Below are 69910 nucleotides of genomic sequence, written 5' to 3' on the forward strand. Positions count from 1 at the left end.
TTGTCTTGTAAGTTATAAAGTTTGATATCTTGTTAGTGACATGATCAGTAGCTCCACTATCTAGAATCCAAGATTGGTTGGAAAGGGAGTTACCTGATATGTAGCCACCATCTGCATTGTTAGCCTCATGACTAATCTGATTGATCATGTGTTCATTGTTGATGCTTAATTGGGCATGTTCTGTATGGTTTGCTCCTGCTGAAGTTCCTGTGTGCTCATCAATATCCTGATTAGTCTTATGTTCCTGGTCCATTAATTGTAAGCTATTGACAGCATTGGTTCCTTTGGATTTAAATTTGAAAGTTGGAGGAAATCCATGCTTGAAATAACAAGTCTCTGTGGTATGACCTTCCTTGCCACAAAAGGTGCATAGTTTGTTGTTATTAGGAGGACCATAGCCTTTTGGATTTGCTTGAAACCTTCTTCCACTTCCTCTGTTGTTGTAATTGCCTCCTCTATTATTTTTGTTTCTGTTGAATTGGGGCTTCCATGTTTGATCAGTGCTGATATTGTTCAGTGCAATTTTGCTTTGGTCATTCTTGCCTCCTTCTTGTTGTCTTTCTTGCTGAATTACCAAGGAGAAGACTTTGTTGATGAGGGGCAATGGTTCCATCAAAAGGATCTGAGTCTTGATTGTATTGTATTGATCATTGAGTCCCTTTAGCACACATATGACATATTCTGAGTCCCTATAATTTCTGATGATCTTTACAAAATCACAGGTACATTTGTTTGTGCAGATGCAACTTGGCATAGGTCTTAATGAATTAAGTTCTTCCCATAGGATCTTGACATCAGTGAAGTATGTGGAGACATCCCTCTCACCTTGTTTGATAGAATGTAATTCTTGAAGTAAATCAGAGGTTTTGAAGTAATCACCTTTTGAAAATCTTTCTTTAAGATCAAGCCAAAGTTCTTGTGAATTATCAATGTAAACTATACTTTGTGCTATTTGTGTGCTTAAAGACCTTGTGATCCATGAGATTACCATGGTGTTGCACCTCTCCCATGCATCAAATATTGCATCTGTTTCTTGTGGAGTCCTTATTATCCATTGACGAATTTGAATTTGTTCTTTGATGAGAGGGCTCTCCTCATTGCCCTGCTCCAGCTGTGATAATTCGTCCCATTCAATGGTGGTGACACTAATACTGCTCCTGGACTTTCTCCTGGATGGAGATAGTAAGGGCTCCTTGGGTCCTGTGATGTATCATTGCCTTGTTGCACTTGGAACATTTGTTGTGTTTGGTTTGATTCTTCATCCATTCTTGATGGTTGAATCAGAAACAGAATTTCAATTATGTGAGAGTGTAGGGATTGAAGAAAAAAAAATGATTAGAACGATGGTGCAGCAGAGCTCTCAATTTGAGAGCTCTGATACCATATTGTGTTTAGAAGAGAAGATGGATGTGTAATGAGTATACTTCATTGATTAATATGAAAGTTACAATAAGGATTCCTTATATACACAATGACTTGTTAGCCAAGTAACTCAACAAACTAACTAACTTATCATAACAAACTAAAAGCACATGCTCTAAAACAATTAAGCATGTGTTAATTGTGTGATTAGGAAAAATCTACTGCAACCATCTTTCATTGCTTAAGCATCTGTGCTGATATATGTGATGCAAGAAGCCTAAATTCTCTTCTGATGCATGTAGTCCATGGAGCCAAAAACTGATGCACATTTCTGACCTAGGCCACAGGGCGCCTGGTGCATGATCTGATGCACATCTCTGACCAAGCCTATAGTGCGCCTGGTGCAAGCTTCCTGACCGAGGCCACAGGGCCACAGGGCGCCTGGTGCATGATCTGATGCACATCTCTGACCGAGCCTATAGTGCGCCTGGTGCAAGCTTCCTGACCGAGACTCCAAGGCTCCTAGTGCATCTAGACTAAGCCTTTAGCACCTTCATTCATGGCCTGCAATTACTAGAGAGAATTCAACCAGTAAATAGTTCACATGAACATAAGAGTGTAGGCAATTTAAGTAATGTGATTTAATAGACAATGCATGCATTATTCCATAGATATGTATTTTTCATGTAACTGTTCCATTCTATTTTCAATTATTTGATATATAATAATAATAATATTAAGTGAGTCAAACTTTTTAATTAGAGTAAATAAATAAGTTTTCTCCATCTTGTATAATACATTAATAAAAATAAATAAATAAATTATTTATAAAAACTGAATCTTAATTTTATGGAATTTTCATAGTAAGACATGGTTCGAGTCGTTTCTAACTTCTATGAAGAAGGTCTACGACAAACACCATCTCTAAACTATTAATTCCATATAAAATAAAAATTCAAAACTATCTTATCACTTAATTAATAATGAAATTTGTATAGTAATGTTATGCTTCGAGTCGTCGTTTCTAACTTCTCCGAAAATGGGAAGAATGTCTCTAAACTATTAATTCCATATATATAATTAATTCAAAACTATCTTATCACTTAATAAAAAATAGAATTTTTATAGTAAGGTCATGGTTCGAGTTGTCTATAACTTCTTTAAAAATAAGATATTAGTTCCATTAAATTAAAAAATCATATATTATAAACATTTTCAAATCAATAAAAAAACTCAACAAAATAATTATTTTCAACAAAAAAATCAACCACATATTACAAATATTTAAAAATCAATCAAAACCAATCTCAACCAAATCAATAAAAGTAACTGAGCTAATTAATTAATTTTCAAAGTAGAACTACATGGTCTTGATTTTCCTATTGCATATAGAGATATGTAGGAGCAAGATGAACTCTTACCATACACAAATATAAAAAGTAAAATATTTTGTTTAGTAATTGAATTTTAAATAAATAATTGTTAAGGCTATAAGAGTTCGTGTGATTAGCGAGGGTATCGTTTAATACAGGCAGACGGTGTGCTAATACCTTCCCCAGGCCGTTATCGACTATCGAGCTCAGAATCTTCGTTTAAAGACCATTTTTTATCCAATTTGGGCATAAAGAGAGTTTTCTACGTTTTAACAGCAAAAAACGTAGTGGCGACTCCAAATCAATTGGGGGAGGTAGAAATGAAGTTCGTCTCTTCCTAAGTCATAAAGTCAGTCTTCCAACCGAAAATTAGGTCGTGACAGTCATGAATATGCTTAGTGAGCATATTAAGAACCAGTGTCATAATGCATGTTTTTGTGTATATGATATTGTTCTAGTGGGAGACTTAGGAGATGAATTAAATATTGGCTATAAATATAAAGACAAGCTTTAATAACACATTGCTTTCATATAAGTCGAAGTCGATGTATATAAAGTGTTAGTATAGTAATAGGTGGACAAACTCTATTGTAGAGGTAAATAATAGAAATAATATCATACCACAAGTTATTAGATTAACATATCTTGGGTCAATCATACAAGATGATAAGGAAATTGACGGAGATGTAAATCATATGATTCGAGCGGGATTGATAAAAAGACAGTGCTTCAAGTGTCATATGTCATGAAAAGGTACCACTTAAGTTTAGGGGAAAGTTTTGCCACATATATAAGATTTGCAATGCTATATAAAATTGAATGTTGGACGGTAAACCATCAACAAAAGAATAAACTTCATGTAAAAGAGATGATAATATTGTTTTGGATGAATAGACACAGTAGACAAGATAAGGTTAGAAAAGAGTGCATTAGGGAGAAAGTTTAAGTATCCCTATAGAAGTTGTCATAAGGAGAGTATATCAAATGAAATTTAGTCTAATTCCTAAATTAAGATATAAGTCAAGAAAAATCATAAGTCAAACAATTAAGATAAACTTAGAAACCAATATGTTGTCAAATGAATATGATTATTGATTGATAACATGGTATTATAATGTCATTCGGTTTATGTAAATTTAACCGAATTTATGGGAGTTTACACAAGTTCACTCAGTTCATTCATGTTAGGATTAACTCAATTTCATCACCTAAACTCAAACTCGTATCAGTTAACATAGAACATAGCAATCACGCAAGGGAGAATACAAGATGACCCTTGTCTTGTTATTACAATTTTCTTTATATAGCTACCATGCCCCTCGTCTTAAATCCACTTTTTGTGAAAAACGAGATAATTAATTTTTAACACATCAAGTGTGAGATTTGCGGTTACTTAATTTGATATAGTTAAAAATTTATCTCCCCTTCTTACACTAAAATAAAAAGAAATTAGTACAAATATAGAGACAAAATATTGGATGGTGAACTCAACAAATACAGAGACTCCTACTATTTTATATTTTAAGCACTAAAACAGTAAATAGAAAAGGAAGGCATACATTTAATTTAAATTACGCAGGTAGCTTTATGATTATATCTTCCAATGCAATGTAACATGTATTTATTAATCAGAATAAACTTTCTCATTATTCCGACTAATAAAAATATGACATGTATACTATTTTTGTTCAGTTTTAGAAATATTTTTATAAAAAATAATTAAATAGAACACGTGTCATAATTTTAGTGGGTGGATGAAATAACTTATCTCCTTATACCAACCTATCGGGGATACTTTATTGTCTTTATTAATTAGTCACTTGTAAGACTAAATCACCTTGCTTAGTCTATTAAAATGTTATTTCAAACTTTGGTTAAATAAAAAAAGAACTAATAATATGTTGTTACAAGATTATCTACCAACATAGTTATAAGACAATTGATGAAGTCTACTAGGAAAAAAAAAGATTAAGAATGTCCTATATGGATCACAAAGAACAAATAACAAGGGATACATTGTCATCCAAACTATTCTTTTGTTGTTGAAAAAGGCGTAGATGTCAAATCTAAGGTTGAAATCTACTCTTGGTTATACAAATAATATGTCAAGAACGTCTAGTTCTCCTTCCACGAGAAGGCTTATTCATTGAAACATGTTTTGAAGAACCAGCAATATCCTTATGAGGATCTTCATCGCTTTTGTCGTAATCACTTTCTTCGTCAAAACTTTCAGTTTTGTCTGTGTCTTCCTCTTGAGGAGATTTCACAGAGGTCTCTTGTTTCGAGTTTGAAAGCTGATCCCGAAGCTCTCTTAGTTTTGATTTCTTAGAATTTAAGACCCCTAGAAACTAAAACAAAACAAAAAATGAAAGGTCAGCTTGATAATTGGAACTGGTGAAATTAAAAAGGAGATATAAACATGATAGATTTGAACTAGTCTGTGTAACCAGTATTTTAAATTGCAGTACACGACCGCAATTGTAGCCACAACATTGTGGCTGCATTTTCTACAATTGCGGTAAACACAATACTGCAATCGTAATTTAAAAGTGTGTAATGAATTTAGTTCAAGTCCCTTGAAACTTAATCAAGCTATGTAAGTTTGAAAAATTCAAAGCATAAGATGTGCTTAGCTAAAAGCTTTGAAGTAAATACCCTTAATCTCCTTCAAAATAACTCAAATATTATAACTTATAAGCATTAACTGTTGCAAACTCACTATCTTACATTCTAAGGATTTATAACAATTGAAATTTTAGAAGAAAAGTGAAAAACATTTTCATGCATAGGGCCAAATAAAGCAGTCAATTACAGCTTAGTTTACATGCCATAACATCAGCAAAGAACCAACTAGATAACACAAATTAATTCATGCACCTGATGGAATTTAAATCACCAAATTGATGAACATGCCAAGCAGAACAGTAATTCGATATTACCGTAAACTCGCGAGTTAGGAATTCAGTGCTAAAAATAGGTTAAATCCTGCCTTCTTCAGTGACATGGTTGAACCATGCTATTGCAGGCAACCATGCAGGACAAGACTTTCATTGGACAAATAGATATTACAATAAAACAGCATCGAAGTATTCACCCAAAAAACAGCAACATTAAATATTTACCTTCGCATAGATTTCAGATTCGAATTCCACCTTCTCATTAGTAATTCTTTCACTCAGGGCCAAAGATTTCTCAGCCTCCATTTTCATCTTCTCAAATAATTCTGTTTTCTTCACAACTTCTTCCTGTACACAGGAAGGGGCTAAAATTATCTCAAGTTTATTATTTCGACTCATTTTCATATATCAAGTCTCACAACATATCACCAATTATATTTGGCTAAAATAATAATAGTTTATCACAGCACACAAAATTACTCAAAATTCAAAATTACCATTTTATTATTTATATATATATAAATTCCATACCATTTTAGTCTTTATTTATAAAGAGCAAACCTATAAATAAAATATGATATTCAAATATTTGAAGCAAGAACTAGCATAATTCACACAACATTGTAAAAAGTAATTGAAGTTAACTACATATACTAACAAATTGTACGATTGAGGGAGAAGTTGGGCCCCACCGTTGTCAACCTTTGCATCCATCCGTGCCTGTAAATGTATATAGAGTATAGGCATGCCTAACTATGATGCTCGAAACTAAAGAAAAGGTATGAGGGTTGTATGTAATGATGTTATTCCAATACTATTCAATGGTGAATTTCACATACATCCACTAGGATTTGAATATGTGACAGGCTCCCTAATCCTGTTCTTGGCAAAAGAAATTGCAATTGGAATCCCCACATTGATGGCAAAATGCAATTAACAACAACAATTGCACTTTCTATACATAAAGATACATTCATGGCAGGGGAAGAAGTTTTAGTACTTCACCTTTTGTAATTTGCTGGACATAAAAAATATGATATTTCATAAGAATTGTTTTTATCTGTTCACATCACTATTTAACCCATATAGCCAATTAGCTTGGGCGTCACTAAAATGTCTAAGATATATGATGCCTTCTAGTCGAGAAGTCATGTCATATACAACAAAGTCGTATTAATCAGCCATAGTTTAGTGTACACACACACACATATCAGTGAAAATGTCAAATTTTGGGAAGATGACAAACTTCAAATTTAAAGTTAATTCAACTTAAGAAGTGTTGATAAAACACAACATTATTCTTCCCACAAGCTTTGCATTAGCTTATGTTTAGGCCATGTGTAATCAAAATTTATCACAATGCAAATAAAAGCTATAAGCCTATAACACTTATAACATTACATTGTACCTCAAATATGACAAGTAAAGATCATCAAGGCTTACTGTGCTAAGTTTATGAAGGTTTAACTGTCAAGCTGAATAAACTCTATATGCAGGAACTAGCAAGTAGATCAAGCTTAAGTTTCGCAAGGCTTAACACAGCTCATTTAACATCTTTGCAAAGGTCATGTAGCGAACGAGAGACTAACAGATTAAATCTCGATCCAGGATAACGTTACATGTACCAAAAATAATTGAGACAGTCTAAAAGTTATGAAAATCTTACACTTAGTGTTATGTTTGCATCCATGAGAAAGTTCAATATTTCTGCAGTAGTTTTTTTAGAGTTAGGGGACAGCATGCATTTCCATCTCCATTGAAGAGTCATTCCTTCCTTTTCAAATGTCCACGACAACTGCAACTTTCACATCAATCGCATAAAAATAGTTGAAGTAGCACCTCAATCAACAAAATCACATACATCAGAATGCCCAACAATTTTCAATTGAAAGCATCACCTCAACTGTAAATAGTTTTTCGTATTCTCTCTCCACTTTTCTCCTTTCTTTCTCCTTATCTCAAAATTTATATCCCTCCCCCCAGCACCAACAAACAAAAATATATATAAAATTCCTATATTCCAAATTCAAATAACCACATAGCCAATACACCTCCTGCTCCTGTTCCCCTCAGAAAAATCACAAACAAATATTAATGATAAACACAATCAAGAGAAAGGGTGTGTTTATTTAGGGCATCGTTCGATCCATGTAACTGACCCTACCTATTGGGATAAGGTGTGGTTGTTGTTGCATTTGGGTAATAAGTTAAGTTAAGCCTTTATTCAATAAGCTTCTTGAAATAAGCTATAAAGATCTGATATAGAATGTCATACACTATTTTCATAGGTTCTCATAAGTCAGCTCCTCTTCTAATCATCTCATTAGCTATATTGCACTCAAAACAAAAAGGTTGGTCAGACAAAATTCTCTCCGCATTTTGATTATAAGATTTTGGGAAAAGAATAGATACTTTCACAAATTATGTAAGGGCATGTGCACAATCCAGACCATTGGGAAAAAGTTACAGTGAGACCATGATGCCATCCAATTAGAAGTGTAAGTATCATGACTCTAAGCTTCTTTGAAAACAAACTAAACTAATCCAATTAAAGTTACACTCATTGGAAAAATTTCTATCATAACCCTCCTTCAGGAAGGTAAGTGCAAAGATAACATAAACCTCAAGGAAAGGTGAATGTAATTTCTAAAATAAAAAAGGTGCTGAGGATAATTAAGCTAAACCATGGAGCAAGTCAGTGTAATTTTCCTGCAAAGTACACTTGGTTGGAGTTAGACTAATCCAAACACATCACACACAAATGCAATAACATAATAATTTCTCTTTCAACCTCAATATTCTCACACACTACTTTTTGTATTATTTTTTACACATGGTTGATTTTCTCACATCACGGTTAACTCCTTTACCACCTATAAGCATTATTAACCACTAATATATACATAATTAATCAGGTAATAAATAAAAAAACAACGATGTAATGAGTTAGTGTAAGATGATAAATTTTGTTACCCTTTTATGGCCATCACCAGCATCAGCAAAGGCATATACAGAGCCAGGTTGTTGAAAACCCAAGTAGCGTTCGGCTAACTGAACATACTCTGAAACTGGTTGGTCCCACTGAGTAGCACGTTGTTTAACCTCCTCCTCCGATGCTTATAAACCCACAGAACAAAATCAAAACTTGATGATTGTTTTATCATCAAAACGTAAAAGGGTAATTGAAAAAGATGAAAAGAGTGAAAAAATGGTACCGTGGCAGAACCAAGCGTTGAGACCATCGGTGATGCCGAGGTTGAAGTGAGTCTTAAACCAAGTGCCCTTTACGAAAATGGGTTCGGTGTCTTTGGTGTTGTTGTTAGGAATGTCGAGTTTCAAGCATGTGTGTCTCTTTGTCTCTTCATCCATGGAGAAGGAAAAGGAACAAGCAAGTGTATGAGTGAATTTATGGCTATGGTGTTTTGCTGCTTCGTTCTTCTGCACGAACTGTGTTGCGCCGATAGGGTCAACGTTTCTAATAGCTGACCCGACTTGGTTGCTATAACTGGATCCTCAGTTTCACGGTTACGCCTGAATTTTGATATGATTTTGCAAAATGTGAATTTTACTATTTATCATCTTCATAAAAAAACCAAAAAAAAGATGTACCAAAAAAAACCCAAACTTGTAACATATTGTTTTGCAAATAGAAAAAAAGGTAGCTTAATACTTTAATGACTCTGTAAAAATCAGAGAAATTATTATTGTTTTATTAAATAAATGTTAAATCATAATTTCTTCAAATGGAGTATTATTTTTTAGAAGCACTAGATCTCCATTTTTCAAGTATTTAAATTTAAACCATTTTTTTAACTAAGAAAACATTAGTTTAGTGATATAAAATTTAGTAAAATTTTTCTTTATAATGATCAAAAATTCAATTCATTAAAATTATATTTGTTGGAAGTATAATCATAAACCAAAAATAACTACTTCCTTACAAGAGAATAATACTTTTGATAGAAAAAAAAAGCCATTTTCTAAACTCAATTTAAAAATCATACACACTTGACATACATTATTTTTATCTTAAATACATGCCCAAAATTAAACATCACATAAACCCAAAAGCGAAAACCCAACTTTGTTCTCAATTCTCACGCGAGTCTCCATCTTCTCGAACAGACCATATCATCGCGCCGCGCCGCGCCGCGCCATTCCACGGCCGATCCCGCTTGATAACTGCCGCCGAGAAGCACTTTAAACAACCGTCATTTTGACCCAATTACTCCCGGTAAGATTTCTCTTATGTATCAATTTATTTCCCCCCGAAAGTACACTATTTTAAAAGCATATTGTTCCCCCTCTTGTCTATTACTGATGACGATGGGCTACTTATATTTTTCTTTTCTTTATATTTCATTTGTATCTACTCTTAAACATGGTGCTATATTGCATTGGTTTGTATGTTTATGAGATGCATACAAGGTGTTCGACGAAATGTTTCAACCTCATAAATGTTGTTTGAATGGGTCTAGAAAACTAAACATTGTTACTTTTTTGCTATAAGAGAATTTTTAGTGAATGCGGATCTTGTAACTTATTGGAATTTTTTATTCTAATGAATGTGGTATTCATGATTCTGCTGTGTGCTTGAAATTTATACGTATTTATAATTTATGTAGCTAGTTGGATGGCAAAAGCATACATAGTGCCATATGCAGTGACTAAGAATCCTCAGCTAAATTTTAAAAAAAAAAGTAGGCTTTAAGAAAACAATGGATTTACGTAGGAAAGCAATTAAAGATGAGCTCTCTTCTAATCGTAACCTGAGGGCTAATTGAACTCACTTGATAGAGTTAGACATGAAGTTCAGAAATTTCTCAGACATGTCTTTGGACTAGGGATGAAGGTTCTCTTAAAAAACCGTTTTGCTATGAAGTGTGATTGAAAACTGGATTAGAAGATGCGTTTTATTGTTTATGCTATAGAAAGAGAAGAGCCCATGACTCTGAGATGCTTCTTACATGTTTGTAAAATTGGAATTCGAAGCACTCAAACAGAGTTGACGGCACCTGTCACTAAGCTGACTAAGCATGCTGCCCGAGGTTAAGGGTTCTTCAGTGAATGGAGTTACCAAACACACAACATTATGAGATTCAATATAGTTTATTAGGACTCACATAGGATGTTCGTGAAAATGTGACAGTTAACTTGTTAATTATCTGAACTATTGACCTAGTATTCTTGCTGGATTTGTGGAAAGTTTTCTTTTTTTGATCTGAGTTAATTGATGTATATTTGTTATTCAATAATCTTTTGACTATTTTCCCAGAGATACAAGTGTGAAGTTAATTATTTTTATTTGTCATTAGTAAGTTGTATTTTTACATCTGAATCTGACATAGGGGGTTGCAGGTGAGAGAGAAAGATGAAACAAGTGATAGGAATGGTGGTTTCCAATAAGATGCAGAAGTCGGTGGTGGTGGCAGTGGATAGGCTATTCCACCACAAACTTTACAACCGTTACATCAAGCGTACCTCTAAGTTCATGGCCCACGATGAGAACAATCTCTGTAACATTGGTGACCGAGTTAGTAGCATGAACTTTTGATTGGATTAAGTTCTTTTGATTACCATTGTTTTCATTTATCACTTAATAAGCAATCATTTTTACTTTTGTCTTTTCAGGTTCGGCTGGATCCTTCAAGGCCTTTGAGCAAGCGTAAAAATTGGGTTGTTGCTGAAATTCTCAAGAAAGCACGTATATATGTTCCACCTACAACACCAGTGTCTGAGAATGTGAGCTCTACCTCTGATGCACCTGCTTCCTAAACTGGCCCAGGTATTAGAAGTATCTTGACTGTCAGATCTGCAGAAGTTTTAGTTGTTGGTATGGAATTGAAGCTTGAAATATAGTTTGGTTGAATGAGTTATGCAACCTTATGCAAATTACTCTTAAAAAGATGGTTATGTCAAATGGATTGTAATGTACCATAATCAAAATGGGGATTTGTTCTCATGATTATGTTACATATTTTATCTGCAGATTTCCTTAGTAATAATATATTTACATTCATTCTTCGATATTATCCAGTTTCTTCAAAAAAGAGAAGCCACAACTCTTAAACTTAGCTGGGAATTTAATGCCGAAGAATGGAAGAAATTGGTTATTTGCACTTCTTTAACAGGCATGTTGTCTTCTACTCTCTATCACCTAGAAAAAGGGAGAGGTTGATAACATAGGAGATCTTGGATAGAAATATAGAATCACAGTGGAGAGATCCCAAAACAATGAAGGCTCAAACCGTAAAATGCAAAATGAGCTGGGTAATTGATTTCTGAATAACGGTTAGTACTAACCTTACTGAAGTTAATAGAGAGATCTCACTTTCTCAGCTGTCCACATTGCGTTTCAAAATCTTAGATATGCTTTAAAGTTTAAACAGGTGGGATAGATTAATTCAATCTGATAAAGATAGTTATAAAATAAGAAAAAATACCTACATTTTACTTTGGCTGTTTAGAATTTCCTTTTATGCGTATATTTTAGTAGGATGTTGTTTCAACTACGAAGAGATTCAAGAATAGTGCAGTGATTCAATTAGTAAGGTAGTTTTAGTTTTTGTTAGGGACTTTATGTTCCACTTTTAGAGCTGGAGAGATAAGTCTCATACAGGACAAATTCAAGAGACCTTAAGTCCTTATTTCCGGTGGTTTTTCTTACTCTTTTTGGGTTCCCCAAAGCTTGGTGTAATTTGACTTGAATTCACAAGATCATACATGATTGGGATTTGAATTCCATGGTTGAAAAGTATATTGAAGGTAGTCTTATGTATTTGAAAAGTATATTTACTAATTTTTTCTCAATTAAAATATTTTTTTTATATTGATATAGTTTTATATGTTAAATTTATACATTGCAGTCGAATCCAATCATATAAGTTAGAGGCATTATATTTAGTATTTACATAAAAAATCTAACATTTAGCCCTAACTCCTAGAATTGCCCCTTTAACCAAAATAGCATCTAATCCTCTTAGCAAGCCTCTTGTAGTAACCATTTTAAGGAACGGGATCCTTTATTCCTTAAGCTTCTTGTTTTTTTGTCCCGAATTAATTAGTGTTTGTCAACAAATAAAAAATAATACTTTGTTTTAATTTTAATTTACAAAAATAATACATTTAAACCACTTGTTTAAATATAAGTGAGCGGTACAAAGATGAGGACACCATGTTAGACTCTTGATCATCATTCTCATTTTACACCCTTTGTCTTCCTCGTCTCTAACACCCATCCCTCCTTCCACTTCACCTATTCTACTTAATTTATTCCCTCCAAACAATCATTCCCTACAATTCAATGTTTTCCTCTCACACCAATTCCCTCATTCTTCCACTTCGTCATCATTGTGGTGTTTTTTGATGAATAAAATAGGTGGGAGACTTTATACTTAAGATAAACTATACTACTAAAGATGGTGAATAATACTATTATTATATGGTCAAATCATCGAAAATATATATAAAATTAGGTTGGAAATGTACCTTAATATATTTATAGAGAATATAATGAATGAACTTTATATTATCTTTCATTATGTATCGATTAAGTCTGTGTCCTTGTATCTAAATGTCCTCCTTTATTCTTGTACCTATCATAGTAGAATATGTAGGTTTTTGACATTCCAATTGTAGATCACTCATATCCTTAGTTTCTCTTTTAATAGGATGAAGAAAATGAAGTTGTTTAACATATATGTTGTGGTTCTTGTTGTTGTCTACAATTGGAGACCGTAACCCCTTATTTATAAGAAGTGCATATATTTTCATGAAGGGTGATGCTACTTGATTTTTTTATTTCCAATTTTGCCAGTCATAAAATAGAAATGAGATTTTTTGTATCATCACAATAATTTTCATGACAATTATGTCTATAAGCATATATCTGACTTAAATTAGATCACTTTAATTTGACTACTTAAAAATAATGACCCTAAACATATTTTAAACATGAATGTAATATTTATGTACTGACGATGTCAAGATATATACACAGCCAGTGCATCATCTGTCATTCATTTACATTACTTTTATTTAAAAATCAATAATAATTAAAAATAAATGATGGATGATGTAGTAACAGTATGAAAACTGTTATACTGTCTGTATACACATCTTTTTCTCTTTAAACATTAATATGTGATCCAAAATTTGTTAGATTTCTTGCTTCTCTATGTTTTTGTGTTTTTTCGTTAGTCACATGTATTTCATATGGGCATTTCAAAATTAATTCAATTGAGCCTTTGAACATAAAACAATTGCAAAAGAAAAAAGGAAATGCATAAGACAGAAAGAAAATGTGGTTCACATTTGATGATATGGATCGAGGTTGTTGTGATTGGGTTTACAGCGATGCTTGGTGATGGCGGCGACTTTGCTTATCAAATATTTTTGAATAGTTTTATTTAATATTCAAATAATTTAATGCATGCTCTTTCTAAGAAAGGTTAGCTATGTTCTTAAAAAGCTAATGCCAACCTCACAATTGAGTGCGACTGAAAATAGAAATCTCATTTCGTTCAATCCACTCTATCGTCTATACGTTTCAATAAACATGGAGTTTCTAACAAAGCTGAGCTTCTTTTACTTAGTTGATTGACACATTGAGCTTCTCTTTGATTGTTATATAAGTTGCAAATGGTTTTTGCATAATCCATCATTCATTTATACTATTTTGTGAAGAGTTGACGATGATTAAATATGAATAATAGATGGTATAATAACAATATATAAAATTTAGACATTATCGGTACCTACATTTTTTCTTCTCAGAAAGAATTTATAGACATGTAGATTTTCCAATAAAACTAGAAAACATAAAGTATTTCCCAATTCAAAACTTGCATACTAACTCTACTTTATGTAATGGTTGGAACTTAACATGGACGTGAAATGGATTATGAATGAATGACCTATGATTTGAAAAAATGTTAGAGGGCGTTGAGCATTTATCAAGGGGTTAAGCAAGAATATTCATGGATAGGGTCTAAGCAATGTTTTAGATAGAATGTCTTTTCTTTAATCGCTTTTTTGCAAAGACAAGAACATCATCAATTGATGATTATCACTGTTCACCATAAATTAGTCTTAAGATAGGTTTAGACATTTAATTAATATACACTAGAGGTATGTGTGCTTAGCTGGGTTGAGAGTGATACTTGTTCTTATTCTTATTGAATAATAATAATTACAACTGAGATATGTGAATATGTTACTAAAACCGACAGAATTAATTATTCTTTTACGTTAAGAATGATACTCTAACTAATCTCATTCATTTATTGGTTTTAAAGTTTAATTATCGTTTGATTTACACAACTTAGCAAGCACTATCACTTGCTAATCCGTAGATTTTAACAAGAGCATGATTATTTGGTTTATTTATTTTAGTTAATACTATAGAGACTCCTATTTTTACTCCAAAATGGAAGAAAAAACAATTGTAAGCAAAATTTAATAATTTAATAATTAATATAACTTAGTGTATATCTCGCTAAAGTCAACTTAGTTAATTAGGTTGTGAGTTGAAACCTTTATAAATACACTTGGTCCATTTATCATTCTCTTATTGCATCATTTCCTTCACCTTGTAAGCTGGACTGAGAATATCTCAGTCTCACGTCATAGTTGGTCAAACTTAGTTCTAGCATACACAAACTTCACTTATTTAATAAATACAAATTTATACTATCATCACTATTTATTTATATTATTTTTTTGAAAAGTCGATGATAATTAAACATAAATAATATAACGACAATATATAAATCTCATACATTATTATTGTATGTATTTTTGTTTCTTATTTTTTTAACTAGCAACGTTTTCTTTAAAAGAAAGGAGGGGAGAGTGCATTTGCCCAATTAAAGTGACTTTTAGGGGGGAATGACTAATTGATAATGAATTAAAGTTAAACAAATTCAAATATGCATTGAAAAATATTTAATATATGCTTATTAAACGTGTGTTAGACTTTCCCATTTTGTTATTAATTGATTTATGCTCTATACCTACCTCAAAACAATTATGGTCTATCTTTGAAGTTAGGTTAATGAAGCGATGAGCTCCTAATCAAGATTCTCCCACCAATAATTAGTCTTAATTAGTTGAATTTGAAAATGACTGACATATCCTAATTACACGACCCTGAAAAAGCATTTCTCGAAAGTGTTTTTTGTTACAGCTTTTCAAAAACAAAAAGAAAAGGAAAGGAAGACCAAAAAAGAAACACTATCACATACGATTTTGTCTTTAATAATTTAATATATTTTTTATACCACCAAAATTATTATAAACTTATGATTAAAGAATTTATCTTTTAATTATGTAATTGTTAACAAATATCATGTATAAGAATCAAATTTATTACTTTTTTTATAATCATTTTACAAATCTAACGAGACTTTATCCCACAAACTTTCATAGTTCATAGTTTACTATGTGTGAATGAGGGAAAGGAATTCAAAGTTTGAAAAATAGGAAATAATTAACTCCGTGAAGAAACGGCGTGAGACCGACGAGGCGCACAACAAACACAGTAGATATAAAACGCGCGACAACACAACATAACATCAACAAACTACAGAACAAAAACCGAAACATTCTGCACTATTTCCAGATCCAACTCAAAATGTGAGTTTTTCTCATCATTTTTCACATTCTCCATTTCCATTTTCATTTTGCATTTGCATGTTTGAAAATGAACATTCTTTCTTTCTGAGATCTGTTTCTTTCTGTCACATTTTAGTTGTTGCTGGAATTACTTTTATTTATAATGGGTTTGTAAATTATTAACCTTTTCTGTGTTAGGGGCCCTTTGGGGTAATGTTTTTGTAATGTGGTTTTGTTTGGTTGGTGGGAAAATTTAAGTAAAGGTGTTGTTATTTGCTGAGAAAAACGTATATTATTATAATGGGGTTGAAGAAATAGAACAGAAATCATTTTGTATGTTGAAACTTGAAACCCCAATTTCTTGTTTTTAAAAGTTTTGATATGTTTCAAAGCAATGCTCACTTGAAGCATTTGCGTGGCTTGATGACTTTGATCCAGTTTTGGGAAAAGGAAATAGCATCCATGTGATTTGTGTTGAATTGAATATGTTGGTAAAAAAACAACATTTAAGATATTTCTAAAGAGATTTTGGAGCTTGAGAAAGTTCAACGGGTGTGTATTTTACTATTTCTTTAAACTGCGTTATCGATGTTGGTACTAACTATTTTTATATAATTTAAGCAAACCTGAAGATGTATTGTTCTTGTATAATCATATGTAATCAAAACCAATCAATAAAAGGTAGTTAGTCATTTTCTTTCTTTTTATAATAAAACTTAATATATGCGGTATAGTCCTTTACTCCTATCTAAATGATGTTTCTATCACTATAATTTATGGATATGCCTGTACAAATTTACATTTGTCACTGATCTACTCAATGTGAATCGTCAATTACGTCAGTACACTTCATAATTTTCTACTTTCAAGCATATTTATTTTTAGTATAGGAGTATAGGACATAAGCATTTCTTCGCCTATAGGTCATGACGTTTTACTTTTTTCCGGTAGTAAAAAACCTAAAATGATTCTTCAAGAAATCACAATTGTGACCACAAATATGAAAATCCTGATTTCAACCCTTCACAATCATTTATGCACTTATTTATGTTGTGAAGTATTATATAACTTTCTGTTATGTTTTTGGCAAGGCATAATTGTAAAACTAACTATACTGACCTTTGGCCAAAGATAATTTTGGTGTTTCAATAAAGTCGATTTATTTGGTTCTGACATTTCTTTATTTCATATAGTGCTATGGCAATAGAAGATACAGAGATATGTATCATCAAGGAGCCAGATTGTGTCGTAGTCTATTCAGATGGCGTTTCCCATGATTCAGGTCATGAAACTGGAACTGATCACCACAATATTACAGAGTCTTATGAGCATATCAATGAGACTACTGAACATCATAGTTCAGGGGAGAGCACAAAGGAATACGAGGTGAAGGAATGTACAATAGAAGTTTCTGTTAAAATTTCCGATGCCTCTAACATTAAAAGTAGCGAGAAGTTAACCTCAGATTTTGAGGGCGTCCTCAATGAGAAAAGTTCAAAACCTCACAAAACAAACAGTAATCACAAGCCCCGAGATACTGTGAAGCATGGATCTGCAGCTGGAAATCTTCACAGTAGGTCTACAGGAGGTGTTCAAAAAAAGGCGACAATTCCACAACCATTTTCCCTAGCAACTGAGAAGCGTGCTACGATTGTAACACGCCCTGCTTTTGAAGAAGATAATAAGGGCAATAGCGAAAGAAAATCTTTAACTAAAAAAAATGTTTTAACTCCAAATCTATTGAAACAAAATCAGGTATATGCTCTGATTCTACTTTATATTACTATTCCTAAAATAATATCAATCTTGAAGTAAAGCTTCATATTTTTGGATGTAATTTTTTTCATATTCATAGCTTAAGGTTGGGATGCCTCTCTCATCGAAAAAAGGTCCTTACATTCATAACACAATCATCTCATAAGGACTGCTTCAGAAATGGATAAAATGAAATAAATTTGAATTGTATGTTTCATAGTCTAATCAACTGCTGAACTGTTTTTATGGTTTGTTTGCCTACTTACTACTATTCCTTTACATTTAGTCTTGAAGCTTTTGTTTTGTCTGTTTGCACCTTGAAGTTGAAGCCTCCTTTGGTTTCAAGAAAGCCATTGCAACCTGATAACAAGAAGCATCTCGATGAGGACGATTCTTGTTCAGTTGCGTCGATCATGTATCCTTAAACCTTTCATTTGAAGAGCGATAAAGTTCATCCTATGTTTTTCTTATTCTGGCAACGGCTCTTATATTCTTTGAATTTAAAATTGATATTACTCCTTGACCATGTAAAGAACTGTGAATTCTATGCGGTCATCCAAGTCCAGGGCAACTGTTGCTTCTGCACCAGTGTTTCGGTCCACTGAACGTGCAGAGAAAAGGAGGGAGGTAGCAGCCTGTATTTTAGTTAACTTTGTTTGCATTGTTATTCTACCTGAAATTGATTGGTGAATTTTCCCTTTTTTAGTTTTATACAAAATTAGAGGAAAAGCACCAAGCAATGGAAGCTGAGAAGACTCAAACTGAAGCAAGGACCAAGGTACACCACTTTCTCAAGTATCTTAAAAACAAGATATTCATTATCATTTTGTTACTTCTTAAGTTTAGAGGTTCGTTTTATCACTGATTCGTTCGCCAATTTTGAAACATTTAAGGAAGAAAAGGAGGAAGCTATCAAGCAGCTGAGGAGGAGTTTAATGTTTAAAGCAAGCCCTATGCCAAGCTTTTACTACGAGGGGCCTCCACCTAAGGTTGAATTGAAGAAGGTATGTTGTACTGTTCGTATACTTTTAATAGTATCATGTTTGCGATTCAGTAGAATGTAAACTTCAGAATCAGACATGCTAAGCTATTTTAGGAATCAAAACTTTAAAAAAAGCACGCTATAAAAAAGATCAAGTTATACTTGTAGGCATATTTTTCAAGTTGTCGGCTTTACAAAATTTGAGTTACATGTCTTTGCCAGCTGCCACCAACACGTGCAAAATCTCCAAAGTTGGGCCGGCGAAAGAGCAACAGTGGTGCGGTTAATTCATCTGAAGGGGAGAAGGTCAAAGGAGATGTTGCTCGAAGAAAGCATCGCACACAATTAAATGACAAAATTGCCAGCACCAACAGTAACAACTACGATAAGAGTAATGTGAATGATGACAGTGGCATATATGAACTCAGAAACAAAACTAAGCATATCGACGAAATTAATGTGACCGAAGCAACTGGACAAGCAGACTTGGAGATCAGCATCCAGTCAAGTTTTCAGTGAGATTATTTTTACACTTTTTTATCTAAATTATGAGGATCTGGGGTCTTGTTTTTCACAACTATGCTGGAGCATGTTCATGTTATTTCCTTTAACTTATAAGCACTCCTTGCTGTGCTTTGTGTATGTAAGTAGTGAAAATGCTTATTAGTAATTTATTTCAACTTATTTGTAAAAAGAAGGAAATGTTGCTCATGAGAGCTATTTAAGCATTTGTTTTGTTTGCTTGAACTCCAAGGTCAATATGTTTGAAGTTGTTATTAAATAATGTTCAATTGGACAGAGTAATTATGCTAATTTCTTGCAATTTTTGCTACTACTCTCTGCTTTCTATCATAACTACAACACATTTCGGTAATGACTAATATACTCTAGACGTAAACAAGATCATGGCAAAAAAAGAATACATTCCAACAATGGTAAAAAGTTACCTAAATGTAAAAAAAAATATTCTGACATACACATGTTTGAACGTAATTTTTTTTAAAGGTATACCCTATACTGAATATAAAAAATATATTCGGACAGGTATATGTCCGATTCAAAATATATTCGAACAAGTACCATTTTTAATATAAAAATATTCAGATAGGTAGCAATAATGTATTTTTTTAAAGTTGGACCATGCTCTAAACTTAACATCCAGAATATTAGCCTTCCCCAATAGTTGAGTTCCCCTTCCATTCTTTGGACCACATTCTGAGTGGTGCAACCCAATTCTGTATCTACTGGCTCAAGGTCTCTTATGGGGTTGTCAGTTGCATTAGGACCACCAGAATAATTTCTACATGTTTTCAACATCATGGATCGCTCCTGACACTACTTAAAGCAATTTAATATCCCCATACAATATGGCAACCTATATACTTATATAGAGTCTAACTCCTCTCAAATATTAATCAGAGATGTTGACGTATATTATTCCCTTCATATTCCAATATTGGAGAGTCTAATATTGAAGAAGAGTTGAATTCATCTATATAGTAGGACAGTATGCCTATAATGATCGAAACTAACTTTTAATTCCCCTAACTTTTCATTATTTTTTTATTTTTGAGAATGTTCTATTTAAGTATCTGCTATCCACCGGCCACTAACTCTGCTTGAGCTTAAGGAGCAGTATTTATTTCTATTTAAGCATGTATTGGCACTATTTGGGACTATCATTCACCAATGAATGTCTCTATTTTCATCAAATTATTGTGTCAAACTATTCACTTGGGAAGAAGGATAAGTTTATGTTCTTGAGGTCTAGAAGGGTAGACCTTTTGAGGTAGTGAAAATAACTGAAAAAAGTAAGGTTTAAATATACTGGTTAAGGTGTTTTTATGGTTCACTAAATCTTAGTTTGAGAGTTGGATTTTGGAGGAAAAAAGGAAGGCTTGGAAACCATCTCACAAGTGTATTTCATGGCTCCCAAACCTTCTCTTTCCCTTCCTTTTCCTCCAAAATCCAACTCCCAAGCTAACCCTGAGGGTTTGCTTACAAATTGGTTTTTGGAGGGGAATGAAGAGAAATGGAAAGCTTCAGAACCATGAAATATACATGGGAGATAACTCGAATGCCTTCCATTTTATTTTTTCCCTTCTAAAAACCAACTCATAAACATACCTTAAGTAAAAAGAAAATGGGTTAGGAGCATATTTAGTGGAATGAAATGTCACCTAAAAAATGAATGCAATAACATCAACTTGAGATAAAACCATAATTGATGAAATATGTCAAGGGTTGAGTAAAAGTGATATAGGGAATTACAAATTCAAATGTGACACAACCCAAAATACTTAGTCATATAATGCCCGATTGCGCCCAAATAGGACAATTGAAAATGATTTAAAAGGGAACTAACATTTCAAAATAAACTTTTAGAAAGCTATTTCAAGTAACTTTCAACCAACCATGATAGCTTCAATTAATTCATATCCCAGTCTCACCTTTAAATTTTATCATATTATATCAATCATCTTAAACTCAAATAAATTAATTTTTTTATGTTTGATAAATATAATATTACACATCCTCCTTATTAATCATCAAATAAGTTTTATTTATTTTTACATCTAATTTTCCCCATAGTTCTCATTCAATTAACTACTTATATAACCCTAAGCTTTAAACTATATTAACATTTACTAGCTATAGGATTATATATATATAGTGAAAAGAATGACTTAGATTGAAGTTTAATATGATTTAAATATCTTATCTAGATTATATAGTAGATAAATATAGATTTTCTTGTGATCCACAGAAACGAGTTGATGCCAAAAATGGACAAAAGCAAGAATCCGATCCAAAAGTAGTGAATTATTATATGTGATGTACAATCTAACTGGAGCTTTAGCGGAGTGGTATGTGTCCACGTGGAAATTCCTTAACCTCGCATAAGTACCTTCATATTACTACCAACTGCAACTACAGTTTCCTCTCTCTAACTAAGCCACACAATTTCCATTTAGATTTCATAATCAACAGGTATGTTTCTTTTAATTTTTAACCAAACTTCATACAAATATAATGTTTTTGTTTACATAATTAAACAATAATGTTTTTTTTTTCTGTATATAGTTTATTATTTGTATTTTGACTCAAGTGATGAACTTGTGCATGCTTTTGTTGCTCGAAATTCTGCAATGATGGTGTATTTTCTTTATTCTCTATTTTTATAAGTTGTTTTCTTATGTAATTTATAGGCTGTGCATTACGTTCATTTCTGCCACTTAGAAATCTTGAAGTATAATATTAAGTGTTATTATATTGATCTAGTTTCAGGTTTTTGGTCTTATGCTAATTAACATGTAAGAAGAATTGGCTTTGAATCTGCTTAAGGACTTGACAATTTTTTTTTTTTTAACTGAACATCCGGTGAGGGTTTCCGACATGTCATACAGGTGTCAATGTTGGAAGCATGACTGACACTTGGACAACTCGATAAACAGATGTGTTCGTGCTTCGTAGGGGGTTGTTGATCCGTCGCAACATTTCTCATTTAAGTGAAATAGTTGAATAAGAAATTGTTACATGTAAGGTCTAGATTTGTGAGTTGAGTTTTAGAGGGGAAAGAAGAGAAAGAGAAGACTTCAGAGTTATCTCACAAGTTTATTTCATGTTTCTCAAGCTTTTCCTTCTCTCTGCTGCCTTTCAATAACCAACTCGCAAATAGAACCTTACATGCAGAAGTTAGAGTAGTGGTTTATTGAAGTATCAAGCAATCCAGTTTTTATTTCAACTAGTGCAAAGAAAATTAATTTTGATTGTGGTACCATTTCAGGACCTTTTGACTAAAGAATTTATGCTTATGAAGATGAGTTCAGATAGCAAGATTATAAAACCAAAGACGGATTTTCAACTGGTTCTGAATTATTCTAACCAACGCGTTTGGAAAAATGAATCAGGTGCAGGTGCAAATGCAGTTTCTAGAGCAGTAGATATGACATTTTCTTCCACCGATGGACCCCTATCTGAGATAGTTTGGTCTCCAAGTAAAGGTTTCAGTCTTAATTGTGTTGATTCAAGTTTTGATGATAAAAATTCCTCTGTTTATCGAGATGTGGAACCAAGCAGTATGGTTCTTGCATTGATACAAAGTGTTACTGGTTGCATATCTACCACTGCGGAACCTTTAGATGATGTTTTCGTAAAACCTATATCCACCATTTCCACGAAGAATGATATCTCTTCCTCAGGTTCTCCTACCAAACATCCAAAAGGTGCTTCAGATGGCGTCATTCAAGACTGTAGAGCACATGAAGAACATAATACGGGTAAGGATAACATACATGGATCATATAGGCAAAGAAATGTAGCTATAAAGTATATCTTGGTGTACAAGTAAAGCTTATTGAAGGAGAAACAATTAGCCATTTATCCTAGACCTAGTTATTTGAGTTTTAAATTGAGACTTATCATTTGCTTGATTTACTTATCATTTCTTTGAAACCATTTTCCCTCAATTCTACAAAACTGTGGTCTGGCAGGATCTGGTGGTAATATGGAGAAAATGTACACTGCAAGAAGAGTGTGTGATTTCTCAAATGATCAAGCCAATGTTGAAACTGCTATAATATCCGAGATAAAGGGAAACAAATCTTCTAATATTTCAGGTATGTGCTGTGATCATCACTTCTATGTTAGTACAGGAACCGAGAATCCAGGCATTTTAGGATTGTTACTTATGCATGCGATCTAAAGATATTGATATTTTTAACCAAGAATCTCATATGCATTTTGATTTTTCTTCAGGTCATGTTGACCACGGGCCAGTTGATAATTCCTTAAAGCAAGCAGATGAACCTCAACCTAGCATGGAACTAAATCCCTCACCAAGGAAACATTCCAATGGAGTCATGGATAGCAGTTTTGGTAAACAAGTAGTTGTTACAGAAGATTCTTTGTACACTGAGGTTGAGCATATAAATGAGTCTGATGCTCTAAAATCTCCCAGACGAAGTCCTTTAGAGAAGCTAGAATCAAGTGCAGAGAATAATTTACAAACTTTCAACTGTGAAGCTACTTGTGCAGCAAAAAGTGGAGTCCTTGTATCACAATCTAGTGAGAATAAAAACAAATGTCAAGGAAATGAAATGGTGCTACTATGCGACAAGAATCTCCCAGTTACGCATTCTCCACGTAATAGCAATGTCCCGATGACACGATACATGGGAGAGGAAAAGTCCTTATCAGATATAGACGCAAGTAAAAGTTTATCAAAGGAGGAGAATGATAGCTGCACAAGTGTCGAAAGCTGCTATTGTGCTGACATGTTATCGATAGGTAAGAAGAGATGCAGCTTTCAACAACAGCTCATAGTTGGGAGTAAGAGAGTCAAAAGGCAAATTCAAGAAACTTCACATTCCAAATCCTATGTTCAACAGGATAGCTCATTCATGAACTTGTTTTCGAACATGAGGAAAAGATTCTCACGGTCAACTCATGATGAAGGTAAGTCTTCCACTCATACCACTGCAAATCCTGATCATCATCTATGGCCTGATCCGAAACTTATCACATGCAACAACAATCAAGATACAGCGCCACAACATACAGGTTTGAAATCCAATTTTCACTCCACATATTGTCCAAGCTTGAAGAATGTTGGAACAAGAAATTCTCATGAAGTAGGAGAGGCTTCTAAAGAATCTGACATAAGTAATAAGGTACATGAAGTAGATGTTACAGCAAGAACCTTTTGTGCAGAGAAAAATAGCCTTTACAAACAGTATTTTCAATCAAATAAGATTGAAGTATCTACGCAGAGATATGATTCGAGTCCATCCCTGCATTCTAAGGTTAGACCTATAAATTTTCTGGACAGTCATGAAAACAGGAAAAAATACTCGGTGGAGACTAAAAGTTGTTACCACCTGGAGCTTATTAAGGAGAAAGAAGGAATGACACTACATTCATCTTCAACCAGACAAAATAAAAATAGTAATGATAATCTTGAGTCTTATGCCTCATCTGAGAGACATGAAACAACTATCTTTCACAAAAGTGATAATCTGGAAGGTATGTCGATAAGTAGATTTTCCCCAAAATCAACTACCCCCTTGATGATTTGTGATCATCTCAAAGAGACAGGTGGATCTCAAATCCACTCTACTGATTTCTCAATGCTTCGTCCTTCCCACGAACGCATTACTTATCTGAACAACTTCAAGATTGAAGAGACTAGAGAACAATATGGTAATAACCTGTTACTCACTGAGGCTAACAAATTGCAGAATTGTTGTGTCAATAAAAAGGCTTCCACTGGTCTTAAAGGAAATAATGATCATACATCAAGTCGTAATTTCAGTCCCATTACACCTTTCCCAGGATTCAGTGATTCAGTGGCAATGGCTCCCATGTTTGCAAGGAGATTAGGCGCCATCAAACATATGCCAACAAACAGAACAGATAGTATATCACACAGGTAAACATGACTTGCTTATTTTATGACACAAGATGTTATGAACTTTTGATTTCTCACAGGTTACATGAAGTAATGTAGGATCTCATAAAGAATATAAATACATATGTAGAATTGAAGTAATGAGGTCATGTTCATGCTAAACTTGTTCAAACTTGTACTTCACTTACGTTTTTCTTAACTCTAAATATATACCATGATGTATTAAAGGGTTGGTGACCTTTTGAAACTAACAATAGCAAGGTAATAAATACTGCCTCCGAAAATCACATTTGATACTAAATAGATAAACTTCCAAAACAGTGAGCAAACATTTACATTGAACTAGGATGTATAGAAAATATCGAAAGTCCTTTAAGTTAGACAAGTACAAATCTTAAAATCTTTTACAGGTTGTTTTATCTTAGAGAAATGAACAAATGCCATATTTGATATTTGGGATTCTGATTTTCTTCTTGAGCTTTACTGCATGAAGCACTAAGTGATGGAAAATGGTACCGATGGTTAAGCGGATCCTTTAGCTAGAATCCCCCAAGAGAAGATTTTAGCCGTAATCAAAATTTTGACATGGATAGAATAGAACTTACATTGAAGGGGATGCTGGAATTATTATGGTGTAGTCCTTGCATAGGGTCCAGGTCCTGTAGGAAGTTTTATTGACTCAATATGTGGAATATTTTGACTCAATAATTAAAAATAGTATAGCCTTTTCTCTGTTGGACCTGCCAATAATGTGTTTTCACTATTTGTTTCCTCATGTGTATATTGAAATTAGTTAAGTATATAGTACATTACTTGAACTGCATTGAGTCATGGAATGTTTAATATTTTTGGAGCTTTACTTTATGTTCATTTTGTTCTGTCTCTTACCTTGCAGAAAGACATCAATGGTGGTGCACCACCTCAGTAGCTGGTGCTGAGATTCCAACTGAAGATCTGATAGAAAAGTTCAAAATAAAAAAATGTTATGATTCTTTGAAAAAATGACTTATTATTAAAAGCTTGAGTTTGTCCTTTGGTTTGTAAACGAACTTTTGTTTTTCTTTGCATTCCTATTCAATAAACTTTACATGGAGGGGAGCTTAAAATTGAACATGTTGCTCAACTCCCCACCATGTTATTTTAAGCTGAAAATTGTACTTCTGTATGTTAATGACACTTCTTGTGGTCTCTCTTTGGCTTTCAAGATTTTATTTTTATCTCTAGACTTATATTCAAAACTTTATTTAAAAATGACATGAAACCATAAAATTACCATAACTTTGATTATGAAAATAATATTATTGATTTTTTAATTGTTGGCACATGCATTTGGTGCAAGTAACCTTCATATCTTATGGTTGTTGCACTGGATCAGAAATGAAATAATACTACTGTATTAACTTTAAGAAGCAAGGCCATATATGGAATACTTGAGGTAACAAACTTTTTTCCACTAGAAAAGATTATTCTCTTCCCAACCTGCCACCTTATAATTAATTGAAGATAATAAATTACATCTCTTCCTCCTGCCAATAAAAGTATGATATGTACTTTTTTATTTAGTTTTAGAAATAACTTTGTAGAAAATAATTAAATATGACATATGTCATGATTTTATTGGTTAGAGGAGATAATTTATCTCGTTGTACTAGAAAATATATTATTCTCTTAATTTAATGCTGCCTAATATTATACATTCACAATAAATTAACGTAAAGGTATTTTTAATCATAGAAGAATAACATGTATTATTTTCAACTCACATGAAAAATTGGCATATATTATTTCAAGTGAGTAAGTGACTTTGTCATTTTTTATAATTAGAAAAGTATATTAAGAGTATATAACATTTGATTATAAAAATGTATTAAGAGTATATAACATTTCATTTAATTTCGAGCAGTTGAAGAAAACCATGTCAAATTGTCAATTCATTTGTTACAGCAGTTATATTATTTGGGTCAGAAATTATTGTGACCTTTGCTTGGGTCCAATGGATCTCTGAATTGATATTATGGGTTTTTGAGCCCACTAAAACAATCCAACCATGGGTTTTTGAGCCCATTTTTTATGAATTAGACTTATGTTCAAAATAAGGATATACAATCCCAAATTATGTCACAAACTATGTTCAGAATCAACAATAAAGTATTGCAAATCTAACAAGGAGCATATACTATAGGATTATTGTTGTCCAAAACGTGGAAATCCAATTTTATTCAATTCAATAACTTACAGATGAAGACAAGCCATTTATTTTCTGCCCTTTCATCAAGAACAAACCAAGTGGATAGTACATGGCTTCATGCTTTCATCTTTACATACATACACACATACATATATATTATATATTAAATGCAAACAAAAAGTTTCCAAACATCAAACTTCACCAACTCAAAGTAGCAAACTCTTGGTGCAATATCTTCCAAACTCTTATATTTAGATCTTTCCGTTTCCACCATCTGAACCATCAGAATGGCAGCACTTGTAATTAATAGATGTCACCTCCATCAAACGACCACAAGTAGGATTTGGACATGTTATGGTTGCTAGAACATTTGAATCATAGTTATCAACATTTATAGTAGCACATGGTTGACGAGCATATATCTCTTTAACCTTAGTCTCATAATATTCTTTGAATGCTATGTCAAACCCTTCTTTCTGGAGCACCTTGTCTTTCCATGTCTCAAAATCTTTCACAGTTTCATACATAGGGTCAGCGTGACCTAGATGCTTTATGTTAGACCCTTTGCTTAGAATAACCCATCCTTGTGGATCTTGTTTGAGGCAAAGCAAACTCTTCACAATTTCTTGAACCTTGCAGTCTAGTCCCTCTTGATGCTTCTTCAGTTTCTTGCTTTCTATTTCAATCCAGAAACGAGGAACAATTTTAGGGTCATCCTTTCCTAACTGATAGTATTCTATTATAGCATCAGCTCTCACAATAGTTTCATGCCTTTTTATTGTGTCCACTGCTAGAGTGAAGTCTTGTATCCACTTTTTATCAGCACCACCATAGATGAATGTGTACCTGTCCCCTTTGACCTAAGTCACATAGAAACCTTAGAAATATAATTTCATTTAATCTATTTTGTAAAGGTAACAAATGTAGTACATGCAATGTTTATGAAGATAACATATTTAAGAAGACTACATGACGAGGTCATCTTTCATTCTCTCCTGCCCACTATTAAGAAGACTGAAGAAATGATGAAACTAAAATTTTGGCTATGGATTAAAGGGAAGAGAAAAACATGTTATGTCCTTACTCTAAGAATAAGTTTTTTAAACTTCCTTCACATTTTATCCATCAATTCTAGAGAAATCCAATATTTTGAATTAATGAATAGATCTAAAACATTATATGTCCCTATAATTTATGGCTAGGATAATGAGTAAGTTTAGAAAATTTACTCTTAAAGTACATGGATCCCACTCTTTTCATAATGTGATGAAAACGTATATTGGCTCCCTACCACTAGACTTCATCCTTGTTATATTCTTATCATTCTCTTGTAACTTATTGTACTTCAGGTACTTAATAAAAAAATTATTTTACTGAAAAAAAACATATTTAGGAATAAAGACATAAGTACATATGAACATGATTCTTAGAAAATGAAAAATCTCAATTAGTTCCTTAAACTATCAAATTTATCCTAAAAAATCAATTTTGCAACATGGGTTTTTAGGATATGTGTATTTAAGCTTACCTGTATTCCTAGGTTTACTTTTTTTGCTACATCCCAGAACCACTTCCATTTGAGAGTAAGATCATCACCATCAATTTTCCTAAAAGGGAAAGCATCTATTCCCCATTGAAAGATCAACTGCATTGCATCTCTATTTATTATCTCACCTTGAGAGTTGATTACAGGAATAATAGGATCAGCCTTGTAATTCAAGTTCTCTCTAATTATTCCAATGCCAGGTAACTCATTGAAATATTCCAATGCATACCATTTGATCTTATTCTTCAAATTATTGAACTTGATCTTGAGGATGTCGTCCCAGACATCTTCAACTATAGGAATCCATAAAATATTGAAATCCTCTTTCTTGTAACCTTTTATTATTTCTTCTGGATTTTCCTGTAGTCTGTCATAGATGGAATTCAAAAGTAAAATCTCATCATCGATCCTGTTGAGGCTTGAAATGAACAATAACACATGTTTCTGCCTCAGTACTTCAATATCCTGTTTGGGACATAAAAAAAGATATATTATTAGCTATGTTTTTAAGGTGCATGGCACCCATACTACTAAGTAAAGGAAATTAAAATGGTGAATAGGGTTTTTTTTCTTAACTTGCAAGAACTTTAATTGAATGAGTTTCGTTACTTATTAACTTTTGAATATTTAAGTTGATGGATACTAGCTACTTAAGACATTTTTAGTGATAACATCTATTATTCCACACTTTTCTGTTCATGAAAATATAACTCATAATTATTTGATTTAAATATAGTAATAACTTAATACACCCCTTTTCTAGTCCAACAATATGAGATAATGAGCAAGAGTAAGGCCACTAAGATGTTAGTTTTCAAACTTAATTTTGTTTGTGAATTGATTTTTTGTGTGGAAAGAATTGGAGGAAAATTAAGGGAAATGCATATTTGTAAATAAAATGACATATAATGTCTATAAAAATTAAATATACCGTCCTTCCAATCATCTCTCTATATATATATATATTCCCGGTTGATGACTAATGTTTTTTACATGATGAGGTCACCAAAGTGTTATAATTTTTCTCAACAAAATTCTTTTTCATACGAAAGTTTTTGTATTAGTAAAGAAATTTATTAATAAAGAAATAAATAAATTAGGAGAACAAATGATACTTATATCCACATAATTTCAAATAATTAATAAATAAGAAGAGAATTTGATAGATGTTTCACCCACTTTATAAATTAAGATACCTACCAATAATATTAGGCCTTGTTAGATTATACCACTAAATTAAAACTCTTCCAAATATCAAACGAATCTTATCTTAATAGTTTAGGTCATAAAGCCCCTAAAACATTCAGACCCCAAATAAATTCGACATATTAACAGTATTACTTATTTTTAAAGTCCATTTTTTTGAAATTGCACTTGCCACTTTTTTTTTATGATAGCATGCGGCTTTCAAAAACAAATGAAACAATTGCAATTACAGTTACCATAAAACTGATGGAAAATGTGACCACAAATGAAATATTTATTGTAATATTATGGTCACATTTGCATAGTGTAATTTAAAATATGTGTAACTAATAGTAAGGTAGCCGAAATTAATGGTTTAGTACTAACCTTGTTGTTTTTGTCGCTGCCATCATATACTTGTGGAGCTACAGATCCGTTGCGGTGTGTCAGAAGCTTCAAGAAATCTACAATATCTTTAGGATTGGAGAATGCCTTCTTACGCCTCAAGTAGTCATTTGCATAGTCTGCAACAAATGTAGATCATCTCTTATTAGTATTTTGATAATCTCCATAATAAAAATTTGATCCAAATTAAATGATTGAAAATGTAATGTGCTTCCTTGTATGCAAAATTGGAAGCACTAATTACGCACATAACCAACCTATTTGCTCTTTGATCCTTTTCAGATGTTCCTTCAATTTGTTATCAACAGTAGAAAGCCTTTCTGTGAATTCTGATAATATATAGTCTCTGCAAAAATAAAATAATATGCATGCTATTAGTTCAGATTATTGCTACTACATGTAATAATTCAGATTAGTACTATATGTGCACTATATTTTTTATAGATAGTGTCTAAAAGCCTAGGAAGAAATTTTTATATAAATTTAGTGTTAGTTTGGTGAATTACACTGTTTATCATTTTGTTATATAAATTCAGTGCTTATTGTAGAAAACAAATTAAAAACAGTAAAAGTAATTTTAATATTCAATAATCAAAATCAATCATGAAATCAAGAACTATCGAGCAAATGACAAAACGAATAGTGCTGAAAAAAACACTTTAATATCCTTCCTATGCCAAATATTCACACGATACTAAGAAATTATAGTATTTCTTACCATGCAACAATTTATAGATAGTATAATTTAATATTTTAAATTATATTTGCCAAACATGAAGGAGCTGATATAAATATGAAATGGGATTATTCAAAGAAATGTAAAGTCATGAAGTTTGAAGCTAAAATTACTTTAGTCATTCGCCAGTAGGTGTAAGAAACCCCACTTGAAGTAGGTTGGTACAAGATTAATCATATTATCTGCTTTATTACTAACTTATAAAGGGAAAATAACGTTATGACTAAAGTGTCAATCTCCAAATAGAGGACTAAATGATTACATTTTATTTTATTGTACTACATGGTTTGTTTCCTTTTCCTTTTTGAAGGATCAGAATATATCCTATCAAATATCAAACCTTCATTCTTTAATATATCCAAAAAGAGCATAAACTAAGTTAACATAGTCTCAAAAAATGGAACCTAGATAACTTTTATTTAAAGAAAAATTTATGAAGAGAACTTACGATACTCCAGTAATGTTGCCTGTAGAAGCAACAAGAAAAGCAATAGTCCAGTATACAACAACAGGAATTTCTTGCAAAGCATCTGATAAAGAAGGAACTTCCTCAGTGTCATAACCAGACCACATTGCCCAATCTTTGATGTGTTGAATCACATCACCTACCAACCCAATATAATTGTTGTTTGGTAGCTTTCTGTTTTGAACTTGATTCAGTTGTTTCAATGAGTTTACAAGTTGGTTTGGAGTTGAAACATCAGTGAGGTACAGAAGATTTCCATATTCCAAAGCAAAAGAAGCTAGTGTTATTAGTGCTTTTGCATCCCATGAATAGGTTTTAAGCTGTTGAAGTATCCACATTGTTGTTTGGTGTACATAATGAAGACCATGAGGTGTCTTTATCATCTATATATCACAATGGTATAGATTAATTATTAGTTAGATATATTTTTGTATTAAATTTTCACTAATTATTATATACTTAAAACCATAATTTTAGTCTTGAACTCTTCAAGTATGCTGAACTTGACACCAAGATTTTAAATTGAGAAAAGATGTATAAACTAACAGTATAAGAATTTTAAATTGAGAAAAATATCATTTTCTTTAGATGCAGATTAGTGATGGTAATGGTATAGTGGTTATGCCATAAAATAATTAACCTGACAAGAAATGAGCTTCAGAGCACGAAATTCTGGTTGGAAACTGGTTACAACAACTCTGCTGTCAGTGGACCGATTCTGTGACATGCTCAGTAAACAATTAAAAACGTTAGTGTTAGTTAGACATCTTTTTTGCATTATATTTTTTTTCTTATATTATTTTTCCGTCACTTTCCATATAGATAGTAGCTAGATAATGAACCTATACTACTGATGTTCCATAACATTGTGTAAGTGATAGATAGATACTATAAGTTAGCAACAATAATTATTATGAAGAGTGAGAATGAAAATGAAAGGTGAATTAATTACCAGTACAACAGTGGACACAATGTTGAAAAGCACATCTTTGTCACACTTTTCATCATCATGAAGGTGGGACAAATAAACTTTGTCCAAAATCTGATAGTCATCAAGATCAAATGGGCTTGGAAGTTGTGATTTTTTTTGTGCCAAAGTGGCATTTGAAGCTCCATTAGACAATGACATTGTGATTCAGCTAGAGGGTAGTACTAGAATTCTTTAACCTCTTGGGTTTGTATACATAGGATGTTTTGTAGGGTTAATTGGTTATCCCACTTATTTATATGATAAAGAGTGCATGAGAGTTTACACTTGGCATAACTACTTTAATAAATTAAAGGGAGAGAATGAAAAAGAGAGGGTTAAACTCACAAAACTTGGGACAGAATATATGCCAAGTAGCTTCTGATGCAGCCTTTGTTGGCGTGAAACTTGTTTCTCTGATTTGATTTTCACAACATTCCCATGTGTCGTTCATGGGCTATGTAATTTCTTGAGATTTCATCACAAACATTTGAAAAAGTTGGTCTTATGTAATAATGGACCAACAGGATAAAGAAAATTGAATAACAGCTAGTGTTATATGATTAAAAATTCACGGCAAGAATATATTATATATTAACCGTAAAATTTACGTTTCATTGTCCAAATCCAAATGCTTCTGATAAGTAGAGCCACAACGTTGTACAGGTAAATTTTACTCACAAAGTTTATTTACCAATTAAATCATACCTAGTGTTTATACACTCAACTAAATAAAAATATAAAAGAAAAAATGTATGTAGTGATAATGTATAAGTTTTATATATTATTATTGTTTTATTACCGTTTATGTTTAATCATTGTTGACTATTTAAAAAAAGTAATGCAAATTAATGATGGATAATATATTAAATATGTATAAACTTTTATACTGAAAACACATAAATATTACACTAAAAATATAACAGTATTTAAAAAATAGTTAATAAAATGAGAAAATAAAACTTTATTATATTACACCAAACTAAACTCTTGGGGTTTAAACTCCAGTTCACCTTCCTTTAACAATTATAGAGCTATTCGATCTTTATGAATTTTTTGGTTGTGATAAAGGGTTAAAATTCTGGAGAATGTTGTGGATAGATATGATGTGTTCAACCTGAATTATGAGGAATGAAACTTTTTTAGACAAAGAAGTGAGTTATATTTATCTCATGAATTTAAACCAAACTAGATTTTGGATATATTTTTCTAATGAATTTAAACCAAACTAGATTTTGGATATAGTTTTCTTCAAATATAACATCTTCTTCTTTGTTTTATGCTAATTGGTATACTAATCCAAAATCTTATATTAAGTTAGCTTATAAGAAGATTACTCCTTGATTTTTCTCTTGTATTGGATAATCATTCCTGGTTTAATACAATTTCTCAAAAAAAGTTGCACAGTGGGAGCTATTGTATTTGAGCAAGGCTAGTAGTTTATAGTCTATATCCACAGCCATTCCACTACCATCTATAGTTTTCTAGACAAAAAAAATTCACATTTATAAGTTTATACATTTTTATTGTATTATTTATTATTAACATTTTATTATTATTAACTCTTTAAAAAAATAATACAAATAAATGGTAGGTAATAATTAATTGTCTATAAATCTTTATATTATTAATATATAAATAATACACACTTATTTATATTATATTGAAGGAGTTCTACATTATTCTATCTCTAGATTGTTCTATTAATATGGTATATTGACGTCTTGATATATCTAGATAATAATATGCTGTGTATTGTTGGTAATCCTCCTCCACTTTTTGTATAATTCTGTGCAGCATTACATTATCTTTATTGCCTCATTTTTAATTATACCTTAGTGGAGGTTGACATAAGATTCCTTTATTGCCCTTTCATTCTATTTTTTTAACAGCAAAAAAGCAATATTTTGTTAAAAAAAAGTGAGAACGACATAACACATTCCCCAGGAACGATCCAATTTAGCATCAATTTGTTTGCGACCAAATCATTCGATTACTAAATATAAGAAATATTCTTTTTTACATTTTTATTCATGGTTGCCAAAATAATGACAATTATTTTCTCCAACAACATTAATTAATTTCATGATTTTAAAACTATTTGAATTTATTTATAATTTGTCCAGGGCATATCTTTGAGTCTTCGTTTTGTTTTCCCATGTCTTTTTTTCTTCTAATTCTCACTGGCAATTTTTTATAGATAATTAGAGCAAGTTTCATTAAATCCAAGCTAACTTGAGTATTATAGTGTGTACTTTTCCCACCCTCTTGGAAGTGTTGGAAAGCAACCACCAAATCATCATGGGTATCAAATCAAGAAAAAAGAGTATAAATAACGAAAATGGATCCTCTCCAGTACTGGAGAGTCCAGTGTTGGATAGGATGATGACATGTGACCAATTTTTTTTAACAACTATGGTTACATATTATTTTCTATTAAAAATAAATAAAAACTCTTTAAAAAATTCTCAACCACATATTCCATTACTGGTTTCTCCAGTACTGGAAAGGGAGTTGAACTCATAAATAACACCATTTGAAGCCCTCAAATAACAGCACTTAAAAAAAGAAAGATCGTGTATATATATATATTCGACAGTGCAAGAGTTTTATACATAGTTAATACATTATTTATTCACAATTAACATTGACTCTTTAACAAATGGAAAATAATAGTAGATGATGTACTGTCTGTATAAATTTTTACACTGTCAGTATATATATTAACTCTTAAAAAATATTTTCATTTAAATAAAATATCACATTGATGTACCGAAATTATACAATTTTCAATAAAATCTTAAAATTATATTTATTATCCGAGCAAGTAAATCTATATTTTATCCGACCAAGCAAATGCGACTATTATGTGGTGCGTAGTTATATGGAACATTTGACATATAAGAAATTATATTTTGTTTGAGAAACACAACTTTTACATGGACAAAGTGATGAAGTTGGTCTAAATTCATCGAGTCTTATGAAAGCAAGAAGACTTAAGGGATTTATTTATTGAATGGGTGTTATACCCTTTCACTTGTATCACCATCTTCTGTTAGACTTTTCCCATACTTATATGAATTCAAGGACCGCTTATTCTCCTTGCCATCTATCCGTTTAGTAATATTATTTTTTTGTTTGGAAGAAAAACAATATCTACAATTAAGGTATGCCTCTTTTTTTCTTTAATAAAAAAGATATGGTTAAATATAAAAATTAAATCGTTATAATTAAGCTTCTTTTCTCTTTAGTTCAACTTTTCCCTTAGACTACTAGTATTCAATTAAACATTGAAAGGTTCTGTAAGAAGTGTGTTTTCCTTTTATGTTTTTATTACTTAGTGTCTTCACCAAGTTTGTTTAGTAACTCATTACCCAATCAAAGGTAAAGAGAAAATATAGTTGTTGGGTTTATTCAAGTGTGAAGTCCCACATTGGATATGTGGGGAAGAGTGAAAGAGTTTATAAGAAGGGAAGACCCATGAAACTAATGCATTAAGGTTTTGGTTCAAGACGTGGTGTCTCACTTGTGACTCTTCACTCTTCCCATACCCATGTAACAATGTGAAAGTGCATGTCTAGGAAAGTTCTGTCTTAGAAAAGACCTGGTATTTAAGCGTGTATGTTAAGACCCGCCTTTCTTTTCTGGGAGCTTTCCTGGTGTTCGTTCACGGACTACGATATTGTTCCGGTATACGGTTATCATGGCGAGTGCTAAATTTGATTTGGAGAATTTAATGGAGAAAATGATTTCAGCCTATGGCGATTGAAGATGAAAGTTCTACTAGTTCATCAAGGCTTGGGTAGAAACAAATTACCGCAGAGTCTGACCGAGGACGAGAAGGATGAAAACCTGGAAAAAGCACATAGTGCAATTTTGTTATGCTTGAGAGATGAAGTTTTACGAGAAGTGTCAGATGAAACTACAACTGCTTCATTATGGTTGAAGCTGGAAAGCCTGTATATGACGAAGTCACTCACCAACAGGCTGTATTTGAAGAAAAGAATATATACCCTTCAAATGCAGGAAGGAAAACCCATAAAAGATCATCTGGATGAATTTAACAAAATTATTCTTGATCTAAAGAATATTGATGTTAAAATTGAAGATGAAGACCAAGCAATTCTTCTACTATGTTCCCTTCCAAGTTCTTATGAGCACTTCATGGAAACCATGATGTATGGTCGAGAAGATCTGGCCTTAGACGAAGTAAAGGCGGCGTTGCACTCGAAAGAACTGAAGAAAAGAGTATGTGATTCGAGATCTAAAGGCTCAGGTGATAGTCTTTTTGCTAGAAGAAGAACAGAGAGGCGAAATCAATTTGGTGAAAGAGGGAAATCTAGGTCCAAATCTAAAGAGAAACCTAGAAAGTATAAATGCTTTCATTGTCACAAGGAAGGGCATATAAGAAAGAATTGTCCAGAGCGCAAAGGCAAGGAAAAGATTTATGAATATGGAGATGCAACTGTAGCAAATGACTATGATAGTGCAGATGCACTAATAGTCTCAGAGCACGATTCAAAAGATGAATGGGTACTTGATTCTGGATGCTCATATCACATGTGTCCCATTAAGGATTGGTTTTCAACTTACCAACCCTTAGATGGGGGCAAGGTCCTTTTGGTAAATAATGCTCCCTGCAAGGTCATTGGCATCGACACAATTAGAATCAAGATGTTCGATGGAATCGTAAGGACGTTGACAGATGTAAGGCATGTTCCAGAATTGAAGAAAAATCTGATTTCCTTGGGAACACTAGATTCAAAAGGTTATAGCTACAAAGGTGAAGGTGGAGCTATAAGAATATCTAAAGGTGCTATGGTTGTAATGAAAGGAAAGAAATAGAATAGTCTATACATGTTACAAGGAAACACAATCACGGGTGTTACTGCTGTATCCTAAACATCTGATTCTGATGTCACCAAATTATGGCATCTAAGAATGGGTCATGTTAGTGAAAGAGGTCTAGCCGAGTTGGCCAAGCCATGATTACTTTGTGGTCAACAAGTCAGGAAGCTAGGCTTTTGTGAACATTGCATTTTCGGAAAGCAATATCGAATAAAATTCAACAATGCAGTTCATCGAACAAAAGGTACGTTGGATTATGTACATTCTGACTTGTGGGGTCCTTTCTAAGTACCTTCTCATGGTGGTAGCAGATATATGCTAACTTTCATTGATGATTATTCAAGGAAGGTTTGGATCTTCATTTTGAAACACAAAAGTGAAGCATTTGTCAAGTTCAAACAGTGGAAAACCTTGATCGAAAAGCAAACCGGGAGGAAGATCAAGCGACTGAGAACTGACAATGTCCTAGAGTTTTATAGCAGAGAATTCGGAAACTTTTGCAAGGATCATGGTATTGTCAGACATTATACTGTGAGGCACACTCCTCAACAAAATGGACTTACAGAACGAATGAACATAACCTTACTTGAAAGGACAATGTGTATGTTGTCAAATGCTGGATTGCCAAAACAATTCTGGGCGGAAGCTGTCAATACAGCTTGTTACTTGATCAACAGATGTCCATCAACGGCTATTGACTTTAAAACTCCAGAAGAGATGTGGTCGGGTGTTCCTGCAAATTATGATAATTTGAGGATATTTGGTTGCCCTGCATATGCTCATAACATGCCCCGCATATGCTCATAACAAAGAAGGAAAACTTGATGCAAGAGCATTAAAATGCATTTTTCTTGGATATCTTGATGGTGTAAAAGGATATAAGTTGTGGTGACCATAGAAAAGAAAATGTATTATTAGTAAGGATGTTACTTTTAATGAAGCTGAAATGCTAAAGCCTCATAAAGAGTCTTCAAGTGAAAACAAAGACCCTAGTATCTCGGAGAAGATGGAGTTTGAGGTGGAGCCAACAAAGGAAAATACATTTGATCAAGAAGAAGAAGTCTATGATGCATCTACTAGTAGTGATGTATCCCAATTGCAACATTTATTAGTTGGCTAGGGATAGGCAAAAGAGATATATAAAACCTCATGAGAAATATGGTTATGCTGATCTGGTGTCTTACGCTCTAAATGTTGCTGATGATATCAGTAATTGTGAGCCACAGTCATAAGAAGAAGCTATCAACAACAAAGAAGCTTCCAAATGGATTTCTGCCACGAGAGAGGAAATTGAGTCTCTTCATAAGAGTCATACTTGGGTTCTTGTGAAACGACCAAAGTCTCAAAAGGTTGTTGAATGCAAATGGGTCTTCAAGAAGAATGAAGGAATTCCTGGAGTTGAAGATGCAAGATTCAAAGCGCGATTAATGGCCAAAGGTTTTACACAAAGAGAAGGAATTGATTTCAATGAAATTTTCTCCCCTGTGGTAAAACATAGCTCTATTCACATCCTACTTGCCATTGTAGCTTAATTTGATATGGAACTTGAGCAACTAGATGTCAAAACAACATTCTGGCATGGTGAGTTGGAGGAACAAATCTATATGAAACAACCTGAAGGATTTAAATTCAAGGGAAGGAAGATCATGTTTGCTTGTTGAATAAATCCTTATATGGCTTAAAACAATCTCCTAGACAGTGGTATCGGCGGTTTGACACCTTCAATTGTGAGCCACAATCATATGAAGAAGCTATCAACAATAAAGAAGCTTCCAAATGGATTTCTGCCATGAGAGAGGAAATTGAGTCTCTTCATAAGAATCATACTTGGGTTCTTGAGAAACGACCAAAGTCTCAAAAGGTTGTTGGATGCAAATGGGTCTTCAAGAAGAAGGAAGGAATTCCTGGAGTTGAAGATGCAAGATTCAAAGCGCGATTAGTGGCCAAAGGTTTTACACAAAGAGAAGGAATTGATTTCAATGAAGTTTTCTCCCCTGTGGTAAAACATAGCTCTATTCGCATCCTACTTGCCATTGTAGCTCAATTTGATATGGAACTTGAGCAACTAGATGTCAAAACAGCATTCTTGCATGGTGAGTTGGAGGAACAAATTTATATGAAACAACCTGAAGGATTTGAAGTTCAAGGGAAGGAAGATCATGTTTGCTTACTGAAGAAATCCTTATATGGCTTAAAACAATCTTCTAGACAGTGGTATCGACGGTTTGACACCTTCATGCTCGAAAATGGCTATTGTAGAAGTGAGCATGATAGTTGTGTCTACTACAAGAAGCTGGCAAATAAGTCATTTATCTATCTCCTTCTTTATGTTGATGACATGTTGATCGCATGTAAGAACATGTCAGAAATAAAAAGCTTAAAAGCTCAATTGAGCTCAGAGTTTGAAATGAAGGACTTAGGAGCTGGAAGGAAAATTCTAGGAATGGAGATTCAGATAGATAGAAAAGAAGGGACGCTCTTTCTATCACAAAATAAGTATATTGAGAAAGTTTTGGAACGATTTGGAATGCAAAATGCTAAACCAATCACTACTCCATTGGCGTCTCATTTCACACTTTCAATGGCCTTGTGTCCACAAACTGAGGGCGAAAATGAGGAGATGTCAAGTGTACCTTATGCTAGTGCAGTCGACAGTCTTATATATGCCATAGTATGCACTAGACCAGATATTGCACAAGCAGTAAGTGTGATAAGTAGGTATATGGCAAGTCCTGGTAAAGTTCACTAGAAGGCTATGAAGTGGATTATGCGCTACCTAAAGGGTACCACAGATATTGGCTTATTGTATGGAAAAGTCGAAGATGTTGGAAGGAAGGTCATCGGATATGTTGACTCAGATTATACCGGAGATCTGGATAAGCGAAGATCACTCACTGGATATTTATTTACCACTGTGTGGTTGTATTATTATTTGGAAAGCAACACTACAATCAATTGTTGCTTTATCTACAACTGAAGCGGAGTACATCGCAGTAACAGAAGCTGTAAAGGAAGCCATTTGGGAGAAAGGTCTAATTGAAGTGTTGAGTATACAACTAGAAGAAACAACCATCTACTGTGATAGTCAAAGTGCTATACATCTCACAAAAAATCCAATGTATCATGAAAGTACTAAACATATTGATGTTCGGATACACTTTATCAGAGATATCATTGAGAAAGGAATTGTTAAAGTGGAGAAAATACGCAGTGCAAATAATCATGCTGACATGATGACAAAGCCAGATCCAATATCGAAGTTCAGACATTTTCTGGACTTGAATGATGTCCAGAATCTCTAGTGGGCATGAAGAAGAGCAATATGAAAATAGTTATGATAGTCTTTTAGCCAATGTGGAGATTTATTAAATATTGGCTTAAAAGAAAAAGAGAATGATGTGGCAAAAGAAGTGGCTATGATGAAACATTCTTGTGGCCAAGTAAAATGAGTGGCTATAGTGTAACCTCTTTTGTAGCCAATGAGAAGAAGAGGTTGTGGTGAAGCATCTTTGTTTTTGGCCATAGGATCCTCAAGGCTTTGGCTATAAATAGGAATGCTCCAAGCCATTGTAAGACACACCAATATTCTAGCCTTAGTGCATATTCTCTCTTCTTCTCTTGTTCTAATATTGTGAGGAATATTTTAGTGTTTAAGATATAAGTGAGTGAGAGTGATATTGGGTGTACTTGGGTTTTGGGAAGTGAGTGAAACACTTGAGTGAACTTGTAATTCTCTTTTATCATAGTGATAATATCATTGTTGCTCTTCAACCGTGGACGTAGGCAAATTGCTGAACCACATTAATTTCTCGGTGTCATTTTTCTCTATTATATTTTCTCTATGTGTCTTCCGCTACAACAAACTGGTATCAAAGTCGATGGTTCGGCTGGGACATGGTGGACTTAAGGGGGAGCGAACCGGAAAGTTTGTGGTACCCATACTTGAGGGGGAGATTGTTGGGTTTATTCAAGTGTGAAGTCCCACATTGGATATGTGGGGAGGAGTGAAAGAGGTTATAAGAAGGAAAGACCCATGAAACTAATGCCTTAAGGTTTTGGTTCAAGACGTGGTGTCTCACTTGTGACTCTTCACTCTTCCCATACCCATATAAAAATGGAACTCCCCGGTGGTTGGAGGCTCCCCGGTAGTAGTCTGGTCCAACAAGTTAGCTTGGATGCCTTAAAATTCGATTCAGAGATCAAACAATAGTAAAGGAACTTAATGGAGGGCTAGAGAGGAGAGAAATATATTGTTTTTATATGGTCAAAGAGGAAGATAGGGAAGAGAAAATCTTGTTTCATTGGAAAATGGAGGAATTTTTTATAATGTTCTAGAAAATTTTGCTGCCTTCCAAATCCCACACTTGGGGGAGAAGTAACAATTAGAGGGGGAGCTTTTAACCCATTTTTAAATTTCATCCCTTGCACCCAAAATTTATGGGACGCTTACTTTTCTTCCCCCCCCCCCCATATCAAACACATGGTTAAAGTGTGTGATATATAACTAAGGGAAAGTCGCGACAAGAATTTGAGCTATTACATGAGACTAAAAGTAATCGGTAATTAGCTACTATCAACAGCTAGGTTGTGGCTAACAATTACCATAGACATTGAATAATTCCTCATTGTTTTAGACTTAAAAGTTGAGACTCTAACTCACCATCTATACCAAAGCCCAAATGATTCAACTAACTCGTTTCCTTGACCATTAATTTCTTGAGTGATTAAAAAAATGGCTCCTACTATGTAACACCTCAATTTTTATAACAAGAATAAGATGGAGAAGCTTAAAAATTTGATAATCATTAATTATTTCTTTAGTAAAAAAATCTCCTTAAGTCTCATTAAATATAAAATAAAATACATTAAAAATAAATTAAATTTTTACAATGATACTAGACACTAAGTTAAAATAGTAGAACATAGTCCATAAGTTACCTTTTTTGGTATATCGGAAAAGAAAAGAAACAAAAACTAAAAGATGAGGAAAATGTCAGTTTGAAGGATGCAGAGCACTCTTGTAGGTGGCGTGTCACAAGAAATTGAAAGGTCATTTCGACTTAAACTAAATTTAGCAAAGCAATCAGCTAAAATGTTTGTCTCTCTAAATATATAGAAAAAACTTAATACAAATTATCTAACATAATTCATACAAATAAAAATAACTTTGAGAATGAGAAAATAAATGATAATATAACGCGCGTTTACTAGGAAAAATCGAGTATAATCGACTTGGATTCCTCCATATACACAAAACATAGTTTTGAAGTGTTAGCTTCATATTCACTCATTGTTGTGAGAACCGGACTGGACCAGTTTGATCGGATTCGAAAACAACTCTAGTTTGCAATTTTAATAGAATCAGGGGTTGGACTGCTTTGAACTGGAGAAATTCTGGTCCAACCATGTTAACTCTGGTTTAACCAAAATAATCTGAGAAGTAAACTAGAAGGTTATACACCATTTTTGGAATAAGTATGTCTTCATATAACTAAGAATTTGTTTGCATGTGCACAATCCAAGCAACGAATTTAAAGATCTCTTTAACGATTAACATAATTAGGTCATGGATGTAACAACTCATTATGCACTTATCTTATTAGACACATCGACTAACTCATTATAGTATATAACTAAGTATTTATCTTATTGCAACACTATTAATTTTATGATTGATGTATTCTTTTTTATCCCTTCAAATCATAGATTGAGCCAAATATCATAACTTTTGTTACCCGTCATGTATATTATATTGCATTGCTTTTTTCTTCATCCTTTCATGTTCGAGTAATTGTAGCAGAAATTGTGGCTAATGTACTTTTCTATGGTATTTTTAGTGCTTTAGCCAAACTTCTAACCGTGGTTAACAAGATCTTTTATTATAGTGAAAATGCTTGTGGAATGTGTCAAGAGCAACAACACTTGCTACACGGTGTGATACATAATTGGTGCCATTTTTTTCATTATTCAATAAAATCAACAACACTTACTACATTGGAGGACGAGAGAGAAACTCTGCTAGGGTTTGTGTCCAAGTTTGTTGGAAATTTATTGTGTCCAAATTTATTGGAAGATTGACCAATAGTGGGCATGATGTTGCCTGAACCAATGATTCCTTGGAATTTCCTAAGTGAAATCGATTCTCCCAGTCTCGTTTCTCCATCTAGGAAATATTTTGAACAAGCTGTAAAAAACTCGTGCGACATAAGCGTTTCAAAGTTGCTACAACCGTGCATTAAGGGGGATGTGATTGCTATAAAGATACCCGAAGAAGAGTATCAAGAGGGTCTGAATCGTTGCAAAACTCATCTCCATGGAAGACTCATTCTTTCGAAAGGAGATAGCCTTCTAAAATTTGAAGCTCTCAAGGCAAAACTCAACTCTCTATGGAGCAAAATTGGAAAATAGAGTATGGTATCTCTTGGAAAGGGCTATTATGATTTCTCATTTGCTTCCTTAGATGATATGAGAAGTGTTTGTACCATTGGTGCTTGGAATCTTAAACCTGGATTCCTTCGTCTTTACCTATGGAGTCCTGACTTCAACCCGAGCTTACATAAAATGTCTCATGCTCAATGTTGGGTGAGAATCTTAGGGCTGCCACAAGAATATTGGAGCCCTAAAATCATATTCTCCATTGCCAGAGGGATATGCACTCCAATATCCCTAGATGAAGCTACCATCCAAAGAACTTTTGGGAATTTTTCAAAAGTTCTTGTGGATATTGATCTCATGTTAGATCTACCGGAACAAATTTTAGTGAAAAGTGAGAGATATGCCTTCTTTGTGGATGTAGAATATGAAAAATTGCTTGAATTCTACAGTGGTTGCAAATCAATAGGGCACTTGGTTACCATCTGTAGGAAATCTATTAAGAAGAAGATCCCTAACCAACAACAAAGGAAGCATCATACAGTGGAAAAGACAACTCAGGTCACTCCAGATAATGATCTAGTGATCAACCTAGAAATTGACCATAGGGAAGAACTCAATCTTCAGGGTATTGAGAGAATGGGTCTCTCCACTGAAAGGAGGGCAACAACTCCTACGATATCTACAAACTTAGAGAGGGGCAATGTGTCTCACTCTGAGGAGGAATTGATGGAAAATATTGTGGAAGAATCCAATGTGAGGATGATGCAAAATGAAGATCATTTGGATTTTCAACCAGTGGAGGAAATGCCTAATCCCAGGGTTGAAAATGACATAAGAATTTTCGGCAGGCTATGGGATGAGGAGGAAGTCGAAGAAGAGGTGGAAGAATTCACCAATGTAATCTCAAAATCTCAACGAAGAAAGAGGGACAAATCTGAACGGATTCACAACACCCGAAGGGGCAGCCACCTAATCTCCAATCAATAAAAGTGTTATATTGGAATTGTAGGGGATTAGGTAACAATAAAACCAGGTTAGTTTTAAAAAACATGTGTCTTGCTAATAAGCCATATTTGATTTTTGTCTCTGAGCCTATGATTAAGTATGAAGTGGTTAATCAAAGGTTTTGGTCTACATTGAATCTGAAGTTGTTCATAGTTAATGATAAGGGGTTATTGCTCCCTTTGCTATGGGGCTTTTGTAGTTTGGATATTCCCCCACTGTTTTATCTACCTCGGATCAACATTTCTCATTCTCAATAGCTTTGGATGGGCATAGTGTATTTCTAAGTGTTGTGTATGCTAGCACAAATCAACTGCTTAGAAGATTTATGTGGGACAAAATTGTTCACCTGACGAGCATGAATCCTGGTCCTTGGTGCTGCATAAGGGACTTTAATGTCGTGCTAGGGGCTGAGGAGTGTAGAGGTGTTAGAGCCCCTGCTAGAGGTCCATCCAATGACTTCAGAGAATTTACGAATAAGACTAATTAATCCACCTGCAAACAAGAGGTGCATCCTATACTTGGTCTAATAGAAGAAGAGGAACTTCCTTAACAGAGAAGAGGCTTGATAGATGTCTTTGCAACAATGATTGGATAAACACATGGTACCAAGTTCATTGTTGCACTCTGCCTCAACTTTCCTCTGATCATCACCCCCTTCTTTTGGGTGCCAATAATAGCTGCAGTGAGTCAATCTCCCAATTCAGATTCCAAAAGATGTGGCTCAATCATTTGGATTGCAAAAAAATTGTGGCTGACAATTGGAATAGAGAGGAATTTGGTTGCCCTATATCCATTCTCTCTAAGAAACTAAAATACCTTAAGCAGGAATTAAAAGTTTGGAATGTTGAAGTTTTTGGAAATGTTCATCAAAGGGTCAAGTTTGCTATGGCTGTAGTGGAATCCATTCAAAATTCTATATCTGCTATAGGTCCCACTGAGGAGATCCTAGAGGAGGAAAGGCTTGCCCGAGCTTCTTTAATGGAAGCCTTATCCATGGAGGAGGATTTATAGAAAAAAAAATCTAGGCTTGATTGGCAAATCAATGGTGATAGAAACACATCCTTATTTCACAGAGTCACCAAAATTAGGCATGTCTCTAAGTCTCTATCTTTGCTTAAAAATGGGGACTTCATCCTAACTGACCAGGTTTCTATTGAAAGTCATGTTCTACAATGCTTCACAAACTTATTTGCTGCTCCTAATTTAATTTCCTCAAATGATCTGGTTCAGTCTCTCATTCTTAACATGCTATCTGATTCAGAGAATATCATGCTAGTTGCTTATCCTTCTAAAGAAGAAATCAAATCTGCCATGTTTTCCATGAATGGGGATGGGGCTCCTGGCCCTGATGGGTTTAGTGGATGCTTTTATCAGGCTTTCTGGTCCACTGTTGGGGAGGATGTTTATAAGGTAGTCCAACAATTTTTCATCCTTGGCTGTCTGCCCCCTAATTTGAACTCTAACTCTGTGATTCTCATACCAAAATCTTGTAGTGCTGATACAATTGAAGAATTCAGACCAATTGCATTGGCCAACTTCCAATTCAAAATTATAACCAAAGTTCTGGCAGACAGATTGGCTATAATTGCTCCAAGGATTATTTCCAAGCAGCAAAGAGGTTTCATTAAGGATATGCAAATTCAAGATTGTATATGTCTTGCCTCTGAAGCTATCAATTTGCTTAATCACAAGGTCTTCGGGGGGAACATGGCTATCAAGATTGACATAAAAAAAGCTTTTGACACAATTGACTGAGATTTTCTTCTTCTCACCTTGGAGGCTTTTGGCTTTAGCTTGAAATTTAGAGATTGGATTAAAGTAATCTTGCAATCTGCCGAAGTTTCCATCAATGTCAATGGCCAAATGGTGGGTTATTTCTCCTACAAAAGAGGTGTTAGACAAGGGGATCCCATATCCCATATTCTATTTTGTATTGCTGAGGATGTGCTTAGTAGGGGTATTGCTAAACTGGTCACTGATGGTTTGCTAAGCACAAGTTTTGGTCCAAAGTTGATCCAAACCCCTAGTCATGTATTTTATGCAGATGACATATTGGTGTTCTGCAAAGGAATCAAGAGAGAGCTCCTCAAACTTCAGCTCCTTCTGCATAAGTACTCTCAAGTATCTAGTCAACAAATCAAAAATGCAAAGAGCAAATTCCAATCCATTAACATTACAACAAGGAGAATTGAAGCAATTGTTGAGGTTCTTGGCTTCTCCTATGGATCTCTGTCATTTATGTACTTGGGAGTTCCCCTGTTCTTAGGAAAGCCTAGAACAAATCACTTACAAACAATTTCTGATAGAATTATAAACAAATTAGCAATTGGAAAGGAGCCCTGTTGTCAATATTGGGGAGAGTCGAACTAGTGAAATATGTTATACAAAGCATGCTGATTTATAGTTTCTACATTTATGCTTGGCGTGCTTATCTTCTCAATTACTTAGACAAATGCATCAGAAGTTTTGTTTGGTCTGGTGATACCTCTGTAAAAAAGCTTATCATAGTTGCTCGAAAGAAGGTTTGTACCCCTCTAATTGAAGGAGGATTGGGTTTGAAGTCTATAAAAAAAGCTAAACCATGCTGCTTTGTTGAAGCTTACTTGGGAGATGCTACACTCTGAACAAGAATAGGTTGTGTTCTACAAACAGAGGTTTGGTAGTTCAACTACTCCAACAGATAGATATCTTAAGTCCTCTACTTGGCCTGACATAAAAAGAAACTGGCACAAAATGCAAATGAAAGCAGTTTGGATCATTGGAGATGGTTAGCATACTAACTTCTGGTTAGACAACTGGCTTGGTGAGACCCTGGTGGTATCAATGCATATTGCACTTGATATACATTCTAATTTAACTGCCAAGGTTGCTAATTTCATTATCAACTCTAATTGGGCCCTTCCTGCTATTTTGGAGGATAAATTCCCCATTATAGCTAGGAAAATCAATCAAACAATCATTCATACGGGGAAAGACAAACTCATTTGGAAAACTGCTAATGATGGAGTGTTGACACTCAAAGAGACTTATCACCATTTGAATCCTACATTAGGCCAGACTAATTGGGGAAAGCATATCTGGTCCTCCTGTATTCCTCCCTCCAAATCATTCACAACTTGGAGGCTAATTCAAGAAAGAGTGCCAACTGATGAAAATCTGAAAAGTAGGGGTTGCTTTTTGCCTTCAATCTGTGATCTTTGCAAGAAGACAGAAGAGACCTCTACACATTTGTTCCTCCATTGTCCTTTTGCAGTTCTTCTCTAGAATTGGCTCAACAAAACCTTTTCAATTAAAATGGACACAACCTCAATAACAGCATTACTAAAGTCGACTCAAAGAAATTGGAGCAACCAGGTGAGGCAGGTTTTGACAACTAGTATTATTCATACTATAAACTTCATCTGGTTTTGCAGGAATCAGGCTAGGTTCAAGGACAAGCCTCTCACTTTTCACTCAGCCTTGTCTAAACTGAAATCAACAATCTCTATGTCTGGTAACACCTCCACTAAGTATGCTTACAACAATATGCATGACTTCTCCCTACTTAGAGACCTCCATATAAAAATCAACTTCAAAGCGGGTCCTAGAATCTTGGAAGTCATTTGGAAACCATCCTCACCAGGGAGAATTAAGCTCAACACTGATGGTGCTTCCAAAGGCAACCCCGATCATTCTGGTGGAGGTGGTATCTTTAGGGATCAAAATGGAATAGTCATGGCATGTTTTGCTTGCTATAATGGTTTAGAAAATGCTCTCTTTGCTGAGTAGAATGTGGCTATTCTATGAATCAAGATTGCTCACAAAAAAGGTTGGCAAAAAATCTGGCTGGAATGTGATTCAATGTTGGTCGTGGATATTTTTAATCGAAAAGCTAGAGTCACGTGGAAGCTAGCTAGTAAATGGAGTTTGTGTCAAGCAATGTTAACATCAATGGACTTAGTAATTTCTCATATATATATGGAGGGAAATTCTAGTGCGGATAAGCTCGCCAATTATGGAATTTCTTTCATGGTTTACACTTGGTGGAACCATGCTCCAATTTTCATTCATGAGGAGGTCAATAGGAATAGGCTAAATTTAGCGAACTATAGGTTTGCTTCATTGTAATCTTCTTTGTAAACTCTATCCTATTTATTATAGTTGGTGGTGCATTAACACAACTCGTTTACTAAAAACAACACTTACTATGAAAGTGTGTGTTAAATGCGTGAATAAAAAAATCAATAATACTTTTCTAAAATGTGATAATATTAACTTAACCATAGTTTAATTTATTTTGCCACAATTTTATCCATCACTATTAGTTTGTTTATTTTGCTTCACTAATGTCTATGTCAAATTGGTTTAGGTTTTATCCACAGTTTTACATATGCTAATTTGTTGATTTTATTTCACTAATGTATATGACAAATAAATTTTTACCCGTCGCTAATTGCCACATGTTGCTCATGAAAATGAGATGATTTTTTAATTAGACAATATTTTAATACATCTTCTTCTCTTTATTAATTGACTACCTAGCAATTTTTATATTTAATAATATAATAATAAAATTTTAAATGAAATTAAATAATGCTCAATAAATTTAAATTACCATAGTGCCCTGATATTTTTTGGGAAATTCCCTTTAAACTAGAAATTACTATAATATCTTTGATGTTGTTTTGCTGGAAGGTTTGGACTTGGTTGCAAGAACCGGACTGGACTGGTTTGATCAATAGACAAATTTGAAAACGATTCTGGTTTGCAATTTTAATTGAATGAGAGGTTGAACTGCTTTGAACTGGAGAAATTTTGGTCCAACCATGTTAACCCTAGTTTAATCGGAATAACTTGAGAAGTAAACCAGACTATTCACTTAAAATTTAAAAAAAAATGGAACAATACTCTAATGTTTTATTTTACTTCGGTCCATAAAAAGATGAATATATGTTACTTCAATATAATTATACATAATTGTTAATTTATAAAATTTTTTATTTATACATAATTATATATTTATAGATAAAAACTATTAATTACGTATGAAATTACCTGGTTCGATTATATTATTTAACTGTACAAAGCGATTAAACCTAATAGGGACCATTCTAATTTGATGTCTGGCTCATGGTTCACAATATTAATTCACATTAGAAGAGTTATAAAAATCGACTCAGATCAACCGGTCTGGTCAGTTCAACTGTGAATCGAGCATCTGATATGTTCAAGTCTCTCATCTAACTTGTTTGAAATCAAAATCTAATTGACTCAGTTCGACTCGGTCGGTTTAATCACAAAAAACAGTGACTCAGATGGTCGGACTAGTTGGACCTTCCAAGTCAATAATTTTTTTTATAAAAAACAACCAAAACAATATCGTTTCGAGATGAAAAAAACTTTTAACTTTTTCGTAGTTACATTTGCCATTTGTTAATTTATGTTATAATAAAACTTCCATATTTAATTAAATTTTAAAATTATGTACAATTTTGTTGCTTGTTAAGTGTCAAATTATTAATGAAATGTATATGACTTTTTGGGCACTTAGTGCATATTTATGCTGTAATTGTGTACAATTCCCGATAACTTAGTTAATCTTATATTCTTTAGAAATTTAATTGTATTATGTTGTTTGCAGGTTAGGAAATGATGAACAAATGATAAAAAAGGAGAAGAATGAAGTTTCTGAACGTACAAGCCTCGCCCAAGCAAGGGAATGATCGCCCAAGCCACAATTCAAAAGAAAATCATTAGAAAACACTGTTGTCCCTCGCCCAAGCGAGGACTGTCGCCCAAGCGACAATTGGGGGTCAGTAATCCTCTAGCTTTTGTTTCTCGCTCGCTCAGGCGAGGTGTTCAGGCATGGGAATGGCATCTTCTCTCGCTCAAGCGAGAATCCCTAGCTTGAGAGTGAGACTAGCAGTTGGAACCTGATATAGACAGTTTCAGACAACAAGGAGAATCATCAAAGCACTTTCTGAAGCATTCTTGGAAGAAAATTGAGAGAAACACAGTGGAGATTAGGATAGAAGTCATGGGAACGATTCTAATTCGTATTTCCTTGTATAATCTCAAGATTCTGGCATTGTAATGGTGAGGATGAGTGAATAGTGCTCGTTGTGGGTGTCAAAATGTAATCTTCTAACCTTTGTACTCCTAGATTCGAATCTATTGTAATTGTTATTTGATTTTGGGAAGTTTATCCCGTTCTTAATGCTTGAATTTCTTTGCTACTAATTTCTTGCTCTTGGGTTCAAGTTTAATTGGAAAGTTAAACTTGATACCGAATCTGGATCATCTTCCTTCATACATCATTGGTCTAGGAATGGACAATGATGAATGAATTGCTTTTACATGAAACTTAATGCTATTTAATCGGTTAAATATCCAAGGAATTGTTGTTTGATGATTATTTAAGAATTTTACACTCAAGGAATTGATGTGAATGATTTGAAGAAAATGTGCATATGAATCAGTAACTTCACAAGTTACTTAGAATTGAATCCATCAATGTCAATGAGAAAGAACGATACATTTCGATCTCAACTTATTTTTAATCTTTTTAGTCCGATTTAAGATTTTCCAAAACCAATTACAAAATTTCACAAACCAATTCTTGTAAATATTTACTCAATTCATTCTTGTAGGAATTAGTGTAAATCCATTCTGCTCCTTGAGGACGATATCCCGATATTTTGCCAGACTTTATTACTTGGATGATACGGTGCGCTTTCCGTTCCATAAATATCTAACATTGCTTAATTAAATTTTAGAATTATATACACTTTTGTGCAATTAAAGCCTAAGACATAGGTTGTTTAACCACATTTTCAAATTACTTGTGATATTTTATAGTCGTAAAATATTATATGTTGATTATTTAATTAGGTATGATAATGTGTTTAGATTTAAAATATAGAGTTATTAAATAATGTTAGTTAATATTATAAAATTTATAGAATTTTTAATGTAAATTGAATCAATCAATTCAATTATTGACTCACTAGTCCAACTAGTGACTCAATACTCTATCTGAATGATTGAACTATCCTAATTTAATAACATTACACAAAAGCCATCTTTGTCACAATGAAAGTATCAAAATAAGGATTTAAGGAAATTTAATTTGCTCTTTATTTATATAATAATAATACTTAATATCACAAACAAATAGCCTCATTTTTTTTGCTACATCAAATAGCCTTATTCTAGTTGCACTCATGACCTTACACTGATCTGATAAATGAGTACAACATGGCTACATACATTACATAATTGTGAATAAAACACACTTTGTGATCTCACTTAAACACTAATACGAAATTGAGCTCGAAGGAAATTGCCAGAATATAAATGCCTTCAATAAATGGTACATATATGATTGATGAAAAGCTAGAAACTTAATGTTAAGCATTTGTAGCAATCTTCTCCTCCTCAATGTGGCAACATTTATAGCTGACAAACACTTCCATTTTGCGGTGACACTCTGGGCACTCAATGAAATCTGGGATCTTCCCGGTAATCTTAGGAATTTCAATATGGGAGCAAATATGAGTCGAAAGAATAACCTTCTCATAGTGTTCTTTAAAGGAGATCTCGAACCCAATTTTGATTACAAGCTTTTTCCAATTATCAAACTCTGACACTGTCTTCAACATCGTGGTTCCATGGCCAGTGAGCAACACAGTGGAGCCATGTGTAAGAAGTGCCCATCCACTCTCATTCTTGTAGGAGAACAATTTCTGCACCTCTTGAGTTACACTGTTTGTTGTCTTGTCTACATTGGTTATAAACAAACTCTCTACTCCTTTCCAGAAGCGATTACCACCTACAGTTTCAGTCTCAACGTAAAATAACTCAATTGAAATATTCGCTTGCTTAAGAGTGGAATCACTTGCGAGGGTACTAGCAAATGTATTGAATCGTTGAATCCATTCATTGTCCTTGCCTCCATAAAAGAATATGTACTTTTGCTCTTTGAACTATTTTCCAAGGAAAAAAAATCTTAGTTATAGTTGTTTTATCTAAAAAATTATTGCACAATATGTCACTAAAAATACTAACATGAATGCCATTTGAAATAAACCAGTGATAATATTTTAATTTGTTGTTGCATTTATAACATGTCTCACATAAATGTGAACAATTAAGGCAAAATGCGATCGGCATAACCACAATGAATATAGAGACAAAAACCCTTTTTGTCTAACCGCAATTGTGGTTGCCATTGTGAACCATAATTTAAATCCTTAACCATAATTGTTGTTGTTTATAAAGTTATGGTAATAATATGTAGTATGTAGTTGTTGCATATGATTTATGAAATACTTACCCATTGGGGGATATGTGGATTAATGTCTGTAACCAGGGAATGAATCCAACTTGATTCTAAGGTTAATGACTCTTGAATGGTTTGAGTGAATGGGAAGCCGCTCAACCCCCAAATTTCAATCATATAGAATGCATTAAGATGAAGAATCTTTGTTTGGGGACTCAACACAACAATGGTAGGCTTGTTTGTGAACTGCAACTCTTCCTTTATGAACCTAATGCCTCTTATGGGTTCAAAGTGCTGCAACACATACCAGGGCATCTTAGACTTCAGAGACTCAAATTGTATACGCAGTTCATCGTTCCATTCTTCCACAATGGGAACCCACAAAATCTTGTATTGGTCTCCTGTTTTGATTTTATTATAAATTGGTATGAGTTGATCAAAATCACTTTCGGTGATGTCCAGGGTTGAAAAGAACAAGAATATCTCCTTATTTCGCACCACACGAATGCTAACCTGTTTACAAACATATTTCATTAAAATTCAAAATCAACTAGTCAAGGTCAACACTTCTTATCTAAAATGAATTGAACTCGCATAGTAAAGATTTTACACATGTTGTGTATCTTTGATCATTCATACATTAAAATAATTGATATTAAAGTAAAAATCATACACATAAGTATAATGGAAGATGATGGGTGACAATTTAAAAAAATAATAGTATTGCAACATATCAGTTAAACTATAAAAATAATATAAAATTAGCATGTGAGCATCATTGATAATAATTGTTGTAATAGATTACGTATAGCTGTCCTTTGATTTTTAGATGGGTTTCTGGAGATGATGTAGATATAAAAAAAGATTGAAGTAATATAATATTTTGTAAGAGAGATTGACAAATTTTGGTTGTTTGTATAGCACTATTCATTCAGATATGATGCTAACCTGTGTTTTAGCAGCACTATCATAGATAGGCACCTTCGGAGCGTTTTCCCCAAATATGAGAAACTTAAGCGTCACAAAAATTTCAGTTGGGGTTTGAAAGTATTTCCTCAGAGTGTTGAGATATTTTTCTTCCGCTGAGAAGTAAAATAAATCCTTCAGCATCAGGCATAAAAAGCAATGTGTTTCATTGCTATTTAAATGGTAAAAAGTAGGATCATATATATTGTTCCCACGGTGTAACTTCATTTGCAATTAATTTTGATTTATTATGAAAAGAAAATTTAAATTTACTTAACTAAAATATGAAATAAATTAAAATTTTGTTATCCAATTAAAATAAGTGACACATAATGTTAATCTGCGACTAATTTACCTATCTGTGGAATTGTTAATGATATCTGCTTTCTTAATTTGTTGAGTATTATGTTAATCTTATGAGCAAATGGAGCCAGTTCTTGCCTCGTGTCCCTGAAATCATAAAGCAATTATATATATATGGTTATTTTAACAATTACAACTTAAAGCTTAGTTATTTTTGAGTATTTTCATTCTCTTACTTATCAAGGGTTAGGGAATCAATCTGAGTAACAATTGCTGCAACAGTGATTATAGTCCAGTAGACATCAACTGGGATTTGTTCCAAGGCCGGTATCAAAGCTGGCACATCCTTTGTGTTATGAGTTGAAGCTAACTTTCCCAACTCAAAGATGAGCTCAATCACTTTCAAAATAATCTTGATTAAATTGTTGACCTCTAAAATTGAATTGCGGTGTTTTTGCAAAGCTGAGGGTTTTGTTAGAGTAGGCACTCGCTTGATTATGGCTAATGATTTGGCTCGAAGATCAGTTGACTCTTGCTGAGAAAGAAGCCAGAATTCACCATATTCAATAGCAAAAGCTGCAAGAGTAAGCACTGCTTTTGCATCCCATGAATAAGTTGATAGCTTTTTGAGGATTGTTAGTGTGGTCTTGTGAGCATTTTCCTCTCCTGGAGGCTTGCAGGATAACTGCCATCGTCAAATCATTAATCTCATTGCAATATAACAGTGCACAATGATAATATTGATATAAATATATATATATATATATATATATATATATATTTTAAAGCAAGGGTGAAACTACACCTACAAATATATTAAAGAAGCCAAAAACCATTACAAGTCCCTAAACCTATAGATAGGGAGGAGTAACAAATTTATATGAAAATCATGAAACAAGAAGGAAGGAAGTGAATTCCACCAATAGTCCATTCTATAATTAACACCAAAATTTGTCAATCTATCCGCACAGGAGAGGAAAATGCTCACAAGATTTCAGAACCATGAGATATATTTATGAGATAATTCTTTAAGTGTTTTTATTAATTTTCATCCCTTCTAAAACCTAACCTTTTTTTTTTGTTATCGCATGAAGGGTGTCTTCCATTGGACTATTATATGATCTCTTTCAAAATAAATATATGTCAAAATTAATAAAATGTCTTCAAATAATGGTGAGGTATCACAAAAATATTCCCCTTATTTGAGATTACTAGGATTTAACTTATAAAAATAATAAAGATTATTAACTAAAGACCTCTGAAGAAATTTGCTTCAGGGTACACAATGGTGAGGAGAAGTTATCTTGGGGAATCGGATGACAAGCACGGTCTATGTTTCCCTGGGTCCCCTGAAACAACAAACCATCAATAATTAAACACTTAAAAAATCAAATTAAGGAAAGTAATAATTAAAAAAGACGGATTAAGGTGGGTAAAATTTTAAACCTGCACAACATTGTCAACAATGTAGGTTGAACACGTAATAACATTTTCAACTAGAGTGAAAAGAGTGCCAGCATCAAACTTGGAATCACTATGGACATGGGTTGAATAAATTTGCCCCAAGATTTGTTCATCAGACAAGGTTAATGGGTTGTTCTCATTCTCGGCGGCCATATTTATTTTGGGAAGAAGTGAAATGGAACTGATCTTAGGTTATGGTTTGTAGTGATGACAAGGGATTTTGGTGCATGGTGTGGTAGCTTCAATGCCTTATTTATAGTCTTGAGACCTGGGTAATTATTTTTGTTTACACAATGCTCTACGTTACTTGATAAGAATCCAAATATAAAAAATGTGCGTTGGAAAACATGATGTTTTAATTTTTAAATCTTGAATTATTATTTATAATACACATTTTCTATTTTAAATTTATTAACAAGTACTCTCAGTACACTCTTCATTTAAGTATCAATCCCGATTATAGCATTCAATGTTATCAAAACCGGTTCGGACCGGCCGGTTCAACCGGAGAATCAGCCAACCGGTCCCATAACCGGCATGAAACAAGTGTTGTACCGGCTAAGCATCAAAACTAGTGTAAACCGGAGAAAAACCGGTGAACCGTGTCAAAACCGGTGAACCGGCCGGAATTTGATTGAACCGGCCGGTTCATACTTGTAATTTTAAAGAACCCCACATAGGTACATACCACATAGAATTAGACTTTGGATTTATTAAAGTTGTTTGTTTTTGAGAATTCTTACTTTGACTATAAATATGAATTATAAATTTGAGTATCTACATATTAGATAATATTTGTTACAGGTTTACACACATATATATATAAACATGTATGTCTGGTTTAACCAGTTTAATCTCATGCGGTTTAATTACTGAACCACTGGTTAAACCACTAAACCAGTACCCTCACCGATTTGATAACCGACCGGTTTTAATAACATTGATAGCATTAATAAGAATGACATGCTGATTGTGTAAAATACATTTGCAATGTCACCGGGTCAAGTAAAACACACATAACTATATTGAAGTCCTTGAAAATGGCAATGTTTTTATAATATGAAGCAGAAAAGAATCAATAAAGAAATATTTGAGACTAAAATCTTCAATAGTGGAAAACTTGTTGAGGCTTGCGAGATTTGTGAGAGAATAAAGGGTACGGTGAGGAGGACTCGACCCTATTTACTTATCTGATTTAGCTTGATCTGATAAAGAGTTGGATTCAAAAATTGACCCAGACAAACTTTATGACCGTTAGGGGACAAACATAATCCGGCCTAACCCATTTCATGATCACTCACTTATCATGTTTATATGTTCTCTATTCAATTGTGTATAGTGTAATGACATCTCTTTAGTCGAAAGTATAAATAATTTTCTAATTTTTTATCATATATATATATATGATTAAGAATATATATATCATTTGATATGTCAAAATTACATATCCATAATAATAAGTAAAATATGTAGAAGACTCTATCTAAAATAAATATGCGTTATATTTAATCGGGTCTACAGTTAGGTTCAAAGGCTGTCCCAATTGATATTGGGATCGGGTTAGCTTCGCATCTAGGATCGAGTATGTGTTCACCTACCAAAATTTAGGATCGGGGAAGAGACAAATCTTATTCAACCTAACCCAACCCATGCTGATTCCTAATAAATGGTACTATGTGAGGATTATATATATATAATGAGTTTAATTGATGTGTCTAATAGATAAATATTTTAAATTTTTAACTAATTAAAATTTACTCTTACTTATTCGCTATAAAAAGTCTCATTATGGTTCTGATTGGGAAAACTAACTTTGTAGTTGTAAAGGTAGCTGGAAGCTTATAACTATGAAGGTAACTTATTAAATTAGAATTGTTTGATACAATGAACTTTGTAACTAATTTGGAATTTAAAAAATGACTAAAATGACATACATTATTTATTTTGTTATTTATTAATTGAAGTAATTAAATGTATAGATAATTTAAAATAATCATTTATTTTAATATTTTAGTTATAACTCGATATTTAATATTTAAAATAATCATTATGGTTCCTCAATATTGTATTGTTTATATACATAAAAATTATTCCTAAAATCTAAACAAATCTTTTTACATATCACCTCCATATTTGAGTTTAGGATAATAACAACCTAATCAATCTACACAAATTTGTTTAGATATCAACTTCAGATTTAATTTTGGGATAATAATAACCTAATCAATTTAAACATCTCTATTTACATAGATTTGGTTTGTTATTACTGCATTACCTCCCCTCGAGTGGGATCATGGAGATTCAGAATAACCAACTTGTCTAGTAAGGATTCAAACTATGGTTTTCCCAAAGCTTTGGTGAAGATATCTGCGAATTGAGCAATAGTTGAGACATATGCTGGAAGAATATTATAGTGGAGGACTTCATTACGAACAAAATGGTGTGTTGTTTCTTTGTTTTCCAAGACGGATGTCCTAACCTGTTGTGTCATACTTCTAGCTCATTCATTCCTTCAACTTTGCATACCTTCTTCATTGGGGCTTCACGAAAAAGATAGAGTTCATTTCTTCATTCACCCGAACCAATCAGCATCTTCGAAGTTCGGTCCTCTATAGCACACATATCACTAGTAAACTGAACATTACAGTTTGAGTCATCTGACAATTGTAATATAAAAATCAAGGATTTGAACTGAGGTATATAAAGTATATGTTCAAGATTTAAATTATCATAAAGTTTTAGTGTCCCTTCCTTAATAGAGATGGAAGTGTGTCCATTTGGAAGTCCAACATGACATCCAGACATGTCCTTTACATTGCACAGGTGTTGCAAATCCTCTGACATGTGATTTGATGCTTCACTATCAAGTATTCAAGGTGAATGTTTTTTCTTCTGAGCATATTGAGTTCTTGAATATATCACAGAACTTTCACCTTTAGTCACTATGTGTGCCATACGCAATTTCTCAAAAGATTTTTTTTTGGTTTGCTTTGATACCATGCAAAGAAATGGATTCAGATGTTTTATTCTTCAATACTGCACTGTTTATATACACAAAAGTTGTTCATAAAATCTAAATTTTTTTGTTTACTTATCACTTTTAGATTTGATTTTAGGATAATTACAACCTAATCATTCTAAACAAATCTATTTTATTTTAGGATAATAATAACCTAATCAATCTAAACAAATCTGTTTACATAGATTTGGTTTATTATTACTGCATTAATTTGTTTTATTTTGATATATTTTTTGTTTTGAATATTTTTCCGAAAAATAAAATTAAGTTATATAAGTTTACAAAATTCCTCCACCATTGATACTATGTATCATTAAAATATATATTAGGGAAATATTTCATACATTTATTAACAATCAAATTCAAAAATAATGTATACATCGCAAAAGGAATCCAGCAGGAAATAACTTATCCATCATAAAAGATTTTTTTTATAAGCAATAGAATTGGATTAATAGCACAAGGGGTGCTAACCCAAAGATACAACCAAAGGACCAAACAATTAGGTAGTAGTCAAAATAGAGGACCACAGATCTATACCCCAATTAGTAAACAATAAAGAAGTACAATCCGATTTATTACAGAACCAAATCCAAGAACGAATCTTAATAGAGTTCATAAGATTTAACACACCAAACTCATTACCCCCTGAAGATTGATTCATTCCTCGAAAGCCAAATGGACCAAACCACTGAGAACCAAAGCATCCTCCACCACTGAGAGACTTTACGGTTGCTGCAGAGATTCATGTGCACACGAAATGCATCAGTTGCACTTAGGATCCCAGCTGACCTTGTAGCATTGAACCATCCATCTACGTTAATACCCATCCAAACATAAAATGATGTCCAAATTTTTTGTGTGAAGACACAATTGACAAACAAATGAGAGACATCCTCCTGGTTCTGCTAATAGAAGTTACACAGCAGCTCCATTCCAGCAGGAATAATATGCCTTCTATGAAGCTGCAATTTAGTGGGTAATCTCTCTTTCAAAAGCTTCCGAATGAAGCAACAGACCTTAGTAGGACAACAACCTATCCATACCTTATCCAGAAGCGAATTCACACCATAGGTAGCCGGATTAAGAGCCAAATAATATGCCGTTTTAACCTCATAAACTCCCGTGTTCACCAGATTCTAGGACCAAGCATCCGACTCATCCTCCTTACAGCTTACCGAGGCAATTGCAGACACCACTTCCAGACACCATTCTCCCAAGAACCACAATCAGAGACTAAGTCGTCTTTATTCAGGACCACAGAAAACAACCTTAACAACCTCCTTCCATAAAAGATTCTGAAAAGAAAATAACTTATCTTATTAACTCTTATAATAAGTGAGAAATCATGTCACATTATTCCCTCATTCCATAATTTGTATTATTCGAAGTTTCACAATTGCTATCACCATCTCCATGTTCATCTTATGGTGTATAATCTTGATGTTTCCCTAACTTATGAAAGAGCGGATCATTAGTTGAGTTCATGCGAATATAATTATGTAATACAAATGCAACCATAATAATAACGTAATTGGAGGACAGGTAAGAGTGACAGATAAAGTTAATAGAGTTTTTTTTAATTAAGGGCATGTAATATAATTTGTTAAAATATTGAAGGGCGAAATTGGAAAGTGAATTATTGAAAGCTACTTTCACTTTCTAAACACTACTTGGAGTAGCTTTTTGAAAAGTAGTTTTCAAACGCTACAAGCTCCTTTTTTTTTAAAAGCTACAAGCTACATTCAATTTTTGTTTACTGAACGCATTTAATAGATTTTTGAGTAACTAAAAAAACTACCAGCTACTTGAAAAACTACATTAAAGGTTTGTGGAAAAGTGCCTATATAATCTATTTTATTGATGGAAAATCTGTTTTTCTAATTTCAATGTACCAGGTCAAATTTGCTTGCTTTTTAAAATCGATTGCACATAATAATACTAATATAATAATACATTTGATAATCTTTGTTATGGTAATGATATATTATTTTTTGCTTGTCAGATCAAAAACAAATGTTATGAATCGGTGTTGTTAAAACTGTACCGGTTATCAAACCGGTCAGGGTACTGGTATAGCGGTATAGTGGTTTAACCAGTGGTTTAGTAATTCAACCGCATGCCGGTTAAACCAGACATACCTACTTATATATATATATATATATATATATATATATATAAACTTATAACAAAAAATTTCCAAATAGGTAGATACTCAAATTTATAATCCATATTCATAATCTACTCAAAATTCACATAAACAAACAGTTTTAAGTCTTTAAAAAATTCAAAGTCGAAATTACAAATCATATATCAATCCAAAAGTATCACTTAACAACCGCAAAATATAAATAAATGACACAAGTTCACAACTCACTCTACAAAACAAATAAATTTAGAGTTTTAACATTTAACACCAAGGAGTCAAAATTGTCTCATATCGACATTATATTTTTGCACCAAATCCTATCTTCACAGTACTCCAAGATTACACAAATGTCACTGAGATTACACACGAATGTTAGGAACCAAAAGATGTAATCTTAGTATGTCTTGGAAGCATGTGCCTTGAAGTGTTGAAGAATGGTTGGAAAGATGAGTCACCTTGAAATTAGTTTTTAAGTTTTTAGTTTTTTTTCAAAAAAAAAAAAAATATGTGTATAAACCGGCCGGTTTAGTCAAATACCGGTAGTTCACCATTTTTGACTAGTTTTTGACCGGTTTTGACTGAATTTGATACTTGGTCGATTCAACGTCTATACCGTATCGATTAGGGGACCGGTTCATCGATTTTCTGGTTGAACCGGCCGGTACGGTACAATTTTTACATCATTGTTATGAATTATGTTTTTTCTCCCGTTTATTTTTTTTAAGCTAATGGTGCAACTACACCAAATCATATATTAAGAAAAGATCATTGTTACAAAGAGTTGAATCTATATGAAGCAAGGAAAAGACTATTCCTAGAATAAACATTGTAAATGAAATTTGGAACATCATTCCAAATAGTATAAACTTGAGATTGGACTTCATAGTTTGCTAACTTGTCAGCACAAGCATTACCCTCTCTGAAAATATGAGAGACTATAAAGTTCATTGAAGAGATGAGATTATAACAGTGTATCCATTTGTTTAATAGCAGCCAGGGAGGTTGAGCATTCCCCTTGAAAATTTCCACAACTATAGCCGAGTCACTCTCAAGCCAAATTGAGTGCCAACCTCTTTTATGAGCAAATTCAATGGTCAGAATTGTAGCCTAAGACTCAGCAAAGAGAGCATCTCTGTTTTCAAAAAAGTCTGCCAAACAAGCCAAAAAATCCCCCTTGTGGTCTCTAAAAATATCACCATTTGCCTTAGCCAAAGCTTGAGCCAGAGAGAGTCTCTTGTTTTCAAACATAATTTGGTTTCTGCAATACCAAATTATGCTCACAATGTGCACTATGCTAACAAACAAAAGGTCCTTAATTTGAAGATTTTCATCAGTAGGCATTTTGTTATTAACCAATCTTCAAGTAGTGAAGGCTTTAGAGGAGGTATTGTGTTAGCCCAGATATTGCAACACCAAGCCAGGGAGCAATGATCAGGAGTTGAGAAGCTGTAAGCATCCTTGTGAGAAAGCAACCCATCATTAGAGTTCTGCCAACAAATTGTGTCTTTGGTATCAGAAGGGTAGATTTTTGAAATTTTAAGAACCACATCAGGTTGTCTTTCTACCAACAGAGAAGGGATGAACAACTTGTTGTGGATGAAATCAGAAACCGAGGCCAACAAACTAGGATGAAGGTCCTCTCATATGTTTAGGTCATTAACCAAAGGCTCTCCTTGTAACAACCCGATTTTTTTGTGAATAAAAAAATTGTTTTTAATTATTTCTCACTCAACAACTATTTATTCCTATGAATTTCTTCCTTCATAGATTTTATTTATTATGGATATGTTTAATAATTATGAGTTTCTAATTAAAACAATGACCCAAAGGACATAACAATATATTTTTAAAACTTCAACAATTCAAGTTTACTCTCTATGATTATGTGAACAAAAGATAAATTATTTCCAAGAATCAATTGTCCTTATTTTATGACTAAGTATATATATTCACTAACCAATACTTTTGTCATTCTAAAGCAACATAATAAAAGCGCATGCCATAATATTCATCAAAAGGTCATGACTAAAAGTCATAGATAACATGTTTTACCTAAAACAACTATATAATAACTATGATCCAAATGAATTTATAGAAATGCAATACCTAGTTAGTTTTAGTTGCATACATACAAATAACTTATAGTATCTCCAAGTAAAACTTGTGTTCCTATCAGAGTATCAGAAGTTAATTTCATCCTTACAATAAGGTACCTACAATACCCAAAAACATAACACATAAATTAACACCTTTACCAATCTTCCAAAACATAGTATCCAAAATATCATTCCATCATACACCAACACTATATTCTTGTGCTAATAGGAACCTGGTCCTCTACCCCTCTTTTGGGGAGAAGTGTTGCTTGTTATATGTATTATACAAAAACAAAGAGAGAGTAATTATCCTTTTAAGACACAATATGTGGAATTATATGGAAATTAAGTATCATAACATAACATAAACAATATACCACAATATTAACAATCATAGCTCAACATAAACGATCATATAACACATCATAAACAATATGATACAACATAAGCAATTATAACACAATACAAACAATCACATTATAAAATAAACATATGACATTTCCCAAACATGGAACTCAATCTCATGAACATGGTGCATTAATTATTCAATGTATCATTAACTAGTTCAATATCAAATGCAATGCATGTGGATCCATATTCAACCTTTTACTTTTCAACTCAACTCCCATTATTTTTAAACTCAACTCCTTTTGGAAAACAATCGGGAGTACAAGACATCCTGTACGACATAATACAATAATCAAGTACACCTATCCAACCATGTGACTCTCATATTAGGAGCTCTCTCACTAGTCGTCCAGATAACTCAAATGGGTATCAGAAATCACTTGGTTAAGCAAGGCTATCCTGATCTACAGGGGATTAGCCTGGACCATCACTGAACTATCCTACCCAAGCAACCCTCAAGATTTTCATGATGAATCACCATCATTAGCCACCCCTATTCATTTCCCAAGATATTTCTATCTTGAATTTTTCCATTCCGCCACAAACCTTCCTCCAATGCTATGATGAATGTATGTCAAACACATTCTATTCATGTACTGTAACTACATTTACATTATATTTCTATGTACATGTAAGTGTATATGACAACAACATCAGTCATTTCATTTCAACTACAAGTCAAGACAATTATAATTAATTATAAAATTCTACCCAAACACAACATTCACACTATTAACAAACATATACTTAGGATATCACAGCATTCACAAAATCTATCACACCATTGACCAATATGAGTTTACTAACTATAATGCTCACAATATTGGTTATTATACAAAATCAAATATAATATAAGCTTGCATTCGACTTTGAGGTCATCAGACCATGCTATGACACAAAGACCAAGACCACAAGGGCCAAGAATAAAGTCTTTCTCACCTTGAGTATTATGGTTAGATACTTGAGCTCCGCATAAGCTTACTTGTGTTCCTCCAACACTAGAACCAATTCCTAACGACATTAACATCATCATAGCATATAGCATACCCACTACTGATTAGAAGTACTCAAACACAAAAACCTTATAAAAAATCAGTAGCTACACCCAAACAAGAGTTATCTTGATAACCCATTTTTGTACATAAACTCATGTAACATTGTAATTTAATCCACATGAATATGTAAAATTATATATACACACACCAATTTAACATAAAATCAGTGTATTATTAGAAACTAACCAGAATAGGGAAAACTAACCCTAATCAACATAAAGTTACTATAATCATGTGAAATTGTAGCTATAAATGATAGATTAAAATACAATAGTCACCATATGTTCTATTGTTGATGCTAATGTAAACATGCATCCTTAAAAATTGGAGAAGAAAACAAAAATACCAACAAAAAAGAACTCACATTTTTGCTACACCTTCACTCAATAGAAGGTAGAGAGAAATAGAGAAATAAAGAGAGAAAGAAAGGGGGAAAACTAAGAGAAGGAAGAGAATGAATTTTTATTTTTCTTCTATTTTCAAATCAATTGAAATAGTGAAATATGATTATGATATAGGAATATTAATAACATGCGTTATTGAAGTATTATTCGTGTTTAGCTTCCGCTTTTTATTAACAACGTTATTCTGGAGTTCGCTGTTGAATAGGCATTGTTGTATATCAAATCTGACGTAGTGTAAGTATCCTCTTGACTTTCCTTCAAAATTAAGAAGGATATGTGTAATCTTATTACATTAATTACTAGATAAATCTATACCTTCAAGATTTATCATATATTTTCATTTCATCTTTCAATTTTATTTTAAATATTAACTTTAGTAATTTTAAGGATTTATTTAACCTAACTACCTAGCTCATAAATATAAAATAACACAAATCTCTAGCTTATTAATAATTTCAAATAGCTTATCCATTTACAAGAAAAAGTTCTTTATTTTATCAAATATCAACAAAAGCTTATTTTTAATAAAAAGAATACAAAATGCCATATTGAAGAGATAATCAAAATCTTCAGAATAATATCCTATAACAAGTAAATCATGGATTTCAATTCAAGTTTAGTATACAAACTACCTCTTGAACCTATACATCATTTCACTATTCATATGGATATAATAAAACACATGAAATATTGAAATTCTGGAGTATCATTTAATTAGCTGCAATATAGACTATTTGGTTATTTAGGAATGATATTATTTTTAACTTGGTGTGTAACTTTCTCTTCAACAAATTTAAAATTTGTGATAGTAAAATTTTGGCTATGAATTAATGAACATAAGAGCTAGGATTCAATAACTTATTCTAACCCGGTAGGAAAACTCGTAACATGTCTACCTTAATTGATTTGTAAATGTTGCTTGATTACCATATTATCCTTGTAATATCTATGCACTTTTTGTGCTTTTAATAATATTAATTGTGCCAACCAATTTTTAGTACAGAAACTAAATTAACAAAAGTCTGTGGCATTAATCAAAAAACAATAGTTTAATATTTATCCACTCTCCTTAATTAATTTTTTTTACAGGACTAGTCTATATATACCTATTTTTATTGATTAGCAAGGCACGTGTTTTATTTATCAAGTATTTGTTATAATATTTTATTTATTTCCTCGAGATTGAAGTTAAATTTAAAAGAGTTTAAATTTTATTTATGGTTAATTTATGGCATCCTGTTCAATGAATTTGAAGATATCAATAACGTTCTGAACTGTTAAAATCACTATACTGCTTGCTATATGTAAAATATTTGGTGTAAATGTAGTTTTTATATTAATAGTGTAAAATACTAAATTTATTTTAAATCGATTATTATACTAAAAAAACTTAGTTCTCTTCAGTGTTATATAAAATAAGTAGTTTGATGGATAGGTATTGCCAAAAATTCATCATACAAGATCTAGTATAATATTTAATATTTTATAGAGAATACAAGGTTTCCTAATACCATAAAGTAACTTACCTCTTTAAATTTATCCATTATTTGAATGTGTTTTATTTCTCTTCCTTTTAGAAGTTTTCATTCACATTTTAAACAATGAGTAAATTAAATTTAAAAAGATAAATTATCTTCAAGTAAGATCAGATAACTTTATTATCTATTTTATAATTAAAAAATTAGGTTCCAACTCCCTACCCACTGTTATTGAAGTGTGCATATTGACTCAAAGAACAAGAAAAGATATACACAATTGATTCTGCCGTATGTGAATCACATGTGAACAAATCCAAAAATAGAGACAGCCACATAAATAGAATAATTTACTATTTGTATACTGTTAGGTATTTAATAACTTACATGAGATTGAATTGAATACAAATTTTTAAATTTCCAAATACATAAGCATATATGATGATCACTATGGTGTTCACACCACCATTATTGCCCACTTATGCTGCATGATTAGTGTGAATGGATGATATTCCTTTTTGCGATTACGATGCTTTGTTCATATATAAATACAGACCCAAGATACCCAACCAAGTGTGAACCGCTGACAGCCAACAATTTTTACTACTAATTTTTTTGGTTCAAATCTAAATCAGTATGAACATGATCTTATGCAATCAGTATGAACATGCATCCCCAAGATTAATGGAATTATAGAGATTTTATGTTTCATGTGAGGTGCATAGTAAACATATGAAATAAATTGTTGTTCTCCATCTGTTTAGACAAATAGGATTTTACTTTAGTATTTCACCTTAATTTTAGATGCATCATCTAAGGAAACATTGCCTCTCAACTATATGTTAAAGATTCATGAAAAAAATGTAAAGTTTATGATAGAAAGGAGCATGAACTAGTCTCATGAAAAAGTCTGCCTTTACATTGTCAAGTCTGCTTACAAGGTTCTTCTGATCCATGTAAATAAGGAGGAGAACCACAACTTCTCTAAACTCTTGTGGGGTCTAAAGCCGCTCGAAGGTTTCTGCTTTCGCATGGAGACTTTTCAGGACAGATTACCATCCATGGATGCTTTGCAACAAAGAGGAATGATTCAACTTCAAGGAGAAATTTGTATCAATTTTGTAATGATGAACCAGAAAACTCTCAACATTTATTCTCTTCTTATATGGTTCACATACATATTATATTATGGCAGACAATTTATCATTTACTTCATTTCGAAATCGTCCTTCACCATGCATGAAATGAAACTTTTTAATGCACATAGCTCTACCAACCAATAAAAAGGAGAGGAAATTTTGGAGCATTAGTCATTTAGTTGGCTATAACCATTTGGTCTTTATGACTTGCAAGGAACCTGGGAGTATTCAAGGGATGAGTGATAAATATGTAAAGTAATACTTCCAATGAGATAATCCATGGGAAAGGTATAGTATTTTATTGTACCTAATCCTCTTTATAGTTGCATCTATCTATATCCTTAGAATTCTCTTATAATTTCTTGTACCTCTTATACATTAGTAAAACAAATTTCTTTTATCTGACCAAAAATATATTTCCAATAATGTTAGTTTAACACTTCATGCCCATTAGGCATGTAAAACTGTAATTCGAATATTGGCGGAATTGAAATTAGTTTGAAATTATGATTCATTGTTTGTATTGTAAAAGGAAATTGAACATATAGTTGAAATTCCAAATTTAATTTCAATTCTATTCATTGGGTTTATATTTTAAATTTGAAAAATAAAAATAATGACATTCTACCGTACAATTATTTTTACTTTTTTTTTATATAAATTTATTTTATTTTTTTAGTAATAATAATATTTTCATTTAAAAATACCTAACTAAAAAATATTTATAGTTAAAATTATATTTATATTAGAAATATATACATGTGTTAGAGATTTAGCATTAAAATCATATTTATATCAAAGATTTATGTATATATAAAAATATAATTTAAATTATCAACTGAACTCAAGAAAAATATTAAAATCTAACTTAAAAATAATAATTATATATATATATATATGTGTGTGTTATTATTATAATTTTTTTATACAATGTGTATATCACTTAAATTTAATTTATTAACTAAATTACATAATCATAGACTTAAGCTATCCTGCCAGGTTTATCCCAGATAGTGATGGACTACTTTAGCCACAATCATAGACTTAAGCCATCGTGCTTTGGTTGGTTCAATGTTTTTCAGGGTGGATCATTATGTTGTCTTCTCAAGCGGTTGTAGTGATATATTAGGTATGTCTTCTACATATGACAGGGATGGCTTAATGTTTAGATGGCATGTCCAGTTCTTTAGCAATGTATACTACTCAGACAACACAACACTCATGTAGCTAGTAGAGGAATGTGGCTCTGCAGGTGCTGGCTAAGTCATGTCTTGTCAACATCATTATTTTCTCAGTTGGGTCAGCCACCCAGGTGTAACTTACAACTGCATGATTGTAACACCGTGAATTTTACGATTTCGAATTATAAGATTTTATTAATATTTTTATTAATTATATATTCGAAAATGAATTTATGGGCAATTTCGGTAAAGAATTAGACGAAACTCTAGTTAAGTTTTAGTCTTGAAATTTTATTTCCTATTTTGTGGTAAATATTGGTAATTTTTGGAGACAGTCGGTTCTGAACCACTGTCGTGGCCGAAATCAACCCGGTACGGCTCAAAAAGTGGTTTTTGAGTTTCGTAACTCGGACTCGATTTCCGATCGCACCGTTGGCTTCGTAATTTCATTTAGAGTCAATATCTGAATACACCCATACCTATTTTCTAAATATTTTTCACTCGGAATGCCGAAATCCGAAATTCTAATCGGATATTACGATCGGGCGATTTATAATATCCGATTGAGTATTAGCCGATGATACTCGAGCATGATTAACGCACGTATCCGTGAGGGGTCATTTCACATTGGGATGTGAAAGTTGACTTCCATAAAGTAAACCTCACATCACTCAATCTCACCATTAGCCACCCTAGGAGAGCCACCTTAGGAGATTTTCATGATTGCCTAGGAGGGAAATCCTCTCCCCTTAAACCCTCACACTCCCCACTTCACTCTATCACTTTTGCATTTTCAAATAAGAGGTAATCACTCTCTTCATTTTTCTCTCATTTTCTCACTTACTTATTCCATCTTCAATCCTTGATCTCTCAACATT

At 32.9% G+C, this 69910-nt stretch overlaps 9 protein-coding genes across 18 annotated transcripts; 6 read left to right on the forward strand and 3 right to left on the reverse strand.

The window, feature by feature from the left end:
* Positions 4615-9228, reverse strand: LOC109335910 (DNA repair protein XRCC4). Of its 2 annotated transcripts, XM_019572165.1 has the most exons (6): positions 8848-9228; positions 8606-8748; positions 7299-7427; positions 5858-5980; positions 4813-5083; positions 4615-4722 (listed from the first exon to the last, which is right to left on the reverse strand). In XM_019572165.1, exons 1-5 carry the CDS (start codon positions 8999-9001, stop codon positions 4841-4843), a joined length of 792 nt encoding a protein of 263 aa, XP_019427710.1. In that variant the 5' UTR covers positions 9002-9228; the 3' UTR covers positions 4615-4722; positions 4813-4840. The 2 variants fall into 2 exon arrangements, with proteins under 2 accessions (XP_019427710.1, XP_019427709.1); XM_019572164.1 differs by having other exon boundaries at positions 4615-5083.
* On the forward strand, positions 9683-11620 carry LOC109335911 (30S ribosomal protein S17-like). Of its 2 annotated transcripts, none has more exons than XM_019572167.1 (3): positions 9683-9866; positions 10991-11165; positions 11264-11620. In XM_019572167.1, exons 2-3 carry the CDS (start codon positions 11004-11006, stop codon positions 11405-11407), a joined length of 306 nt encoding a protein of 101 aa, XP_019427712.1. In that variant the 5' UTR covers positions 9683-9866; positions 10991-11003; the 3' UTR covers positions 11408-11620. The 2 variants fall into 2 exon arrangements, with proteins under 2 accessions (XP_019427712.1, XP_019427711.1); XM_019572166.1 differs by having other exon boundaries at positions 9715-9866; positions 10981-11165.
* Positions 16131-19730, forward strand: LOC109335909 (protein WVD2-like 3). Of its 2 annotated transcripts, XM_019572163.1 has the most exons (8): positions 16131-16267; positions 17440-17768; positions 17811-18001; positions 18325-18416; positions 18535-18628; positions 18708-18779; positions 18895-19005; positions 19206-19561. In XM_019572163.1, the coding sequence occupies exons 2-8, from the start codon at positions 17444-17446 to the stop codon at positions 19500-19502; spliced, it is 1182 nt and encodes a 393-aa protein (XP_019427708.1). In that variant the 5' UTR covers positions 16131-16267; positions 17440-17443; the 3' UTR covers positions 19503-19561. The 2 variants fall into 2 exon arrangements, with proteins under 2 accessions (XP_019427708.1, XP_019427707.1); XM_019572162.1 differs by having other exon boundaries at positions 17440-18001; positions 19206-19730.
* LOC109335907 lies at positions 21785-26565 on the forward strand. 6 transcript variants are annotated; one of them, XM_019572156.1, is made up of 6 exons: positions 21786-21974; positions 22771-23263; positions 23477-23602; positions 23742-24571; positions 24686-25413; positions 26288-26389. In XM_019572156.1, the coding sequence occupies exons 2-6, from the start codon at positions 22792-22794 to the stop codon at positions 26328-26330; spliced, it is 2199 nt and encodes a 732-aa protein (XP_019427701.1). In that variant the 5' UTR covers positions 21786-21974; positions 22771-22791; the 3' UTR covers positions 26331-26389. The 6 variants fall into 6 exon arrangements, with proteins under 6 accessions (XP_019427700.1, XP_019427701.1, XP_019427704.1 ...); XM_019572153.1 differs by having other exon boundaries at positions 21789-21974; positions 23742-25413; positions 26288-26565; XM_019572157.1 differs by having other exon boundaries at positions 21791-21974; positions 22895-23263; positions 23742-25413.
* Positions 27594-33105, reverse strand: LOC109335908 (protein SIEVE ELEMENT OCCLUSION B-like). Of its 2 annotated transcripts, XM_019572161.1 has the most exons (8): positions 32871-33105; positions 32703-32708; positions 32559-32630; positions 31901-32301; positions 30974-31062; positions 30699-30835; positions 29109-29591; positions 27594-28440 (listed from the first exon to the last, which is right to left on the reverse strand). In XM_019572161.1, the coding sequence occupies exons 1-8, from the start codon at positions 33045-33047 to the stop codon at positions 27832-27834; spliced, it is 1974 nt and encodes a 657-aa protein (XP_019427706.1). In that variant the 5' UTR covers positions 33048-33105; the 3' UTR covers positions 27594-27831. The 2 variants fall into 2 exon arrangements, with proteins under 2 accessions (XP_019427706.1, XP_019427705.1); XM_019572160.1 differs by lacking the exon at positions 32703-32708 and having other exon boundaries at positions 32559-32636.
* On the forward strand, positions 46977-47885 carry LOC109335458. The gene is made up of 3 exons (XM_019571593.1): positions 46977-47454; positions 47562-47635; positions 47766-47885. Exons 1-3 carry the CDS (start codon positions 46977-46979, stop codon positions 47883-47885), a joined length of 672 nt encoding a protein of 223 aa, XP_019427138.1.
* On the forward strand, positions 47937-48377 carry LOC109335459. Its single transcript, XM_019571594.1, has one exon. The coding sequence runs from the start codon at positions 47937-47939 to the stop codon at positions 48375-48377; it is 441 nt and encodes a 146-aa protein (XP_019427139.1).
* LOC109335460 lies at positions 48408-48881 on the forward strand. The gene has a single exon (XM_019571595.1). The coding sequence runs from the start codon at positions 48408-48410 to the stop codon at positions 48879-48881; it is 474 nt and encodes a 157-aa protein (XP_019427140.1).
* On the reverse strand, positions 52238-56377 carry LOC109335317 (protein SIEVE ELEMENT OCCLUSION B-like). The gene is made up of 8 exons (XM_019571449.1): positions 56089-56377; positions 55899-55991; positions 54879-55327; positions 54695-54789; positions 54322-54455; positions 53428-53886; positions 52474-53077; positions 52238-52410 (listed from the first exon to the last, which is right to left on the reverse strand). Exons 1-7 carry the CDS (start codon positions 56257-56259, stop codon positions 52502-52504), a joined length of 1977 nt encoding a protein of 658 aa, XP_019426994.1. The 5' UTR covers positions 56260-56377; the 3' UTR covers positions 52238-52410; positions 52474-52501.

Source organism: Lupinus angustifolius, chromosome LG20 (genome assembly GCF_001865875.1).
Source record: "Lupinus angustifolius cultivar Tanjil chromosome LG20, LupAngTanjil_v1.0, whole genome shotgun sequence".
In the NCBI taxonomy this organism is placed as follows: domain Eukaryota; kingdom Viridiplantae; phylum Streptophyta; class Magnoliopsida; order Fabales; family Fabaceae; genus Lupinus; species Lupinus angustifolius.

What these genes read in the sequence shown, in the direction of transcription:
- LOC109335911 (XM_019572167.1), top strand. Translation starts at nt 11,004, where the DNA reads ATGAAACAAGTGATAGGAATGGTGGTTTCCAATAAGATGCAGAAGTCG. An exon ending in TCTGTAACATTGGTGACCGA is followed by an intron (nt 11,166 to 11,263) that starts GTTAGTAGCATG and finishes TTGTCTTTTCAG; the next exon opens with GTTCGGCTGGATCCTTCAAG.
- LOC109335317 (XM_019571449.1), bottom strand. Translation starts at nt 56,259, where the DNA reads ATGGCCGCCGAGAATGAGAACAACCCATTAACCTTGTCTGATGAACAA. An exon ending in TGAAGCAAATTTCTTCAGAG is followed by an intron (nt 55,328 to 55,898) that starts GTCTTTAGTTAA and finishes TGACGATGGCAG; the next exon opens with TTATCCTGCAAGCCTCCAGG. An exon ending in ATAGTGCTGCTAAAACACAG is followed by an intron (nt 53,887 to 54,321) that starts GTTAGCATCATA and finishes GTTTGTAAACAG; the next exon opens with GTTAGCATTCGTGTGGTGCG.
- LOC109335909 (XM_019572162.1), top strand. Translation starts at nt 17,444, where the DNA reads ATGGCAATAGAAGATACAGAGATATGTATCATCAAGGAGCCAGATTGT. An exon ending in ATCTATTGAAACAAAATCAG is followed by an intron (nt 18,002 to 18,324) that starts GTATATGCTCTG and finishes TGCACCTTGAAG; the next exon opens with TTGAAGCCTCCTTTGGTTTC. An exon ending in CTAAGGTTGAATTGAAGAAG is followed by an intron (nt 19,006 to 19,205) that starts GTATGTTGTACT and finishes TGTCTTTGCCAG; the next exon opens with CTGCCACCAACACGTGCAAA.
- LOC109335459 (XM_019571594.1), top strand. Translation starts at nt 47,937, where the DNA reads ATGCATATTGCACTTGATATACATTCTAATTTAACTGCCAAGGTTGCT.
- LOC109335460 (XM_019571595.1), top strand. Translation starts at nt 48,408, where the DNA reads ATGGACACAACCTCAATAACAGCATTACTAAAGTCGACTCAAAGAAAT.
- LOC109335908 (XM_019572160.1), bottom strand. Translation starts at nt 33,047, where the DNA reads ATGTCATTGTCTAATGGAGCTTCAAATGCCACTTTGGCACAAAAAAAA. An exon ending in TGAAGCTCATTTCTTGTCAG is followed by an intron (nt 32,302 to 32,558) that starts GTTAATTATTTT and finishes TGTGATATATAG; the next exon opens with ATGATAAAGACACCTCATGG. An exon ending in AAGGATCAAAGAGCAAATAG is followed by an intron (nt 30,836 to 30,973) that starts GTTGGTTATGTG and finishes CATTTGTTGCAG; the next exon opens with ACTATGCAAATGACTACTTG.
- LOC109335907 (XM_019572153.1), top strand. Translation starts at nt 22,792, where the DNA reads ATGCTTATGAAGATGAGTTCAGATAGCAAGATTATAAAACCAAAGACG. An exon ending in ACATGAAGAACATAATACGG is followed by an intron (nt 23,264 to 23,476) that starts GTAAGGATAACA and finishes GTGGTCTGGCAG; the next exon opens with GATCTGGTGGTAATATGGAG. An exon ending in ACAGATAGTATATCACACAG is followed by an intron (nt 25,414 to 26,287) that starts GTAAACATGACT and finishes CTTACCTTGCAG; the next exon opens with AAAGACATCAATGGTGGTGC.
- LOC109335910 (XM_019572165.1), bottom strand. Translation starts at nt 9,001, where the DNA reads ATGGATGAAGAGACAAAGAGACACACATGCTTGAAACTCGACATTCCT. An exon ending in CAACGCTTGGTTCTGCCACG is followed by an intron (nt 8,749 to 8,847) that starts GTACCATTTTTT and finishes TGGGTTTATAAG; the next exon opens with CATCGGAGGAGGAGGTTAAA. An exon ending in AATCTGAAATCTATGCGAAG is followed by an intron (nt 5,084 to 5,857) that starts GTAAATATTTAA and finishes GTTTTGTTTTAG; the next exon opens with TTTCTAGGGGTCTTAAATTC.
- LOC109335458 (XM_019571593.1), top strand. Translation starts at nt 46,977, where the DNA reads ATGGTGGGTTATTTCTCCTACAAAAGAGGTGTTAGACAAGGGGATCCC. An exon ending in AGCAATTGGAAAGGAGCCCT is followed by an intron (nt 47,455 to 47,561) that starts GTTGTCAATATT and finishes TCAATTACTTAG; the next exon opens with ACAAATGCATCAGAAGTTTT. An exon ending in TCATAGTTGCTCGAAAGAAG is followed by an intron (nt 47,636 to 47,765) that starts GTTTGTACCCCT and finishes TTCTACAAACAG; the next exon opens with AGGTTTGGTAGTTCAACTAC.